General features: G+C 34.0%; 1 pseudogene; it reads left to right on the top strand.

The window, feature by feature from the left end:
- Positions 1-53,507: 53,507 nt before the first annotated feature.
- LOC149576626 (calcium-transporting ATPase 1, endoplasmic reticulum-type-like) lies at positions 53,508-63,673 on the top strand (annotated as a pseudogene).
- The last annotated feature ends 8,416 nt before the right edge of the window (positions 63,674-72,089 follow it).

Genomic DNA, 72,089 nt, shown 5'->3' with positions numbered 1-72,089 from the left:
AATGTGAACAACTTCTTCACAAGAAAAGAAAATCAGACGAACTTTATCTTTATACCTTCCTCTACCTTTTGAATAATTTCTTACAAGTAGGACTTCAACAAATTCAAGATCACTATCTAAACTTTCTTTTACTTCTTCTTCTTCACTTCCTAATTGATTGGACTTTGATTCATGGCCTTTTCTTTGAGTGAGAGTTTAGCTTTAAAAGTAGACTCAAGAACCTTTGAATTGGGAACACAGTTATCAAATTTATCTAACTCAAAAGCTTTCAACCTTCCAAAGATATTTTATTATTTAGATCACATCTAATCTCTTGAATAGAAGATACTCTAATTGCATAAATAGGAAGAAGAGTTCTAAGTACCTTGCTTACAATTGTTTTCTCTTCAATGTCTCATCCAGATTCTTCGATTACACTTACAGTTGCTTTGATTCTTTCCACATATTTTGCAATATTCTCATCTTCTCTCATTTTCATCTAATCAAAATGACTTCTAAGACTTTCAGCATTAGCTCTTCTTACATTTTCATCTCCTCCATATATGTCTTTTAGTTTTATCTACATGTCATGAGTTTTCTTGCATTCTTTGACTTCATTAAATTTAACATAACTAAGAGCCAATGCAATATCAATCATCATGATGTTATGATTCTTCTTTTCAACAATATCTTCAACTCATAATATTCCAAAGGATGTTTGTATTTAGTATCAAGATATTTGCAGCCTAAGTCACTGGTGGTAGCCAAATGTAGCCTCATAAGTCCTTGCCATGCTACAAAATTATCTCTATTTAGCATGGAGATTTCTCTTCTGTAAGACATCCTGATCCTTAGCTTAGGTCCTTGAAACCTTCTCTGCAAGCACCAATAAGCTCTAATACCAATTTTTGGAAATATAAGAGTAACTAAGAGGAGAGGGTGAACCAATTACTACTAAAATAAATCCTAGATCCCTTAGATGTTAGTACACAATTACAATTTGAAAATTGATTACTATTGATGCTCGATAAACACACATAAATTGTTGTAACTCAGTAATTTCTTAACATACAAAATTTAGATTTTATCTCTGATACCATTACTTTAACTTAGTTTCAAAAACATAAAGGAAATAGCATGAACACATTTGACACTGGGATTTAATGTGGAAACCCAATTTGGGAAAAACCACCAATCACAACTAGTTATTGTTTTCACTCTTTTCAAGTGAGCTCTGCGCCAACCCTATCAAAGGTTACAAAAAATATTTTTAGTTGTGACCCCATTAAAGGATTTAATCACCCTGTTAGGAGTGGCCTTGTTAGATGTCTTGAGAAATTTTAATAGAACTACCACCTTGTTAGAGGATTTACAAATAGTTGTTAAGCCAACTCTATTAAGAGATTTAGATCACTACTACAATGGTTAGAGAGTAACAATGAGATGACTTGATTTGAATGCAATTGAATTTCTAATTAGAGATCTGTGTTCTAGATTGTACTTGATCCTTCCTAGCTGAATATAGCTTTTCTACTCCATAAGGATATTCTTGTCATCATTCAAATTTGCCTCCTCAAATCTTCAATACAATCATCACATCTTCACTTGCACACTTTGAATCCACAAATTGACCTTATACTTATATCTTTCACATTGTAAAGTTAGCACATATACAACTTAGAATAACTAATATTCATCACTTTAGTCAACTAGAACCAATAGATAAATCAATTAAGCTTGATATGCTAAAATAAGAAAATCCTTCATTAGCCAACCTAGCTCGATAGACACTAACTCAAAAATGATTTCCTATGTTAACCAACAAAAGCTTAGTTAACACTACAAACTTGCAAAGATCCTTTGATGACCAAGTGAGCTAGTTAACACTAGTCCCATCCAACTTTCCTTCATTAACTAAGTGAGCTTGGTTAACAATCATCTTCTATAGACTTTCATTTGACACTTGAGTGAACTTGGTAGACACTACCTTCTAAACTAGGTAATCATAAGAATGCTCAGTAGACACAAAAAATTGTCTTCACTACCCAAGTGTGCTTCGCATATACTGACTGATAATGATATGACATTTGTGTAATATCAAAGAAAATACATAATTTATCAATTGTATCCAATAGTATTGAACATTGTGATTCTCAAGAGGATCCTTATTTGGAACTGACTATCATTCCTATTGTGTTGGATATAGTCCCTCTTATGAGTTACCCACCTTCCCCAAATGATATAGAATGAGATAGAGAGAGTAGCTGACATGCTTCATTAGCTTTCCCTTTATGGTATATATTTTTTTATTTTGATCTATTTTATTGTGCTTCTCCCCTAATGTGTCTACTAAATGTTATATTCTTTTATATGACCCTTCTTGCTCTATTAGTGCAAGGTGATAAATGAATCAAAAATTTTATACTATTCCTCTATATGTATCTCTATTCTTCCATATATTGTTTCATGTTATGTTGTACCTATGCTTATTTTCATAAATATTTCCTTGTGTAATCTACTTGGATCCACGACTTGGTAGAACTGATTCTTTTTGATCTTGAGGTTATGATTCAAAGCTATTCTTCTTTGTATCTCTTATGTGATCTTTCCTCCTTTGTAATTATAGTTCTACTTTCTTTGGGTAATGATGTCAATTCATTTGTCATAATATAATATATATATATATATATATATATATAATCTTATGATCATACTGACCCCATAGTACGTAGATCCCTTATGTGTTCTCTATGTGATTATGTGGTATTTTCCTTTATTTTTTTCATCTAGGGGCATTTCATAGTGGAAATGTAATCAATTGAGTTATTTATATTTATGTTAAAGTCATTTCTCATAATAATGTGTTAGAAATGACTTTAATGTGGGGCATACACTGTGCTCACCTATTGCACACATACACTTTTTGATACACATATATTATTTTTCAAGATAACTTTTCTACCTTTTTGGATTAGTGACTAATCCTTAAAGCATGGATTTATATTTTAGGATCTCTTGATCCCTCTAGTTTAATTTTTTCTAATCCCTTAAGGTCGAAGGTGTCCTTAAGATGAAATCTTTTTTTCTTTTTGGTTTTACTCTTATGGAATAAAATATTCTTGACGGTGAATATATGTTGCGTTGACTAGTGAGTAGCCACATTCACTAGGTAGTTTAATTCCATCTTTCTAGTTGTTTTGTTTCCTTGTGTGGTTCACAATGAAACATAAGTTCTCATTGGGCAAGATAATCACACTCTTTCTCTCTTTCTCCTTTTCTAGAGATATCTCTCTTATTGTGATCTTGGAATTGATGAAGACTTGAGTCCTTGGGGGCTTGAGGATCTTTATGCCCCTTTTATTTTAATAAGATTAAATTTTCAAATTATGATCTTCTTTATCGAGAGTTTTCATCGAGTCCATACTCTTGCTAAAGTGGGGGCTTAATGTATCATAAAAAAATGGTAGAACTCTCATGATAAGAGTGTTTAGCCCTTCGAGTGAGTGGTTTGGGGTCATGTCAAGTACCTTGAATAGGTCTTTGCATGGATTTGGTTGTTTCTCATATTCTACTTTTCTTCCCCTATTTCTAGCCTTTTTCTAACAATTTTCTTTGAGAAACTAAAGATGTTGACTTTCTGGGTCAATGAAGACCTGAAGGGTCAAGGTCGACCTTGGGAAAACCTTGACCCTAACCCCAAGTCCAAATTTCAAGTTCCAGAGGTTTCAAGATGTTGGGGTTTATAAAGTTTCATATTCTCACTTCTAGTTAGTTGTTTCATGTTTTAGAATGGTAAACTCTTAAATTACATTTAATCTAGACCCATTTCTAGGGTTAAGGTTAATTGGGATTTAATTCTACAATGTTGACCTCTTAGAAGTTTGTGCCCTAGATCACCATATAAGGAAGCCTTCTTCTCTCATTTTAACATCTATTTATTATCTACTTTTCATGAGGAGAAAATCCAAAGATAAGTTTATATTATCAATAATTCAAGCATTCAATTCATCAAGGAGATCCATTGTTATCCATTGAAGGATTCAATCTCTATGGAGCCCTCTTGTTGAAGATTTCTCGATTAACTTTCATCCAAGACTCTTCTTATGCTTAGATCCATTTTGTGTTGAAGATCTAATGTCATTGATTTGAGACATCCTACACACAATTCTACATTCATTTGGATCATCCATACATGTGGATTAGAGGATTTGAATCCTCCACAAGGATGTCAACATAAGAAAGGTGAATAGTTTCATTTACTTTGTTTCTACATATTTAAATATTAGTTCTATTTTAAGGTTGATTCCAAATTGGGGTTTGACCAATGAAAACACCACATCAAAAGAAAAAATACATTTTTCTTGCAAGTATATGTGTAGGAGAGCAAATTGAAGTTCATATTTGGATACATTTTTGGTGAACTTCTGAGATCCATGAGTAGAATTACCATTAGAGATTTTTAGGTTAGGGAAGACCTTCCAAAAGGGGTAAAATTTTACCCCACTATCTAGGTCAAAGTTGACCTAACCTCAAAAGGACAAAAGCTTTTTGGGTTTTCTCTATCTCGACATTTCCAACCTAGAGAAGGTTGCAGAATCTCTCAAAACTACAGACTGACATTAGAAATCAGAATTTTCCATATTTTCCCTACTTTGAGGTTAGTATTGGTCTATTATTCATTCAAGATTTCAAGTACATACTTTCTATAGTATATTATAGGATTTCATCCTTTCTTCATACTTTTCATTATTTGATTCATTTGTGCACTGATCACTGTTTTGCGATTAATTCATTGCAATCTTTCCTTTTAGGAATTTGAGTTAAGGATATGTCCTATATTCCCCCTCTTACATCATATATTTACCCCATCCTATTCATATTCCATCCATCCATATTTATTTCTATGTAATGGGTTATGGTATAAAAAAGGAGCAAATGTTGAGTTAAGAGCATTTACTAATATAGATTGGGTAGGCATCATTGATGACAGAAAAAGAACTAGTGGAGGAGTATTATTTTTTGGAAAGAGGCTAGTGTCTTGGGAAAGAAATAAGTAGAATTGTATCTCTCAATCCACAATAGAGGTAGAGTATGTTTCTATAACAGTTAATTGTTCTAACATAATATGGATTAGGCAATTAATGGCAGGAATGGAGGATGAAATCAAGGAATGGGTGACTATCTATTGTGATAACACTAGTGCGATAAACATATATAAAAAAAATTTGATGCACACAAAGAAAAAAAATACATTGCAATCATGTATCATTTCTTAAGGGAATTGGTTCAAGACAAAGAGGTGATATTTGAATATGTAAACACCAAGGAGAAGATAGTAGACATATTTACTAAGGCTTTACCTAAGAATACATTTATGTATCTAAGAGGTAAAGTAGGGGTTATTCTCCTATTTGATGTTTATTAAAGAAAAATATAGTGAGGCATCAACCAAGCTCTATTGAATATCTATCAAGTTGATGCAAGTTGTCAAACTTGAGGTGTGAAATGTACATCATATTGCATATGAATCACTACAAAATATACATTATCATTTCAAAGTTTGTACCCTTTGGCATTTAATGTCAAAGAGGGAGAGTTTAGTGTCAATATGAAAGAGCAAGGGAGATTTAATAAAGGAAGAGCAAAAGGAAGCTCAGTGTCAAACATAAGGAGGGAGAGTTTTGTAAGAGTATATCTAGATGATGAAATGTACAACAAAGTGGGAGAAAATGACAATAGAGTGTTGATAGGAAAGAAACAGAAAAAAATCTGAGAATAAACTAAAAGGGGGTTGGTATGGATGAGAATCAAAATGAAACTAAGGATATTATCTTATTTCTCATACTTTTATTTGTATATGTTGACATGTTGTGTTTCCATCAATGCCAAAGAGGGATTTTTTTGGAAATAATTATTCAATTATATGTTGTCATTGATATTACACAAATGTCAATATTAATTGAGTAATATAGATTTTGCAATATTAATCTTGGATATCTCAGTATTAACCAAGTAGATTGGTAAAGAAGAGTTTTCCACTATTAACTGAGCAGTTGGTTAATGAAGAGATTCCTACTTGCAGTATTGGCAAAGTGATAGAAGAATGTAATTGTCTAAAACTTAATTAATTAAGGCCAATTATTGATTATTTTGAAGGGTGTTCAAGCCAAATTTTCCTAGCTTATGATATATAAGAAAGGTCAAGTTGTGAAGAAAGAAGAAGTAGAATATTAAATAAGATGGACATGTGAGTGAAGGAAACAATGGAGTAGGAAAGGAAGATAAGCATAAAAGAACATCTGATTAGGAAGGATCCAGAAGTCAAGACAAAAAAAAGATCTAAATTTGCAAAGGAAGTTTCTTCATAAATTAGGTCAAAATTTTTGTAACCTTCTAATCATTATAGTAGTAAAGAAATCTGTTAACAGAGTTGACTTAACAATCATACTATAAATCCTCTAACAAGGTGGCATTTCAAGATTAAATTTTTTTAAGACATGTAAAAAGGCCACTTCTAACAAGGTGATCTAAATCCTTTAACAAGGTCATACTTAACATTATTTTTTGTAACCTTTAATAGGGTTGACTCCTAATAGGGCTCACTTCAGAAGAGTGAAAAATATTGTGACTAGTTGCAAGGCAATTTTCCCAAACTAAGTTTCAACGTTAAATATTGGTCTCACCTATGTTCATGTTATTTTCTTATTCTTTATGTTTCTAAAAATAAGTTAATAAAGGATAAAATAGATTAATAATCATAAAATTTATTTGTTAACAGAGTGTCAATAATATTCAAATGTTAATTAAACTGGACAATATTGCATAATCAGTGAAATTGTGTATTGACATCTAATGGACAAAGGATTTTTTTTTGTAATTGATTCACCCCTCCCCTATCAATTCCACTCTTACATTTCTAACAATTGTTTCATTGATGAGGTGGTAGTGTAGGATTGGTCCCTCATTTAGTTTACATCTTCTCAGTTTGGATGATCTTAGTTTTACTTAGTAGTAACACTTTGGTTATCTATGTAGACTTAGAGGATCTTAACTTGGATGCAACACTATATAAATTGTTATGACCATAATATCTTAAATATTGATGCATGAGATGATAATTTTAAAGGAATTTCCTAAACATGTGAAAAGAAACATAGAAGTATGAGTTGATAAAGCTACAAGTAGGCAAATGATGAAAGATGGAGAGGTAATTCAAAAGCGAGTTGCTTTAGAAGATGATTTAGTCTTTGGAATTATTGTCAAAGAGGGAGATGTGTGGAAAGTTTTTCATTAAGGAGAATAGTTTTTGAAGGGTGACTGAAACCCTTTACAACTCAAATAATTTTCAATGAAGCTCAACCAAAATTTACAACATTCCTTGGGTGAAATAGGTCATCTACCAAAAACAAGGTGACCAAGGTGGCCTCACAAATAACATAGTGCACTACTACCACCTAAAAAGGTTTTGAGCAGGGTCCTAAAACCCCATGGTTGCAAAAGAAATCAACAATTAGTCTTGAAAACTGTCAAAGTGCATAGAAAAAACAAGCCAAAAGGCCTTGGAGAACCAAAAAAAAAAGGAATAGCCTCAAAAAGAACAAGTGAACAGTAAGTTAAGAAAATTAAGTCTCAAGATTTACAATTTGGTCTCGTCTTTTGAGAACATAAAGATATATCAAAAAATGGATTGGAGGGCTTGACCTTTTTTCCTTTTACTATTGTTCATCCATCCTTCACCTTCCCAACATCCTTATGCCATGCAATGTCAACTACACCACAACCAACCCCCAAAACCCTCAGAGCAAGAAAAAAAACTTCACCACTACATGAAATCTAGATCATAGTAGTAGGAGGGATAGCAGCTCCTTCTGGAGACAAAGATGGAAGAGGAGCAACAACTGAATCAATAGTTGCAGCATCCAAAGGAGGAATAATTATATTTGTTACTACCATAGGGCTAACATTTAAATCATTAGAAACAAAAATAAAATCTACCACCAAAGAATCATAAAAAGAATCAACCAACCCATCCCCAATAGAGGGAACTTTTTGAGCCATGTAGTAATCATCTAAAACTTCTATCCACCAAGAAGGTGACTTCTTCAATCTAACCTTTTCAAAGGAGAAATACATAGTGAGGTAGCTAGTCTTATGACATTTCCTACATCTAAAGGGAATACCCTCATAATGACAAAGCTAAATCCAAGAGCCTTTATGAGAGGCCAACTTGATCATTTCATGGAGCCCCTTGGAGACATCTATCTCCACAAGAATGTGAGCATACATCATCCAAAACACATTGGAAGATGTAGTATAAACCAACAAAAAATCCTTGAGGGCCTCCCCCACAACCTCCAAGATAGAATCTAGCCATAAGTGAAGGAGAAGATTAGGAAGCCTTACCCACAAAGGAATCTTATTAAAGGATTTAGTCAACAGATCAAAATCCTTATACCAAGGTTTTTCCATCAAGGGGAACCTCTCCTCCCAAGAGAACCCACGACATAGGATGAAATTTCTATCTTTAGTAGTAGAAAATTTCATAATGAAAAAGCCCCTTGCCATAAGGTAATTCGAGACTAAATCTAAAATGATAGGCTTCCAATTTTTTGAAATCCAACCATGTAGATCTGACAAAGAGGGCCAAAAAACCCTCCAAAAAATATCAATTGTAGAGGAGAATTCATCCACATATGTGGAAATCTTGAAACAACTATCAGACTCTAGATTGATCATAATTGGGTTACTTATAGTAATATGCACAACAACACGTAGCCCTAGATGCACAACCTAACTACCAATACCAACGTCATAGGTAGCTGCATCAGCATAAGAAATGGCTAATCTTCCCACAACACTAGGGGAATAGAGAGCCACCCCTCGCCATGTCCAAAGGATGAAAATCTACCCCATTAGCCACCTGAGAAAGGGTGGGGGAGAAGAGTAGCATTCAAGCCTAGCAAGGGAATATCTATCAAAGGAAGAAGAAGGAGTAGACAAAGTAGGAGAAGATGTAGGAGGCATAGTGGGATACCTTTGGGAAATGTGTGTAAAGAAAATTCAATATCAAAGATATTTCAAACTAGAAAAGCTAAAGAGGGAGATGTGTGTCAAGGTAATAGATAAATGAGAGACATGCCAAAATGGGAGAAAATAAAATGAGTATTACAATGGGTATCAATATGAAGAATATCAATTGGTATTATAGAGGGAAAAGTGTAAAGAAGAAATGAAGCATACCAAAGATCCTATAAATGAGAAGGTTGAGAATCAGAAAAAAAATAATGATGAGAAGGATGAGAATTGGAATAAAAATAAGGATATTAATGAAGATCATTTATATATCATAGAGGGAGTGATGACTTCATAGTGAAATTTCAAAGAAATTGTTTTCCATTGCATGGTAACTAAAGGTGTTTCCATCAATGCCAAAGAGGGATATTATCAAAACTACAATTGGAACAATTGTTATACTTTTATTGATGTCAAAGCTAACAAATAATACATTTTGAAAAATGTATAGTGTCATATCATTTGATTGATGAAGATGATTTGAAAAAATAAATAAAAAGATGAACTAGTAAAGTGGTTGAGGAAAGAGGAGCAAGTATAATGGAACTAAAAAGCAGACTTGATTAGTTAGTATTTGAAAAGGTAATATGTTGTTTGATCATTGTATTAAGTCAACAAGAAAGATGAGTTGAAGTGTAAAAGAGATGATTGACATAAGTGAAGAAGTTAAGTAAAACATTAGCTTAACTGAGTAATGAGTTACTAGGTTAATAAAGAAGTTAAGCACTACAAAGTATAAAAGAGCAAAAGATTAAGGAACTTAAGAAATAGTTTAGAAAATAGTATCAATGATGTGATAGTAGTGAATGAGCCTAGAGATATCCGACTAAGCCAATGCAATTTGAGTGAGACAAATCAGTTGTGACTAAGTAAAGAACACAATAATGATTGAGTGTAATCATTTTAATAGCTTGTGAAAGAATCAAGATATGAGGTAAAAAATAGTTGAATTTATGAAGTAGTCAAAATGTATTAAACATGAGGGTTGATGAGTTGGCATATTTAATGCATGAATTAATTTTTTCAAAGTGATATAAGGCTAAGATGTAATGAGAAATTTCTTGAAGTTTCAAGGAAAGAAGAAGAATGAAAAAATGATGGAAAAAATCAATTAATAGATGATCAATACCTAAGATCTATGACTATGTTTAAAAAAAAATATATTAAACTTGTCTATTTAAGGAGGTATATGAAACATTTTTCAAGTCTGTTGATCTAGGTTGAAAAATTTATAAAGAACAAGTGTTGCATAGGAAAAGGGAAGAGTTGGTGAAAGAGAGATTTCCAACGGATTTGAGATTGGCAATGTGATGAAGACTAGTAAATGAACAAGGAATTAGTTGAATATTGATATGAACATTTAAAGTGAGTTCTATTTTATTAGATCAACCTACCTATTATATCTAACCATTGTGAAATTCAAATCCCTTAATCAAGGTTGACCTAACAGTCATATTGTAAACCCTTTAATGAAGGTGACATTTTTATGGGATGTTTTTTTGAAGACCTTTAATAGGACCACTCCTAATAGGGTGATTAAAATATTTAATAGGGTAATATCCCATAGTGTGTTTTGTAACCTTTAACAAGGTTGGCTCTTAATCAAGCTCAATTTAGAAGAGTGATAAAGTGGTAGCATATGACTTGGTGGTTTTTTCCAAATTGAGTTTCCACTTTAAATACTAGTTTTCAACTTTTGTGAATGTTGTTTACATGGATTATGCTTGGGCTTTACTTTAGTGGTAAATATTCACAAAATGGTGAATCTCACTCATCGAGGACCCTTAATTTGGAAAATTGTTTGCATTTTTGAGGTGCCAACTCCACCCACAATGAATGAAAACTTGGTACATGCTCAAACAAATTGCCAATAATTATACATAATCATTTTTATTTTGATGATGGCTTTACCAAAAAAATCTAATATTTTGACATGGTAAATTTAATATTTTTGCCGATAATTTCCAAGGCATGTCTTAATAGGTGGTCACATTTGCCAATCTATGGTAAAAATTTAAGTTAGATTATATATAAAGTACATAGATTTGACAAGTGTCTCTATTCCAACGAATTTCTAAGGAACCTTTTATCCTTCTCATCTAGGGCCAAAAATAGATTATACTATGAGAAAGTGTCATTATTTTAGAAACTTTATTTGAAACTTGTTGTAGTTTAACTTTTTAGCCCAAAATAGGATTTATACCATTGATTTGGGATCATCTAATGATAATTAAAAGTGGTTATTATATCTTGAATAATACAAATTTATGGTTTCTATATATTTTTGCATTTGGTCATGACTTTTTGAAATAATTAAATATTCACCATGGTTTCACAAAATTTTCATATGACAAAAAAAAGAATTACCAGTAAAATTATCATTTTTTCTATTTTAAAAAAAAATGGCAATACTACTTAATTTTTTCCCTTAAAATAATGTTGGATTTGCTACAACTTGATACATTTATCTAGAGGGGGATTTCTAAAAGTTATCCTTGATTACGCTATTTATTGTTATATGTTTCTTCAATTTGGCTAACACTATAATGGAAAGCTAAGTGTTGAGATGAGTAAGTTCAAATACTATTGATTTTCTATATTGACTATGTGAAATTATGATTTTTACTATGTTTTTTGTAGTTATTAAAAGTTAAATTAGTACATCTGGACCCGAGGATAACAAATTCGCCCCCCCTTATTTATTTTATTCATTCCAAAATTGTTGGTTGTGTTATTCTAGCTATGGAGTTTTGAAAACTACAGATACATGTATTTATCTTTGGATAAGACTTTTATGCTTGGCTTTTAGTTTGTATAGGATTTTATGATCGTTATGTGATGGGTTGGCTAGATTTCTCTTTAGATGGCTTCTATGTATATCCACTGGAAGTGGCATAATAGTGAAACAGGTAGTGGATAAATAAGTAGGGCCAAAGGCTCACCGAGCTATCCAAACCACCCTGCAAGAGTTAACACAATGGAAGAAAACACAAAGAATATCAACCAAAGGAGGAAGAAGAGTGAAATACTTTTATTGATTCATCAAAATATTTTCATACATGCCCAACTATAAAGCCTTCTAGGTTATAGCCAAATACAAATACATTCACATTCAAAGATCCAACTGCAAAATTGCACTTTCAGTTCTACTCTCCATTCTCTTCCAAAAACTTGCCTAACTCTAAGTATAAAAACTCTATATATACTTGCAAAAATGACTTACAAATCATTCTAGAACATTACATAAGAGGAAGGTTGACCCAACAATAGTCTAGACACATCCCAAGAAAAGATCTTAACATAAATGTCATGATCGAAATAAATCCCACAAGTCAGCTTGTAGAAATCACGTCGAAATGATGACACTTAGCATAAGTAGGAAAAATTAGCACATGAAGGGTCACTCGACATACACTGGGTAACTTGGCACATGAAGAGTCACTTGGCATGCACTGGGTATCTCAGCACATGAAGGAATTTCTACAGTAACTCGGTACATAAAGGAATTGCTATAGTAACTCAACACATGGAAGAATTGCTACAGTAATTAGACACATGAAGGAATTGCTACAGTAACTAGGCACAAGAAGGAATTGCTAGGCACATGAAGGAATTACTATAGTAACTTGGCACCAACTTGTAGAATGAACAAAAATGAGCAAGACAACAAGGCAACCCAAGATGCTCTTGTATCAGACAACTAGGGTTGAAAGAAATGATTCTCTTGAATCATTGAGATGTCAGAACTTGAGTTGAATCCAACTCAAATTGAGAAATCTATGAAGCATATTCAATAGGTATCTTCTTCCACTTCACCAAATATTCATAGTAACCTTTTCTTGTGCTCTTGCCAACTCTCTGATCTAATATCTATTCAACTTCTTCAATTTTCTTCTTAGGATAATCATCTGATACAACAACTTCATTATCTAACTCATGATACTTATACAAATAAAAAATATTGAATATAGGAGATATATCCATGTCATCAGGTAACTCAACTTCATAAGCATTACCACTGTCAAACTTCTTCAAGATCTTACAAGGTCCAAATTTCTTCATCTTTAGCTTACTATATGTTCCAACAAGAAATCTTTCTTTCTTTAAATGAACCATCACCTCATCACCAACTTCAAAATAATGATGTCTTCTAGACTAATTAGCATTCTCCTTATACTTTTGATTAGTTTGTTCCAACCTCAACTTCACTTCCTTATGCAAAGACTCCATAAAATCAGCAAATTCTTCTCCTGTAGCACTTCTCTTTTCTTGACTAGAAACATCTCTCAAATTTGATATACCTTTAGGATGCATTCTAGTAAAAATCTCAAAAGATTTCTTCCCTGTACTCCTATTCACAAAATTATTATATGCAATTTCAACTTGTGCCAATACCATCTCCCAATTACTTGGCTTATTCCCAAATAAACATCTTAGAAAATTACCCAAGCTTCTATTCACAACCTCTGTCTATCAATTTATTTGTGGATGGAATGTAGAATTAAACTTCAATTTAGTACCCATCTTCTTCCAAAAAGTCTTCCAAAAATAACCAAAAAACTTATTGTCTCTATGAGAAATAATACTTCTTGGTAATCCATGCAATCTCACAATCTCTTTAAAGAAAAGTTCAGCAACATGCTCTACATCTAATTTCTTCTTACATGGTATGAAATGAGCCATCTTAGACAAATTTTCCACAACAAAAAATATGGAATCATAACCCTTCACTGTCTTAGGCAATCCAAGAATAAAATCTATACTAATGTCTCTCCAAGGTTTCTTAGGAACAGTAATAGGTGTATACAAACTAGTATTTTGACTCCCTCCTTTTGCAACTTGACAAACTCCACAACTCTTTACACATTTCTGAACATCATTAATATATTTGTGACCAATAATACTTCTCTTTCAGAAAACTCAATCTCTTATCAATTTCAAAATGTCTAGCTAAGACACCACTATGATTTTCCTTGATCAGATTCAACCTCATAGAACTTCTAGGAATACACAACTGAATGCCTGTGAACAACATACCTTCTTGAATGAAATATTCATCATACTTACTTATGTGATCTATCAAATTTGGTGCTCTAAACTCTCTCAACACCTCAAAAAAATTAGGATCATCATCATACAGCTCTTTCATTTCATCAAAACCAAGAACTTCAACCTTCATTTCAGTCAACAAAGAATGTCTTCTACTCAATGCATCAGCAACTCTATTGGTAACTCCACTCTTATGATTAGTAAAAAATGTGAAACTTTGCGAGTACTCAACCCACTTCATATGTCTCTGATTCAATTTATGTTGACTTCCCAAATATTGTAAAGCTTTATGATTAGTATACATCACAAACTCGTTAGGAATCAAATAATGTCTCCAGTTCTTCAATGCTTGAACAATAACATAAAACTCTTTATCATACATAGAATATTTCCTTTTAGCATCATTCAACTTTTCACTAAAGAAAGAAATAGGTTTACCTTCTTGACATAATACAACTCCTATTGCATTACCACTTGCATCACATTCAACTTGAAATACTTTGTTAAAATTAGGCAAAGCCAATACAAGTAATTCAATAACCTTTTTTTTCAAAGTCTCAAAACTCTTATCAGCTTTATGTGTCCAGTTGAATTCCTTTTTATCTCCCCTCATTGTCTTACCCATAGCATTACAAACAACACTAAAATTCTTTATAAACTTTTTTTTAAAACTAGCCAAACCATGAAATGATCTTACCTCACCCACATTTTGAGGTGTAGGCCATTCCAAAATTTCTTTAACCTTCTCAGGACCCATCTTCAATCTATCAGCTAAAATCACAAATCCCAAATACACAATCTCCCCTTGCATAAAAGAACACTTTTTAAGATTAATTAGCAAATTTTCCTCTTTCATCCTCTATAATATTGTCTAGTATGCTCAAGATGTTCTTTCTTAATCTTATTGAATATCAAAATATCATCCAAATAAACAATCAAAAACTTACTCAAAAATCTCTTTAGAACTTCATTCATCAACCTCATGAAAGTACTAGGTGCATTAGTCAAACCAAAAGGCATAACCAACCATTCATACAAACCATCTTTTATCTTGAAAGAAATCTTCCATTCATTACCTTTCCTAATTCTGATATGATGGTAGCCACTCTTCAAATCAATCTTGGTAAAATACTTTGCTCCACTCAAACAATCCATTATATCATCCATCCTTGGCATAGGAAACCTATATTTTACTATGAGCTTGTTAATAGCTTTGGAATTAGTATAGATTCTCCATTCTCCATTCTTTTTAGGTGCTAATATAGTAGGTACAACACATGGGCTCAAGCTTTTTCTAATCAAACCTTTTTGCAACAACTCATGCACTTGTTTATTAAGCTCTTCATTCTCTATAGGTGTCAATCTATATGTTGCTTTGTTTTTTAAAAATAGCTCTAGGAATTAGATCCATACAATGATTTATACTTCTCATTTGTGGTAAACCATCAGGAATATGCTCAACAACAATATCCTTATACGCATTCAACAATTCTATAATTTCTACTTGTAATTGGCTATCACTATCTGCTATTACTCAGTCATTACCATCTTTTACTGCTCAGTCATTACTACCAACACTTGGTCCTCTAGAAACTATGGTAAAATAGACTTGATTCTTCTTCACTTCTTTTTCAAATTTTTTCCCATTAGCTATGCAAACTTTTATTGTAGTACAACTGACCTCATTTGGACTTTCAATCAAAGGCAACAACTTCCCAGTTACCCAAAGAGTATGTTGATTCAATCTTCCATCATGCATAGCATATCTATCATATTTCCAAGGTCTACCAAATAGAATATGACAACAATCCATAGGCATGATATCATACAAAATTTCATCAAAGTAATGTCCAATCTTGAACTTCACAAGGCATTGCTCACTAACCAATATCTCATGCTCATCTTTGATCCATGAAACATGATAAGGTTTGGGATGCTTCAGCCTCTACAATTGAAACTTTTTAACAAGCTCTTCTAATGCCAAATTTTTAGAACTTCCACTATCAATGATCACTTTGTAGCATTTTCCAACCATCTTACATCTTGTCTTGAAAAGAATTCTCCTTAAAATAGGTTCCTCATCATTTCCCTTATTACATAAGGTTATTCTCACCATCAAATTTTCTCTAGCCTCAGGTCCACTTGGTGAACCCTCATCATCTCCTTGAATCACAACATTTCTATTACCTTTCCCACTTTTAAAGGATCTACATTCAAAAGATTTGTGTCCCTCTTTACCACATCTAAAACAATTACTATGAAATCCACCTCTAAAATAAGAATTACCTCTTCCTCAGTAAGAATTAGTACCTCCTTGGTAAGAATTACCACTTTTCCATTTGGTCTTGCCTTTTTCATCATTCTTCTATTTAGATTTTCCTTTATCCTGCACAAAACTTTCAGATCTACCACCTTCACCATAAGATGTACCTCTGCCACTCTAGAATCTACCACCTCTACCTCTTTGTCTTTGTTCATACTTCTTTGTCAAGATCTTCTTAGCTTTCAAGGCATATTGGTATGCTTCTTCAACACTTTATAACTTCATAGAACTTATTCCATCTTGAATTCTAGGTCTCAATCAATTTATGTACTTTGCAATTTTATCAACATCGTCATCTACATGTCTAGATCTGATGTCCAATCTATAGAATTCCTCGGTATAATCTTTCATAGTCATGTCCTTTTGTTTAGAATTTTGCATCTTTCTCAACAAGCTAACTTGGTAATTAGCAGGAAGAAATTTGTTCTTTACCTTGTTCACCCTCTTTGGCTAAGTTCTGATCTTCTCCTTTCCTCTCCTTTATCCATCAGTTTGCAAGTGCTCCCACTGTAGTGATGCATGACCTTTCAACCTAGTGACTAAAATCTTCACCTTTCTATTATGGAGAATTTTTTCATACTCAAAAAACTTCTCCATACTAGATATCCAATCCAACATAGCATTGGTATCCAATTTTCCATCATAAGGAAAAACTTCTATAGTAGGCTTTGAATTTTTCCTAGACAACACTCCCAACAATCTTTCCTCATCTTGATCTTCTTCAGGTTCTGGATTATGGTTTGGTGCTACTACTTCATCATCACTTAGATCATCAAGATGTGCTCCTCTCCTCTAGGCTATCTCCACAACATCTAATCTAGCTACAATTTTTCTCAACTGATCCAATATAGCATCATCGACATTTCTTCTACCACGAACCATCTTTACAAATTAGGTTCCTACAAGATCATAACCCTTTGCAAGTTATAGGTCAAATCTGTAGATTTGCCACCCTACAACCAAATCCAAATTAGGGTTCTACATGATCCAATCTCCACAAGGATGAACCTCAAGCTCTGATACCAACTAACACAGCTAGTGGGTGAATAACTAGGGCCAAAGGCTCACCCAACTATCCAAACCACCCTGCAAGAGTTAACACAATAGAAGAAAACACAAAAAATAACAACCAAAGGAGGAAGAAGAGTGAAATACTTTTATTGATTCATTAAAATATTTTCATACATGCCTAGCTATAAGGTCTTCTAAGTTATGACCAAATACAAATACATTCACATTCAAAGATCCAATAGCAAATTCACACTTTTAGTTCTGGTCTCCATTCTCTTCCAAAAACTTACCTAACTCTAAGCCTAAACACTCTATATATACTTCCCAAAATGACTTATAGATCATTGTAGAATATTACATAAGAGGAAGACCGACCCAACAATGGTTTGGACACATCCCAAGGAAAGATCTTAAAATAAATGTCATGATCGAAATAAATCATGTAAGTTAGCTTGCAGAAAGCACATCCAAATTGTGACACTCGACATAAGTAGGAAAACATGGCACATGAAGGGTCATTTGGCATACACTGGGTAACTCGACACATGAAGAGTCACTTGGCATATACTGGTTAACTTGGCACATGAAGTAATTACTATAGTAACTTGGCACATGAAGGAATTGCTATAGTAACTCGACACATGAAGGAATAGCTATAAAAACTAGGCACATAAAGGAGTTGCTATAGTAACTAGGCACATCAAGGAATTGCTAGGTACATGAAGGAATTGCTATAGTAACTTAGCACTGACTTGCAAAATGAACCAAAATGAGTAGGATAATAGGGCAACTTAGGTTGCTCCTACATCAAATAGGAGGTAGTCTCATTCAATTTTGAAAAGAAGGATACTTTGATTTTACTGTAGGTACTAGGATGGAGGACATTATGTACTTTGATCTATCATGTTAGATATGCTAGGAGAGAATATTTTCTTTTTCATTTATGTGGCTATGGATTGACCCTATGAAATGTATAGACCAAGTAGGAGATTATTGAGATAATGAATGTTCCATGCATTGTATAATATTGTTACATTATATTATTTTATTTTATTAAATAATGTTGTATCTAGGATCACCTAGATGGATATGGAATAGATTCCCATAAAATATTCTTTATGATTTGTATTGTAACATTGTGATAATATTTGATGTAATAATTTTATTTTGGAGAAAAAGAGTTAAATGTCCAATATTAAATAAGGGGTTAGTTGATTAGCAAGAAAAAAATTTTAGTACGTGGTTTATGTAATACCGCGTGGTGGTTCATGGAGCTTCCTATTATGTAAGAAACCACAAGGGTAGTTGTAGAGGCAAGGAAGAGAAGGGAAAAAATAAAGTCGAGGAAAAGAAGGCAAGAAACATTAGGAAAAGGGAGGATCTTTGAAGGTTAAAAGCATGGCATAGGATCTATCAATTCATGCTTTTTCACATGTATTTCTTGGTTCTAGCTATGTCTTTGAAGGATTCCATGGTTGTATCACAATAGTTTTTTTTTGAATAATACATGGTGATGGATTCTTTTAGAGGCTAGATTTGTTTTCTTCAATGAGGTTTTCCTAAGGTACATCTGCTATCATATTTGTTTGGGTATGTTTTCTATTCTATTTCATGTGGATTTTAAGTGCATATTTAGTTTAGATCTATTATAGGTTATGTGAAAACAATTATATTTTAGTTGCAAGTTACATTACAAGTGGTATTAGAGCTATGGTTTTATTGTTGTAAACCTATTTTTAATCCATGGGACTACATGAAAAAATAATAGAAAGGGAAAGTTTTATGAGTTTTGTAGGTTGTTTATGTAGATCTGATGGTTTTGGGTTTGTTGTTATGATGGGATGTTTGCAAAGTTTGTGTATCTAAAGTTATGGGTCAAACAAATTTTTTGGATGTTTCATTTCAATGATATTTTTAGTGGGGAGCTCGCAGAATTGTCCTCCTAGTGAAAAATAAACCTCCCCACTGGATCCAAGCTGAACTTTCCATAAATTTGGATATGTAATACACCATAGTTTAGCCATGTTGAGAGAAAACTATAAATCATTTTTATTTTTAGCGTGTGGTGGCCATCATATTTAATCCCATTAGATTTTTCGTCAACCCCACCACCAAAAAAAATGTGCATCAAAAGTGGTAAAAAGTTTGTCTTGGTAAAATGAAAATTACTTTTACCAAATATATCAAATTTCAAACTTATTACAATAAATAGAAAGTTAATTCAAAGCACTACAACTTGGTGCAGATTTGATACTATGATTTTGTCCTTTTATCACATTTTAGAAGCTCAAAATCTTAATGTTGTTTATTTTGAGCATATGTTTGGGCACATATTGGGCATGGAGAGTTAGATTTTAGACTTTGAATAGTTAAAAAAAATCTCTTAGGGAGCTCTACACATTAGTTTAGATTTGGGGTAGGTTTGGCATTATTTATTTGGTGATATATTGACTTGAATAGTTTATGATATATGTTTAGTATGGTAACATTGTTAGTTTATGACATTGTATATTTTATACATTTGAGATTTTATGTCATAGCATACTCAGATTTGTCTCATTTTAATATGGTTATGACCATTTAGTTTAGATATGTGTAATGAGTTGTTGCATCTACAAGTTCTACAATGTTGTTAGTGGTCTATACTTAGAGGTTGCATTTATGACTAAGATATGGGTTGTCTTCTCCCAATGATCTTTTAGTATTGATGCATATTCATATTGGTGGCTTGGATTTGGATTTTCTATTCCCTTAGTGACATGATTTGATGATTCATATTTAAGTGGAGAAGATGATATGTTGTTACTAGGTACAGTAATGGTGGAGGATTGTGGTTGACTATTTTATGCTCTTAGGTTAAAAAATTTGAGATTTATATGCTTGATTTATTGATGTGATCATGGTGCCCTAGATTTTTTCATGACATGATTTGATATACAAGTACTTTCTTAATGTTAATTGGCTTGGATTTCTAATTCATTTATGTCGATATATATCTTCTTTATTGAGGATCGTGGTTATTTCATTTCTTTTGAGGACCTCATTGTCCGCACTTTGAGTTTTTTGATGGTTTGATGCCTTAGTTGATTCTAATGATTAGAGGATAATTTTCATCATGAAATTATGGATATCTTGGATAAAGATTTTAGTAGGATCTTGTGATAGTGATGAGGTGGTAGTGTAGGGTTGGTTCCTAGTTTAGTTTACTTCTTCTTGGTTTGTAAGATCTTTGTTTCACTTGGTACTAACACTTTGGTTGTACATGTCTAGAGCTAGAGGATCTTTAAGAAGAAATTGGATGTTATGATATCATGGTTGAATCTATAACATGATTGAGTGGGATTTATTGGCATTGATATATTTATTGAGTGTTTGTAGATATTTGAGGATGTCTTAGACCCTATTGCAACAGAAGTATGTTTGAAATTTGCATGGTGCACTTGGTTCTTCATGGTCTATGGAGATGGTGACATCTTGAGGACTCATGGAGCTCTTGGTAAATGTGTGGTTTATTCTTTCATTTGAAAAGTTATACTTGATGTTAGGATGGTTTCATTATTATACCATGGTATACTCTTGATACACAATTAGATTTTTGACATGTTATGTTGTGTTGATAAGGAGAATGTTATCTCTTTGGTTGAGATGGTTAGTTCATGTTGTTCTCCTAAATATAACCATTTTAGAAAAACCTTATGTTGTTCTATTACATAGTTCCATAGATATCCTTCTATCCATTTGTTAACAATTTTAGTTTGCCCATATTTTTGAGGATGATAGCTCATGCTAGGAGTTAAATGAGTTCTTGTTAATCAAAAAAGTTCTTTCCAAAATAGACTGAGGAATTTATTGTCCCTGTCACTAACAATGTTCTTTGGAATTCCATGCAACCTAAAGATCTCTTTGAAAAATACCTCTAAAATTTGGGATGCTTTATGTTGAGTGGAGATGGCCATGAAGTGTGCATATTTGGTTAACCTTTCTACCAACACAAATATACAATCTTTCTCTTGTACTTTAGGTAGGCCTGTAATAAAGTCCATAGAAATGCTTTCCCATTTTTGGTTTGGAATGAGGAGTGGTTGTAGTAATCTTGCTAGGAGAGTTTGTTTAGTTTTATTCTTTTGAAAAGTTAAACATTCTTGGACATACTTGATTATATCCTTCTTGAGGCCTTTCCAAGAATATCTTTCTTGAATCTTCTTGTAAGTTTTGTAAAATCTTGGGTGTCCTGTTAAGGGGTTACATGCTATTCCTCCATAATCTTTTTTTTTACCTTTAAATTTTCTAAAAAAACTATCCTTCCTAAGTTATAAAAAATGAGTTCTTCAACTATTTTATATTCATCACTTGGTAGGTCTCCTTCCATGTTTCCTCTTGTTTGTGGGTCTTTGGTATACTCGGCTGTAATGTCCTTTTTCCAATCTTGGCTATAACTTGTTATTGTATTTATATGATATTATCATGACAAGGTATCTGCTACCACATTATTTGTCCCTTTGGCATATCCAATGTCCAAGTTATATGCCTAAATTTTGCTAGCTCATTTTTTCTGATGGTCGTTGAGATCCTTCTGATTCATAAATAACCTTAAACTATTATGATCAGTCTTGATGTTGAATTTTCCACATACTAAGTATTTTCTAAAATTAGTTAAACCATGCATAATTACTAACATTTCTTTTTCATAGATAGAGTAGTGTCATTCACTTTCATTCATTTTATGGCTTTTAAAGGTGATGGGATGTTTATTTTACATTAGGACTACTCCAATCCCTTCTCTTGAAGCATCAAACTAATATTTGAATGGTTGTGAAAATTTTGGAATGGCTAGAACTAGGCATGAACTCATCACTTCTTTTAACTTTTTGAAGGATTGTTGGTTTTCTTAATTCCATCCAAAAGATCCCTTTTTGGTTAAGTCTGTGAGGGGGGCCACAATTTTAGAGAATCCTTTCACAAAGCATCTGTAGTAACTACATAACCCAATAAAACCTCAAAGTTGTGTTAGGGTTTTATGTACCTTCCATTCATTAATTGCTCTAATTTGTTTTCATCCACACTAACTCCTTCTACATTTATTTTGTGGCCCAAATAGAGAATCTCTTCTAGTACAAATTTTCATTTTGAAGCTTTTGCAAATAAGGATTTTGATTACAAAATGCTTAGGACTTCTTCGATATGCTATAGGTGTTCCTGCCATGTCTTTCTATAGATCTAGATGTCATCAAAAAATATAAGTAAAAATTTTCTCAATTGCTTTTGAAAGGTAGGGTTCATGCATGATTGGAAAGTTATAACTATCAATTAAAGTTATAACTTTTTTCCCTTAGAGAGTGCTCGTAATTCTCATTACTCAATGTTTGGATGTTTTAGAGAAAGTTGATATTACCCCAAGTTCTTCTTCTTCCTCTTTCCTTAGTTTCTTGTTAGTATGTTTTTCATTGTCTTCATCATAAATAGTTTTAATATTTTGTATTCTTTCTCTTTTTCCACATTTATGGACAAGTTCCCAATCCTCCTTGCATGTGAAGCATAGTCTCTTATTGCTACAATCGTGTCCTTTTTCCCATATTCTTTTACATTTTAAGCATCAATTTTGTTATCTTAGTTTTTCCTTCTCCCTTTTAGATAGATTTTTTTTTTTTGGATTCCTCTTTTTGTGAAATTTCTCTTTCTCATAGGAACCATTATGATATATCTTGATATGGCTATTGGTTGATCTAATATTTGATGAAGATTCTAGACTCAATGGTGCTTCAAATGCATCTTCAAGATTCTTGGGTTTTAACAAATTGACCAATCCCTTGAGCGGTTCTTTTAGCCCTTCTATGAATAAATAAGTGAGCCTACCCTCATCCATATTTGTTACTCTTACTAATATTTTATGAAATTCATTAATGAAACTTTCAACTCTTCCACATTGTTTAATATGTGTTACTCTTTTGAATTCTTCTTGGGGATGTTTCCAATCAAATATTTTCATAAATTTTTGTGTCAAATCCTTACTACCATAGTTCCACCATTCTCATGCTATGACCACTAGATGGAGAATGGAAAATTGGAGTGCATCTTCCTTAGTCATGGGATTGAATGTTAAGTAAGTGTTTACTATTTGTAGTGAATTGTATATTGTAATTTTTAGGATCCATCAAAGTTGGGAACATCTACCTTTTTTTCTTTATGCCTAAGATCCCTATTCACATGTGTCCTTGGTGCTTCTTTTCTCTTATCTTCACAAAATTCGCTAAATGATGCCATTTCTTTGATATGAGGTTCTAGTTAGGCATTTTCTCTTGCTAGATCCTCAGTTCGATTAATGGGTTGTTCTACCCCTCTTCTTTTCTTAATAATTATCCCCTAGGAAAAAAGGTAGGTTTTGGTATGCCAACTCTAGAGGAAACATTGTTATTTTCTGAGTGATTTGAGCTAGTGTCTTTCATCCAGATAGATTGGTCCTTCAAATTGTTACCAATTGAATTTCCCATGTTCTGCATAGGTTGGATAAGAGCTTGATTTGATCTTTCTATATTATTAATTAATGTTTGGTTATTTTGTTCCATGTAAGATCTCATTTCATTTGCAACATCATTCATAAAAGTTCTTTTTGTCCTTCCTTCTTGATTTCCCATAACCCTTTGTTCACAGGATGGCAAGGTTATGCCCTGATACCACTTGTAATGATCCCTTCTACTAGGTCAAAAATTAAATGAACGTAAAACATAAATAAATGATAGAAAGAATTCTATCTTGAATTGGGTTACTCTTAAGTGGAAACACTTAATCATATTATCATTGGTAGATTTTTATACTTGTAGCCCTTGTAATAGACCCCATGATGAATGGAAGGTTTATTGTAGCTTGAGTTTGGACACACTCATCTTGAGGCTCCCTCAAACCTTAGTCCATATTGGGATTCATTTTGCCCCAATGCGACTGATTTACTCCTCCCCTTGTGAACACTCCCTATCCACCATGTGACTAATACAAGAGTCATATGATCTTACTAATATTAAATTTATAATTGTACATACTATTTAATATTATTAAAGGTCTCATTTATTTATTTCATTATTACATGGTGAAAAGAAATATAATCCCATTTATGAAAAAGTTTAAGGTTACATACCTTAGAAATTACCACCTCACATTCACACTATATGCTTATTATTCCTTAACCCCTAACCAAGAAACACCATATGCTAAAGATGCATTGACTTGGGCTCATAGGCACTGAATGTAGTTGGTACTATGGCTAACACTTCCTTTGAAGAATGTACTTTATCATGCAAAGGTATCTCTTTAACACTTCAAATCTTATTTGCAACTGTATTCAATACTACCTTCCTCTCGATTTGATGGCAACGTCCATTTATAATGTACCATGGCGACATGATGCTTCCTTTCAAACCCTTTTTGAGTGTTTATGTAATGACATGGGTTTTAATATAATATCTAAGGTATTTTCAAAAATTTTATTAATGAAATATGAGATTTGATAATTAAATGTCAATTAATTTTAAATAATGAAAATTTGAGATTGATAACCAATATCAAATAATTTATCAAATTGATATTTGATAATTAATGTCAAATAATTTATCTAATAATTTTTTTTTTAGATTAATAATTAATATCAATATCAATTACATATATTGTCAAATATCACTTACAAATATCAATTACAAGTACATATCAATATCATATATTGAGATTAATAATTATATATATATATATATATATATATATATATATATATATATATATATATTCATATACAAGTACATAATTTGAGGCTTCATTACATGCTATTGTTACCTCATTTTATCAAGTCCTCCTCATCAATCAAACAAATGATAGCACTCAAATCACCTAAGCAATCATCTTTCCATCAAGTTGCAGGTTTGACATCAGTGATAAAAAATGATTGAAACACATTCTCATACTTGTATCAATTAATTTTCAACAATCTCTCTCTTTAGCATTGATGGAAAGCTAAGCTTAATCACTAAAACCAACAATAATACCAAAAATAAAATAATTCCTTGTACTGAAATCTTTCCCTTTATCAACAACTTCCATCTTCTACATAGGTTACAAAATTATGTTTTGATCAATAGACAATCAACTCATCCTTATGACTTCATCTTGATAACTTCTTATATCTCTCTCTAAGTAGATATACTATGTTTCATCTATTTCACTTGGATTTATTTCTCCCTGTATCTTCTACAATCTCCTCTTTCTAGATTGTTGGATTTCTCCCTTTCTTTGTCTTTGTCCCTCTTTGTCTTTCTCCCTCTTTGATAAAAATGATAAGGAATTGTCATCTTAATATGTAGATATGAAAATTTAAAATATATCTCTCTATCACCTAGCTTGTGATTGATTTGTAGCTCTAATTCTTTGATTACTTTAGGTAGCTCCTAAAGTAAGATCCACTGCATCAATGTGTAACATATGTCAATCATCTTGTTTGATGCAAGAACTTCACATGCTTCTTAAATAGCCTTAGATAGGGGTATTACCCCTAGTTTATCTCTCAGATACTCAAGAACATCCTTAGGTGATGTTTTTGTGAAGATATCAGCTATTTTCTCTTTTGTATTAACATACTCCGCCTTCACCTCTTTATCTTGAACTAACTCTCTCAAGTAATGATACTAGATTGGAATGTGCTCAGTATTTGTATGCATCACAAGTTACTTTGATATGTTTATACCACTTATATTATCACAATAATGCATCACAGGTTCAATGATTTTCTCCTTCATACCTTTGAGTAGGTATTTGATCCATACAATATTTGTACAAATTATTGCAGTAACAACATATTGAGCTTTAGTAGAAGATTGTGATATGCAGTTTTTTTGCTTGCTAGTCCATGTAATTGCTAACTCCAAAAATTTGCACCCTATCTCTACATCAAAATACAAGAGATTTTTGGATAACATTAGAATAGTCCAAAGGTGTGGGTGACCTAAAAATAGAATTGAACCTCTAGATTCTAGGTTGGTCCCTATCAAAAAATTTCAATGGTATATCACTTGGAAATAGATGACTAAAAAAGAAACTTGTGAGGGAAAGAAATAATTAGAGACTAATTTAAAACAAAATCCTCAGTAAAATGGTGATACACAAAAAGATTATGATCAAAACTACATTTCCTTGAACACGGGATGAAAACTACATTTCCTTGAACATTTAGCAATGGATATGCTGATACAATTTATGATGCATTGGTCTAGACATAAGTATTTCAAAAGAAGACCAAATACTTGAAAATGTTAAAAGGAAATTAATCACATTCAAAACCTACAATAGCTGGTAAATTTTTTGACCTGCATAGAACAATAACAGTCACCTAAAGACACTTAACGGGATAAATCATAAAGGTTTTAGGATAACACTTATAAGAAATATCAAGCATTAATTTTTCATACAATAAATGACATCTAAACTAGATCTCCAATGCACAATATATTTCTTCAAGGCTCTGAAAATGCAATTTTAATGTGAGACAATATTGAAGACAATATGAAGAATCCAAAGGCCTCTACTCAATACTTAATCCCCTTACAAGTACAAGTGATATAATATATCAAAAACCTTTTTGAACAACCAATAAATGATCCCCAAAATGAGGAAACACCTAGGTTCAAAATCATGGAAAAAGGCTCCAAAAAAGGAGTCAATCTTCATCAAAAATGATGACTCGTTGCTTGATAACTATACTAAGTCATAATAACACCCATGACTCGCTCATAACCATGCTCAAAGTTCTCCAACTGACCATAAAAACTCCAAAAATACCCAGTCAAAGTCCAAATCTGACCCAAACTAAACCATAGAAAAACTCCTCAAAATTTCAACCAATTTAAGTGTTCAGTCAAAACATAATGACTTTAGTCATCACTTTTAGATGCATGTCTATGGCATATGAATAAGCCCACCATCCTCTATTTTTACATAAATAATAGAAAATGCTAATGATTTATAATGATATCATTAATATTTTATTGTAAAACATGACTCATAAAATAAGAAATATTTACTAACTTATTTAAACAAGACTATTAATAAACAATAATACCCAAGAGAATATGAAATATTGCAAATAAAATAACACCTATTGGTCATCGGCATTAGAAAATATTTGAAGTGAGTGGACTTCAAAATTTACTAAAAAAAGAAAGAGATAAACTATATTACTTTTCGTAACCCTAAACTCTTTTCATTTTGTATGTTCCATTGTTTGGAGAGCCTTAAAAAGGAATGTGGTTAGGGTTTGAATAGCCGCCATGATTATTTTTTGGAGTTCTTCTGTTGAAACCATTTTCCATGACAAGAGCCATTATTTCTCTGAGTTTCTTTTCGTTATGCAAGCTGTGATTGCAATGAGATTTTTGAGTTACCATAGTTAGGTTTTTCCCTCCCTATTGTTTCCATTTTGAAGTATTTTAAACTGTCTTTTTATGTGATTGGAGTGATTATGAGGCTGAAGCTATCATATTTGAGTTTTTTGCATTTCTTCTCATCTATCATCTAAAATTGTGACTAGAGATTAGAGAACTTGTAGCTGCCATTTAAAAAGGTAATATTTTTGTTATTACTTCTTGGGCACATTTTTATTTTGGCTACCATTACTAGAAGATACTAGTAAATTTTGTTTTTCTTGAGCCACCATATTTGGTTTTTGTTGTCATTATAAATATGTATTGTTGCATTTGACTAGAGAAACCAGTTCCTTAAGTTGTCATAGTTTATAATTCTATTCAAGTATAGTTATCTTTTGAAGTTTAGACTAGAGATTAGAGATAAAAGCTACCACATTTGAAAGGTAATGATGTTTGTTTCATTACATTGCTAATATCAATTTTTTTGAGCATTTAAAATTAAAAAATTCATGTTATTTTATAGCCACCATATTTGATATTAAATGTTTCATCTTGAGACTTCTTCCTGCACTTTTAAAAAAATAGATATATTATTTCTCCAAGCCCCACCTTCTAGGCATTTCACTTCCTTCATTTTCTACAGCATAAATTGGGGATTATAATTGCTATTTATTATTTGGAGGCTTTTACATGACTGCCTTTAGACTTAAGCTGGCATGTTTAAATTTGTTGTTGTTGTTTGATGGAATATTTCCATTGTCAACACATGGCTTGGATATTTTGAAAGTTTGGTGATATAGCTCCTCTCACTTCACATTTTCACCTAGTCTCTTCACACTTGCTTGTATTCCTTGTGAAAAATTGAACACTTAACTGTTGTAGAATTTTTTTTGTGATTTTATGTATACAAGTTTCTACATATTTTATGATCTATTTTCAATTTCTAGGTGATCTATTAGACTTGTTTTCTTTCCCTTTGTTGCTGAAATTGCTTTCTTTGATCTTTTGCTATATGAAATTTAGGACTTCTTTAATTCCTTGCAAATACTTAGCCTATAACAACTTTGTTTGAAGTTATCTTAATCACTCTTGAACTTTTACTCATGACATAGCTACAAATAGATTTTATTTCCTTTTTCTTTCATTTTGATGAAAAGTGCATTTCTGTTGTATTATAAACTACTTTCCAAAATTTATCACAATTCTGATATATGTGATTTTCCTTTCAATTCCTATTATCTTAAATAAAAATTATTTCATGTCCTAATATATGAATACAACTCATGATCTCATGTAGTTGTATTCTTTTTAGGTCATTGCTTGCAGCAAGGCTAAAGTATTCATTGTTTTGCATGTCTTTATTTGGGAAAATATCTAACAGGAATCTGCTGATGTTTAACCTTAATAGATGAGTTTGAAGAAATCTAAATGTCTTGTCTAATTGATACTTAGTGTCATTTTTTTTGTTTGATTAATACTACACAAATACAATATATGTATAATTTATAAGGCAATATTATACCTTTACATTATTCACCTCTGCACCTTGTTAGAGTAGTTGAATACTTGAATGTGAATGCTTCTCAATGGTTACATAGAGGTATGATATTAAAACATACTATTGTTCTCATTCTGAATCATCTTGCTTGCATTAAAACATATCTCCTAAAACTCTACTGAAATTATTTGCACTTGAGTATAACAACTAATGTGCTTCTTCTTTTCCAGCTTCTATATTGTAACAACAACAACAATATTTTGCATTTCATTACTGCTGATTATATACTGCAATATATATCAGTCCCCTTGTTTATTCTTTAACCCTTCTATAGCATCCTTCTAAAGTTCTATTCTTCTACTTTTTGCTATAGATTTTTGTTTATATCTACTCATTTGCTACATTAGTTGATATAATACTTGTTGAAACAAATTTATTAACAAAAGTAAAAGGTTTCATATGTTAATAAGTCCCTTTAATATTGTTGTTATTCTATTCTAGATAAATTTCATAGGTTTGGTTTCTAGTGGGCACTCTGGGCTCAATAACCCTTGTGGGAACCTGCTGTTATATCCATGTACCCATTAGAAATAAAATGCTACACAAGAAACAAACATGTTAACAATAAAGCATTTTGTCTTTTTTTTCTTTCCTTCCTTGCTGATATATGTTTTATTTTATGAAAATGACTAGCACATTTAGGAAAATTAATGTGATGAATGAGACACTTGCATTTCTAAATTTCCTTATGAGTGCAGGAGTTGGATGCATAGATGGAGCATAGCTTGATGAATCAGATGAACAGAATTAGATGGATGAAACATGACTAGTCATTATAGGAAATGACTGGTGCCCATGACTTCTACTCTTTCAATTTCTTTTCTGTCTTTTATTTTTGTAGAGTAGAATATATATCAGAAAGTAGGAGACTACTGTCATTGTCACTTTGTGTGAGAGAATTCTATTCATTATATTCTTTGATCATTTCATTATTTTTTAAATATTAGTTGTAAATTTGAAAAAGTAATAATACAAGGACATTTCTATTCTTTCAATACAAATGAAAAGTGTTTTTCAACAACTTTGAATATGAATTTGATTTTTTAGAATCTAATTTTTAGCATGAGTTAAAATTGCCTAACATTCTTGGTGACCTCTTGCTAATTGTGTTCCTACTAGACATTGGAAAACCAGTTGCCTTTGATACTCATTGGGCATGGAGTCTAAACATATGAATTCCTATCATCTAGACCTGACATGACATGACTTCTAAAGTTGTTAGTTAAGTTTTAAATGCATATAAGTGAGCTTAATAAGACGTAAGACTCTTTTTGGGTTGACTAATAATCATGGTCAAACTCAAGTATCAACTTTAAAAGTGAAACTTTCATAATTTAACCATTTTACTTATGCATGGATGAATATGTCTATTTGAATGAATGCATGTGAATAGTAGATATGTAAATATGCATGTATGTATGGTTGGCAGAAAGACTTGAGTAGTTGCAGCCATATATATATGTGTATGCATGTGTGTACTACATATGTGTAGGCATGCAACACATGCATTGATATATGCATGAATGAGATGAGTGGATATGACCCAAACTAGCAACTTGAGCAACCTAAAACCTAAGGAAAATAGGAAACTAACCTAGGAAAGAAAACAACAACTGACATGTGCTTGGACAACACTAAATGCTGATTTTCTTCACAAAAAGATTTTGAAAATAGTTCAATTTTAGGAAATACAATTTTTCTTTGATCAAAACTTTGAGTGGATACGGAACTAGAAAAAATTCCAGGACCATTTTCACATGATTGTATTTCTTTCTCATAGGATGGATTCGAATATGGCTCTTCCTCCAAATATATTTCTCCACATATGCTATGATTTACATTATTTTCAAAATCATCCTTAGGCATGTTATCATTGTGCTAATATATTTGATCTAAAAACTCTTCTTCAAACAATGGACTCAAGAAGGCAACCTCGGGAATATCCTCAAAATAACCTTCATATGAAACTTCTTCATGTTGTCCTACTTCACTTTCACAAAATATTATGTTTAGATTCTCCATTATTTCATTGCATAAGAGATCTAAAGTGATTTTTTAATCCTTCCTAGATGCATCTTCTTCTTCATGTATGCTCATAGTGTCTTCAAAATCTAAAAATGTAAAAGGGCGATATTTTTCATTCCCTTCTACTAGTTCATCATGTATAGGATCATAACATTCTTTAAAATTGTATCTAAACATATCTCTCTCTATACTTGGACTACAATACTCATCTTCAACAAACATGTCATCCTTTTGAGAAGTGTATGATTCTTCTAGTTTGTTGGTTTCCTCCTCATGAAAATGATATGCCTTTGTAGAAATTGGATTTTCTTGATTATTGAATATTTCATAGGACACTTCTATTATTTCATCAATATAATCTTCTTTGCATATAGGAAGAAATTTTTTACCACCCTTTTCAACATACTTTTGATATTCCATGTCTAACAAGATCAAAATCTCATCCACTCTATGACAATCCTCCTCATGATTTCCATTTTCTACATAATCTAATTCCTTACCAGTCTCACCAAATTATTTTTTGATTTCTTCTACATTTAGATTTGAAAAATTACTATGTTCTTGTTTAACTTTAGTACATTCTATTTCATCTTCAATACCTTGATCCCATATCTAAAGAAGAAGTTTCACATTAGGGTCCTTTGCCAAAATTTTCAACTTGACAATTTTGTTTAGAAAGTCCATGTAAGGAGGTTCAAAATTTGATAGAATCTCATGGTAAGCATTCATTACTCTCAAAAAAAAATGTGTTGAAGTCTTGCCTTCATATCTCTCTATATTGAAGAAAACATCAAGTGGAGACATGTCAAGATCCTCTTCCATGTTGCAGCTTTAGTCTTCATATTGTTCATAGTACATCCCTTCTTCATGGTTTGCATCATCAAATTCAGATAGGAACCATCCTTCAAATTCTTTCCAAGATGTAATACATTGTGTGGGTAGTGATTCATACACTTGTCTTGCATTGTCCTTTAAAGTTCTAGAAAATAACTTCATTACTTGATCTTCCACACAAATACCATAATCTTCTGCAAATGTATAGAATGCATCCAAATGTCGAATTACCAACTCATCCCATTCTCCATGGAACTTTGGTACCAGTTGTGGAAGCTTTAGGGATAACCGACTAAGTTCATAATCAAAATTGTTGAAATCCAATGGTCTAATACCATCTAGAACAAAAGATTTTCTCTGAAATGATACATGCATTTGAAAGACCATCTACAATTTCCTTCTGAGCTTACTCTATCAGCAGAGTCACTAATGATCTAGGCATTCCTTTTGTTAAAGTACCAATCAAAATACAATAGAGTCACCACCTCCAAATGGAGGAAATGAATAATCTTCAATAACTTGGGTACTTCCTTCCAGCAGAGTATAACTCACTAAAAAGAAAATTTATAGATAAGCTTAGAGAAAAATATAGAATGCTTCTACAAGATTAAATCTTTTCAAAACAATTCAATATTTATAAAATAATTACGAGTTTGAAATCTTCAAGGAAATTAAAATGCAATGTAAAAAACTTATCAATTTGGAATCAAAATATTTCAACAAATTTAGATAGAACCTAACTCTTACTGATCTTGAAAACAAAAATTCTTAGGGTTTAATTTTGCAACTCTCCCCAGTAGAGTCACCAATTTGCTAGTTCCCAAAACCACAAATTGGAATCCTATGAGCCTTGCCTGCTTGATGTTGAGATATCCAACAGGTTAAAGCTAACTTGACAGGATTGATGGATACGATCTATATCCCCTGCGCTCTTGGATCTGCAAGACTGAGGTGGGTGTACCCAATCCAAAATGAAACACTTAGATCCAAGTCACTTAAAATAGATCATTTAGAATGTGAATGCAATGAAAGCTTTTCAAAATGGCAAGAATTATGGAAAGTTTTAAGATTGCAAATTATGAACTGAGAACAAAAGTAAATGATTGAAATAATGGTTAAATAAAGAATAAATATAGATTAATGCAATAGACGAATACATTAATTCCTCAAAGGAAAAAAATGAAACATTTTCCAACATATGGATTATGAATTAAGAATAAAAGACCAGTGCTTAATTAAATGGGCAATAGAGTCAATATTATTAGTTGAAATGTACAGCTTTATAAAGTTAACTTTATTGAACTATAAACAACTTTAATAACTCAGATGCGATGAGTCAATTATATGAATGCAATTTAAATTAGTCTAAAATGCACTTTAACTCCTACGGAGACAAATTAGACATAAATATGGAAATAATAAAATATTTCACAATATCTATGTTTATCAAATTTAAAATGCAACAATGATCTAGTCCACTTATTCAAATATTAAAATATTTATAGAAAATAATAAAAAACACTTATAAAGGACCCAACATAATTATAATTTAAACTCCAATGCAAATAAAAATAAATATGCATAAAGATTGTGTTGAAAATAAAAATTTCACATAGAGACACTCCTTATGAATGATCCATCTACAACAAATCTATCTAGACAGCATAATATTTACTCAGTAACTCAAATCTACGGACTTAGTTCAAAAATTTATTTATCCACCAATTAAAAGAATATAATATATCACGGACATAAGATACGTAAAAAATATTTAAAAATAAGAATGAATATGAATATTGTCTCTTCCTCTTGATTTTTTAAATCTATATTTATAAATGTGAAAGGGTGCATGAGTGAATAGACACACCTATTTGGCTCCTAATTTTTTCAAAACGATGCAACTCTTGGTGAATAATAACTAACCAACATTAAGTGTTTGATAAAATTTTATCCAAAGATAATTTGTTATTTAATTATTCTTGCCCTGTATTCTTCATCGGTGTTAATCCACAACTTCTGTGTATTGTACTTGTTCCATAAATATGTGTTCAAACTTAACCGTCGTTTGCACAAAATTGAAAATAATCTCTTTCACCTCTCTAAAACTCCATCTCCATCATTCGTACGCATACATCTGAACTTCGGAAGACTCGAGATCATCGTATCTCTTGGCTTATTGACTCAAAGCGCGGTTGTAGTCTCTGCAAATATTTTCAAAAACCCACATCTGCAAACACCAATGTACAACTGCATAGAGAGGTGGCAACATGGCTGTGGTCTTTACAAGCTCCCACGAACTTAGCCTTGCAATATTCCATTCCTCCCACAATATCCAATTGTCTCCAAACATCTCCGCCTGAAAGCATCTCTTCCTCTAGTATGATGTGTTGGTGCCTCCTGCTTTCAGCGTGAATCTTCAAATGTGCTTCAGGATACTCCTAGAACTCATTGATATTTTTGGAACGTATATACTCTTCCTTTTCTGATGTGATATTGCTATGCATGAATAAACTTCAAATTATTTATCTGGCATTGAATATATCTTGTGCCTTCTTCAACAATAGTCTGTGGTTATAGATGGAGTATGTATTTTTAACTGGCGTCATAAAAAAAATTGTGCCCTCCTCTCAAGCGTATGCTTTCGAACTCTGGTGTCTTTCCATCGTGCCGAACCTGCAATCAAGCACAAGAAAATGTTAGATATCAATTACAAATAATCTTCATCCTGAGCGATCTGGTGAAGCCTAGGCACAATGATAAATTTCTCAAACCGCTCAAGAGTCTGCCAAAAATTTCTCTAATGAGCACATCGTTTAGACCTACAACAAAATACAAACTAGCATTAGATATGATTTACTAGGGGAAAAGATTCACAATATATAATATAATTTTCCTGCCCAAAAGGCCCTGTGAAGACTGGGAGTTAAAATCTCCGATATTGTGGATGGCAGATAAATACAATAGTGTCGAGCTCATCTGAAAAAGTTCTTCCTTACTGATATTTTTTCTGTGAGGGTAGTCGAAAATAATATCTTCAAGTGTTTCGTAATTGAGATAACGCTTTTCTATAGTAGGCTTCTTCATTTCTCTTGTTTCATATTCTACTTTGTTAAGAAAATGATATGCACTTTGATGTCCCTCTGTAGTGAGGCTATCATCTACCCGTGACGAAGTGTCTACAAGCTCGAAATATTTATTTGTATTTTTTGCAGACCTTAAAATGTGATTTGGTGGCTGACCTCCAAGTATCTCTATCATTCGTTTAACGAGATCATATTTTGAAGCTCTTGGAAATAGGGGTAAGCCTAAGAAGAGTTAAACAACAATAGATCCAAAAGACCACATATCAATAGCAGCTGTATATGGGTGCCCAAGAAGAACCTCTGGAGATCTATAGAAACGACTCTGTATGTAGGAGTAAATTGTTCTATTCTCCATACATGCTGACCCAAAGTCAATAAGTTTAATTTCTGCTAACTGCAGACTTGTTGATAAAAGTATATTTTCAAGTTTCAAATCATAGTGGATAACACTTGCTTCTCCCAGCATAAGCAATGCATCCAGGATCTGCTTTGCAAATAATCTTAATAGGTTAAGAGATATTCCTCTGTACTGATTCAATTTGAGTAGTTCAAACAAATTTACTCCAAGTATTTCAAAAGAAATGCAGAGATATCTTTGACACACAAAATGGTCAAGGATGCGAAGAATATCGTGCTTGTACCCTGGGTCAATTTTTTTTGTTAAGCATGTTCAAAATAGAGACTTCACAATTATTCTCTTTAAGAGCCTTCCATCTTCATACCATCTCTGACTCATCTCACTCCCTTCTGTAATAAGAGTAATAATGCAGCCTTTACTAAACATCATCTTCAATCCATATTAAATCCAAAGCATTTTTTATAGAGTCAATTATGTCTGAAAAAGAAGCTGAGCACAAAGTTAATTGTTGCTCCTCACAAAGAGTCTTTCCTTCTGTAAAATCATCTCCAAGATACGTCACAAAACAAATCAGTAAACTATGTCCTGCTTGATCCCAAGAACTAGATAATCCCCTTAAGGATGGATAATTATGGACAAAACTAATTCATATCAGGGATTAAATTTTTAAGCTCCATCAGTGGCTCTTGTTGGGGATGTATGCTCCTTGCAAGCATAGCGAGATTCCAGCTATCTCTGGAGGAGTAGACCATGCACACATGCTTAGCAAGATGCACATGAAATCGGGTGGCCCCTTGGCCACCCAAAAATAACATCACTTCTATCCTGGATCAAATACATGATTCTGATCCTGCAATACTTTGAACATACTGAATAAGGTATTATAAAAATCCGATCCATTAACAAGTGTTAGAAAACAATCATTACATAACCTGTGCATTTCATTCACCACTTGTCTTAGATTAGAATTTATCTTTTTCCTATTAATAGGATTAATAGAAAAGAAATAAATTTCACCACTAATTAATTCAACTATTTGATTTCTTGCTTTGCTGTTTTGATTAGTATACATAAAAGAAAAATCCTCGAAAGAAGAATGATGAAGATTTGAAAGCAACATATTATTAAAAAATATTACCATAGGGTGTTCAAGGATACTTTTCTTAGTATGCTACTTATACTTCTTACTTATATTAAATACATTATTCTTATGAGTAATACATACTGTTTGTGCTTCACCAATGTAGTCCCTCAAATCTGGTTCTTGTTTAGCCTTTGACAAATCTTCAAGTACATTGGGGTTCTTGCTGGATATAAGATCCTTGTAGTCATGCATTTGATCGATTATACAAGCATCCAGATTAGTTTTTTCTGCATATCTTGCTTGATCTTTATACTCTAAATGCTGATTTTCTTCACAAAAAGATTTTGAAAATAGTTCACTTTCAGGAACTCCAATTTTTCTTTGATCAAGACTTTGAGTGGATACGAAACTTGAAAAAATTCCAAGACCATTTTCTCATGATTGTATTTCTTTCTCATAGGATGGACTTGAATATGGCTCTTCCTTTGAATATATTTCTCAACATATGCTACAATTTACATTATTTTTAGAATCATCCTTAGGCATGTTATTAATGTGCTAATATATTTGATCTAAAAAATCTTCTTGAAACAATGGACTCAAGAAGGCAACCTTTGGAATATCCTCAAAAGAACCTTCATCTGAAACTTCTTCATGTTGTTCTACTTCACTTTCACAAAATATTATTTCTGGATTCTCCCTTATTTCATTGCATAAGAGATCTAAAGTTATTTTTTAATCATTCCCAGATACATCTTCTTCTTCATGTATGCTCACATTGTCTTCAAAATCTAAAAATGTAAAAGAGCTATGTTTTTCATTCCCTTATGCTAGTTCATCATGTATAGGATCATAACATTCTTTGAAATTGTATCTAAACATATCTCTCTCTATACTTGGACTACAATACTCATCTTCAGCAAACATGTAATCCTTTTGAGAAGTGTATGATTCTTCTAGTTTGTTGGTTTCCTCATCAAAATGATATGCCTTTGTAGAAATCGGATTTTCTTGTTCATTGAATATTTGATAGGACACTTCTATTATTTCATCAATAAGATCTTCTTTGTATATAGGAAGAAAAATTTTACCACGCTTTTCAACATACTTTTGATATTCCATGTCTAACAAGATCAAAATCTCATCCACACCGAGAGAATCCTCCTCATCATTTCCATTTTCTACACAATCTAATTCCTTTCCAATCTCATCAAATTATTTTTTGATTTCTTCTACATTTAGATCTCAAAAGTTTCCATGTTCTTATTTAACTTTAGTACATTTTGCTTCATCTTCAATACCTTGATCCCATATCTAACGAAGAAGTTTTCCATAAGGGTTCTATTGTCACTTAGGTTTGCACCCTTTTCCAAGGCCTATGCGCGAGGACAGCCTAGTGAAACATGGAAACAACCTCCAAGCTGTGGGACTTGAACTGTGAGGTTGAGTCTCCGGAGAAGGCCGGCTTCCTCTTACTATCAGGGTGCACCTAACTACTCTTGGAGAGGAAAAGGGAGAAGGAGAGCACGAAAGAAAATCTACCTAGTCTAATATAAGGAGGTGATGCACCAAAATAGAGTGTTAGACTCATTTCTGCCCATATATGCACGACAAAACCAAGATAACATTTGAAAGACATACACACCCAGACTTATGTCAATCAACAACCACATACAGATCAGGAAACCAAACTGAATAACACAAGGAAAAGGATTTCACTTATATATTATCCAATAGATTGAAAACAGATACAGTGTGCGAGCCATAGATCTCAACAATACACCAATGAGAGGCAAGATGCATGCACATACACATTGATGGCTGAAGGAGATGATACATGAATGTTATACAGCTCAGAGACAAAGGGAATTTTACACTACAAATCTGCAAGCAGTAGTAGAGAAATCAGAAAGGAGTCCCCCCTACAAAAAACTACAAAATCTGCCTTTATAGTTCAGGCATAACTAAGATCTTGTCCTGCTGAAGTGACCCTGCAGCTACCTGCCATTAAGTCCTGTGGAGGACAATCATGAGAATCTGAAGAAAATTTGATCTTTGTTGCAATAGGTGTTCTAAGATGACTGAAAATGGTGCCATCGATGTTCAAACTGGGTAGATGGATCGACTAAGACAGTGGAGTGCTCTTCCTCATTCTGCATTCATTTCGGGTAGGTCAGGATTAATCATGAAGATTAGATTGCACAATCAAAATCGATTACCTTCGTTTCTTGGTTCATGAATCAGCAGGGTCGGCGAGGTCAAACGGCTCCACATACTGACTGGGCTGCGCGGGCCAATCACATTCCTTCCTTCTTCCGTTCTGGACACCTTTTCCACATTTGACCTCCCTTAATATTGACTGGGCGCCATGTCGCTATTGGAAAAGTCTTCAAAAATCCTGATAGTGCCATAGTGCCTAGTGGTCTAGACCTAATTGCGCCACCCTTCTACCATCTAGCCGTAACACCAAAACTAACTGCCATGTTGACTGTGACGATTGCACCGACTGCTAGCCATTAACTGTCAACCCTAGTCTGCCAGTGAGACACATGTCAACAACACACTATGTCGCTATGGTAAAGATCGCACAACTTCACCATAGCGAGATAGAGCCTTCCGTTGATCTGCCTTGATCTGACGATCGTGAAGACTCGTCATGTTTCGTGCTTGCTTTTCAACTTCTAGGCTCGTGAAATGCTGTCAGCACACCTGGCATGACCTCAGTGATCGCACCTTGGTGAGACTTGGCCCCACTAACATGTGGGGAAAGGGTGCCATGTCGCTATGGTAAAGATCGCATAACTTCATCATAGCGAGATGGCGCCTATCATTGATCTGACTTAATCTGACAGCAAGCAGGATGGATACTACCCCTTAGTGTATCAATCAACAAGAATTGGCCACATCCCAACTGTTTGTATTTCCTATGCCTCGAAACCTAGACCCACAAGGACATGTGTCCTCTAGGAACCAACTCGCTATCGTAAATCTCATGCAGCTTTTCTATAGCGCAATGGTGCCTCCCCTTGATCTCTATGGATCTGACGGTGGAGAACTTAACCCTTTACTGTACTGGCTACATTGAAGATTTGGTCCCATGATCTATCGGTATTTTGACTTGACATATGTGGCAGTCCCCATTGGCCTAACGAAGCACCACCCTGGTAGGAAATCATTGGTCTGATAAAGCATCAACCTAGAGGGTCCGTACTACTTTGACCTTACTAAGGAGACACGTGGCGCCCAGGTGCTATGTCACTATGGGAAAATCGAGGCCAACTTCCCATAGTGCCATGGCACCAGACTCCACCAACTGGGCAGATGAGGTACAAAATGGGGCCCATCTGTCTTCGATTTTCTGCAATGGACTTTTTCGTTTGGGCACTATGTCACCATCGGAAAACTCATGAGTTTTTTGATGGTGCCATGGCACCCCACTGGCTTTTCTGACTTCCTAGCCCGTGAAATTGTCTGCTCGCCATGAACATTTCCCAGTGTGATGCAACCTGCCCGACGTAAGACATTTCCGTCAGGTGCTATGTCGCTATGAAGATTTTTCGGCCAACACATGATAGTGACATAGCGCCCATGGTGCCATGGAACTTTTTTGACCCACTGAAGAACCTTGGATGACTTGCCTCGTGGACACACCATGGTAACGTATTCATCAAGGCGTGATGTTTCTATGCTATCCGCCATGCAACTTCTGAAAAGTGACATAGCGGGCCTACCGTCGATCTGCCTTAGATCTTACAGTAGAGAACTTGCAGGCCGCAAAAAAATATGTTATAAGTTTTGAAGCTTGGTATTTTAATATTTCCATGAGTATTTGATTAAGGATATTTCAAAGTTGGGAAGGGCAATATGAATTATGAATTTTGGTGGGAAGATTAAAATACAACATTTTTGGTGACTCATAGGGGGCATGAGCCTGCTCGATGCATGACCAGTGCCTGTAAACAATCCATTGGGCCACAGGGTCCGAAAAGTATGAACCCGAGAACTGCAAAACCCTAACCCATCTGCAAGGAGATCAAAACATGAAATCCTAAAAAAAATTGCAACTGCAACTGGAAACAAAAAAAAAAACTTCCTCTACAACTTGAGACACCTCAAAATATGCTACCTCATAGGGAGATAGCTGTGCCCACGTACTTCTTGAAATGTAGGAAACAACAGAAAAGAAACTAAACTACTTATGTACATGGATTCACAAATTTTCAGAAATAGGGCTTCAGAAAGATTCCATTGACTGGAATGGGCAAAATCTCTCCATTGGGCCGGCTTAGCTGGAATGCATTAGCCTTTTCGCAACTGGCAATCAGATAGGGGCCATTTCATAGTGGGTCAAACTTGGAATGTCTTCCTAGTTTTGCTCCATCTGAATCCCAGTCCTAACCCTAGCCTTCTTATCAAAATTCCTCTTCATCTGCTGCTGATGTATCTCTAGGGTTTGCATAGCTTTATTTTTCTTTTCTTCTAGTTCAATCAGCTACCATTCTTACTGTCATGGCATTATCTTCAATCAATTCCAGCTGATGAGCCAATTCCAAGGATGGGAATTCCAATGAAATTGGGAGTCTGGCCTCCTTACCATATACCAGCACAAAAGGTGAATTTCCAACAGATCTCTTGGGTGTTATCCTATTAGCCCACAGAGCAATTCTTAATTTCTTATGCCAGACCCTTTGATTGTCTTCTATTGTCCTCTTCATGATTCTGATCAGATTCTTGTTGGAAGGCTCAGCCAAATCATTACCCTGGGGATAGTAATTTGATGATGTGCTCAGGTGGATATTGTGATTCATTGCCCATGCACAAATCTGGGTTCCAAAAAAAGACTTAGCATTGTTTGAGATGATAGTAGAAGGAGCACCAAATCTAGATACAATTCCATCAAGGAATTCAACAACTAATGGTTCTGTGACATCCTTCAAGGCAACTGCCTCTGTCCACCTAGTGAAATAATCAGTAGTAGCCAAAATCCATTTATGACCTGCACTAGATGGAGGATTAATGGGGCCTATAAAATCCAACCCCCATTGGGTAAAGGGATGATCCACCTGAATAGGATGAAGGGGGAGAGCTACAAGCCTCTGTTTGCCTGAGAAGAAAGAACATTTCTCACATTTTCTCACATATCCATAACAATCATGGAACAAAGATGGCCAATAATAACCAGCCCTCATGATCTTCATGGCAGTTGTTCTTGCAGAGAAATGGCCACCATCAGGGCCATCATGAAGTTCTTTAATCATCCTTTCAGCCTGATCCTCTTCAATGCATCTCAACAGGGTACCATTAAGATCCCTCCTGAATAGGATACCATCAATCACAACATAGGGAATGGACTGCAGTCTATATTGTCTCCTTTTAGTTCTGTCCAATCCTTGAGGGTATCCATTCCCTAATAAGAAGCTCTTCATATCATTTATCCAACTCCTTGGACCATTAACATTTCCTTCCTCCTGCTGCTCTATTAATACCATAGTAGCCTCTTCATCTGAATCCTGGCTTGATAACATTTCTTTGCACAACCCTTTCCCTCTTACCAGCTTGGTAATCTGAATATCAACATCATACTCCATTACCTTAGTGATCCATCTAGCTCTCTTTTTACTGATATCTTTGCTTAACAGGAAGTCTTTTACACTGGCATGGGGCACCAACAAATGGATCCTATTGTGCAATAAGAGGTGCTTGAATTTCTTCAAGGCTCTGATGACAACAAGGGCCTACTTCTCAACAAAGTTGTACTTATTTTCATATTCCTTAAGCCCTTCACTAAAGAAGGCTATGGGCTGCTCCTCATCCTTGTCATTTGTTTGAGTCAAGATAGTAGAGATACTTGACTCACCACCTAGAGTGTAGAGGATGAAATCTTTTTCAAAATTTGGGTTCATGAGAGTAGGGGCTAAGGCTATGGCTTTCTTGATCTCTTCAAAACTCTCCTTCCCTTTCTTGGTCCATGAGAAGACCATACCTTTCTTAAGCATAGTTGTAAGAGGTTTCACCATGGTAGCAAGATTAGGAATAAACCTTCTTACAAATTTTATTCTACCAAGGAAACTTTGCAGCCCTTTCTTGTGTTTAGGCAGAGGAAGGGCAAGTATTGCCTTTGTTCTTTCTAGATCAATGGTCAGCCCATCCTTAGATACAATGTGTCCCAATAATTTTCCTTGGCTTGTAGCAAAGACACACTTGGCTGGGTTAAGGGAAACCCCAAACTCTCTACATCTTAGAAATACCTGTCTTAGATGATCAAGATGATCTTCTACATTTTTTGAATGTACAGTTATATGATCAAGGTATACTAAGACAAATTTGTCAATTAATTTTTCAAAGGCCATCTCCATTGCCTTCTAAAATGTGGCACTTGCATTTGTTAGTCCAAATGACATCTTGCAATAAGCATAGGTGCCCCATTTAGTAGTGAATGTTGTCTTATATCTGTCAGATTCTTTATCCAACACTTGGTTATAACCAAAGAATCCATCAAGAAAAGAGAATCTCCTTGACCCACTGACTCTGGATAGGATTTGCTCCATGGAAGGGAGAGGATGGTGATCTTTAAGAGAAGCTTGATTAAGGTCTCTAATGTCCACACACAGTCTGATTTCTCCATTCTTCTTCCTTGCAAGGACAAGGTTAGCTACCCATGATGAGTGTTTGATAGGAAATATTATATTAGCCTCTATCAACTTGGATAGTTCTTTCCTCATTACAGGCTCAATCTTAGGATTCACTGGCCTCTATTTTTGCCTTACTGGCTTGGCCTTATCAACTAAATCTATAATATACTGAAACAAACTAGGATAAAATCCTTTTAAGTCATCATATGTCCAAGCAAATACATCATTAAATTCTTGACATAAATGAATGAAGTTTTTTTGCTCAGTTTCAGAACATACCTTCCCCATATTCAAAAATTTTCCATTAGCAATTGTAACTAGGGCATAATCATCTTTTTCTGCAGGTAGATTCATTCCTTTGCCTCTTGTTTGATCATCAGGATTAAAGACACTCTCCAAGGTAATGAGACCCTTGGGCAACTTGTTATAACTGAGATGAATGATCTGATCACCATACTGATCTTGTAGTCTTGACTGGTTTCTATCTGAGAATTTTGCCTCACTCTGCAAGAAACTCACAATTTTCTCATCAGAATCAAACACCTACCAATGAGTGTTGTTGTCAGGGATGGCAGGCATCACTACCACCCTTATTTTTTGCTTCTTCTTCTCCTCAAGATTCCCTGGTACATCATAAGATGCACCTATTGTTGCAAGTCTATCAGCATGTTTATTTTTTTTCCTAGGAATTCTCTGAATATTAAATGCATTGAAGCTCTCAAGAAAATCCCAGACTCTATGTTTGTAAGACTTGAGCAGGCCATTTTTGGTTATATTTTGGTTTCTCACTTGGTTAACTACCAACTCACTATCCCCATATACTCTCAAGGCCTGAATTCCTCTCTTCTGCACAAGTAAGAGACCTTGAATCAAAGATTCATACTCAGCCACATTATTGGTGCAACTAAATTGGAGCCTAAAGGAGATTTAGTATCTTATTTGTGTAGGAGAGATCAACATAACACCAACCCCTGATCCATTTCTATTCCTTGAGCCATCAAAGTACATACTCCATGTTCCACTTATATCATCATTAGTCCCAATTAGATTAGGAACTTGAGCATCTTTCTTTCTTATGCAATATGTACTAAGACCTGTCTCAAGAGTCTCTAACATAGGCTCAAATTGATACGTACTAGCCCATTCATCCAAGAAGAAATCAGGAATCTCTACTATGGAAGTGGGAGGCTCATTTACTATGTCATTTTCATCCATCTCTAGAATAGGGCAATTCATGTTGATGGGATTGGGAGTGTAAGATTCAATGTGATGAAGGGCTTGAGGTTCTGCTCTGATTGAGGCATTGGCTCCATGTCTGGTCTTAAATGACATATATGACTAATCAGTAGATATGAATCCACCAATTTGAGCAGTGAAGTCTCTTGAAAGACAGATAGTAAAATAGGGCTTGACTTCAACAACAGATATGTCTTGAATCACAGTGCAACCAGGGCATGCATGTAGGGCCATCTCCACATTCCTAAGGATACCTACAATTTTGATAGTACTGCCATCTAATTGTAACACATCCCTAACAATGAGCTCATATTTCATTCTTAAAGCATCAGCAACACACCTAGGCATTACTGAGCTACTAGCCCCTGAATCTATCATGCAATTGTGGACTAATTTGCCCCCTATAATCAGAGAAACATAGAATGGAGGAGGTCTAACCTTTTTATTTGTCTCCACATCCCCTGCTAGTTGTACTAGACTTATGGCACTCTCCATGATAGATGGGTGATCCTTGGGTTCAATCTTCTCCAACTCTTGTTGCAACATCCTCTTTTGTATTGGTATGGTAGCAATAGCATCCCACATGGAGATATTCACATTGGTCTTCTTCATTTTCTCTACCACACTAAATGGTGTGTTAGGAACTTTGGGAGCTGCACTTATAAGAGGTTGAGATGGGGCAACATAAGGATCACTTGCATCTTTCTTTCTAGAATTTTTCTTTTGCTGTTGTGAAGCACTTGTTTGTTCATTTGCTGCATGTGCATGAGGTGCAGCACTTGAAGTTGAGGCCTACCTAGGAGAAGGAGGGACAGCATGTTCTATAGCTGTCCTCTTACTTCTTGTGTTATGAGCAATGGAATTCTAGTTTACATTACAATGCTCCCCAATCTGATGATTCATGAAAGAGCAATCATCATGTCCTTGAGTATATGAGGCCTCCTTGGGATGATACTCCTTGTATGATTGCTTTGCTGCAAGTTCTTGGTCAATTAGGGCCAAATAAGATTCTGCCTTCTGGCACATGCAATAGGCATAAGAATAGTTGCAGGAAGGACATAAATCTTGATCTTGGGCCAAGTTATTTTGAGGGACTATAGCTCTATTCTGATTTGAGCTTGAAGCAAAAGCATGACTATTTTTCCGACCCTGATCAAAAGAGCTATTCCACTGGTTAGGAGGCCTACCACCATTTGGAGCTTGATATTGTAGTTGGGGAGGCTTGCCACCTTGAGCTTGCTACCTTTCTAAGGCCACCACCTTGTTACTCATTTTTTGTATCATAGAGAAACTATCCTCTAATTTCTTTCCTTGGTCCTTCAACTCCCTCCCCTGCTCTTGCAATTTTTTATCCAGGGTCCTCTCTCTCTTATCTCTATTCAGCACTAGACCTTGGAGCATCTCTTTGAGTTCATCTATCCTATTTGAGGATGTGGAAGCTTGAGGGACTGGAGGAAGGGCTTGTGATGTAGAAGTTGTAGGAAGAGGGGCCATTGTTGGTTGATGGTTGGGAACATCAAGAAAAAAAAGGCATAGGGGGCCTTGGAGCCAACTTTCCTCCTTGTATCAGGATGTTCTCAGCTTTTATGGCTATCTCATAAGCATTAGGCAAGGTATCTCCTCCCATAGTTTTGATTATAGTGGCAATATCACTGTTAAAAGCTCTAAGGTAATGCAAGAAGGCATTAACGGGGGTAGGTTTCACTGTAGTAGGTATTCTATCCCATGTCTTTTGAAATCTATAGTTAAAATCAGTCATACATTCATGGGGGCCCTTTTTATAGTAGTCAGACGCTCTAAAAGTGACAGATAGTCACTTTTATCCTCAAAATGTTTGCACAATCCTGCTCCTAGTCCATCCCAATTAGTTATAGAACCATGAGCTAAGCCTCTATGCCATTGTAACTCTTTTCCTTTTAAAGATGAGGCTAGAAATCTGACAACAACATCATCCTCTATGATACCATGAATATTACAAACATTTGCTACTTCTTGGATATGCTGTAAAGGGGAGATGGAAGGTTCACCAGTAAAATCAGGTATACTTTTTAGTGCAGATGCTGGTATATCATGTCTTTGGGCTAACAATAGAGGACTTCCACCATTAAAGGTGGCAAAAGCATGAACTCTTGGCTGTGCCATGTAAACAAGTGTTCTATTGATGAGTGTTGATGGCAATCTAGGCCAAGTTCGAATAGTAGGAGGAGTACATATAGATCTTATAGGTATATTAATTGTTATTACACCCGTAACTAGTGATAATGAAGTTTTAGTCCTCCTTCTTCTAGGATTTGAAAGAGAAAGCTCTTGATATTGAAATTTACCTCTAGAAGACACCCTTGTTTCAGCTCTGGGCATGAATTGCTGCAACTTTGGCCTGGAACCAGATTTTTTGATGTTTAGAGTTGCCAAGTACTTTTAAGAATCAACCTCTTGAAGGCTCGAATACTGAAGCCACCACTACCTCTTCAACATTAATCTCTGAAACTCTTTCTTCTTGACACCAACAGACTTTAAATTTTGTTTGAAAAAAGTGTCCCACCAGGCGTGCCAAAAACTATTGTCACTTAGGTTTACACCCTTGTCTAAGGCCGATACATGAGGACAACCTAGTGAAACATGGAAATAACCTCCAAGTTGTGGGACTTGAACTGTGAGGTTGAGTCTCCAGAGAAGTCCGGCTTCATCTTACTATCAGAGTGCACCTAACTGCTCTTGGAGAGGAAAAGGGAGAAGGAGAGCGCAAAAGAAAATCTACCTAGTCTAATCTAAGGAGGTGATGCACCAAAATAGAGTGTTCAGACTCATTTCTACCCATATATGCACTACAAAACCAAGATAACATTCGAAAGATATACACACCCAGACTTATGTCAATCAACAACCACATACAGATCAGGAAACCAAACTGAATAACACAAGGAAAAGGATTTCACTTATATATTATCCAATAGGTCGAAAATAGATATAGTATGCGAGCCATAGATCTCAACAATACACCAATGAGAGGCAAGACAGATGCACATACACATTGATGGCTGAAGGAGATGATACAAAATGTTATAAAGCTCAGAGACAAAGGGAATTTTACACTACAAATCTGCAAGCAGTAGCAGAGAAATCAGAAAGGAGTTCCCCCTACAAAAAACTACAAAATCTGCCTTTATAGTTCAGGCATAACTGAGATAATTTCCTGCTGAAGTGACCCTGCAGCTACTTGCCATTAAGTCTTGCAGAGGACAATCATGTGAATCTGAAGAAAATATGATCTTTGTTGCAACAGGTGTTCTAAGAGGACTAAAAATGGCACCATCGATGTTCTGACTGGGTAGATGGATTGACTGAGATGGTGGAGTGGTCTTCTTTATTCTGCATTCATTCTGGGTAGGTCAGGATTGATCATGAAGATTAGATCGCACAATCAAAATTTATTACCTTCGTTTCTTGGTTCATGAATCAGTAGGGTCAACGAGGTCAAACGGCTCCACATGCTGACTAGGTCGTGCGGGCCAATCACATTCCTTCCTTCTGCCACTCTGGACACCTTTTCCACATTTGATGACCCTTAATATTGACTGGACACCATGTCGCTATTGGAAAAGTCTTCAAAAATCTTGATAGCACCATAGTGCCTAGTGGTCTCGACCTAACTACGCCTCCATTCCACCATCTAGCCGTAACACCAAAACTAACTTCCATGTTAACTATGACAATTACACTGATTGCCAGCCATTAACCATCAACCTTGGTCTTCCAGCGAGACATGTGTCTGCAAGACGGTATGTCGCTATGGTAAAGATCACACAACTTCACCATAGCGAGACAATGCCTTCTATTGATCTACCCTGATCTGATGATCGTGAAGACTCGTCATGTTTTGTGCTTTCTTTTCAACTTCTTGGCTTGCAAAATGCTTTCAGAACACCTGGCATCACCTCAGCAACCGCACCTTGGCGAGACCTGGCCCCACTGACACGTGGCGAAAGGGCACCATGTCGCTATGGTAAAGATTGCACAACTTCATCATAGCGAGATGGCGCCTATCATTGATCTGACTTAATCTGATGACAAGAAAGATGGATACTGCCCCTCAGTGTATCAATCAATGGGAATCGGCCACGTGCCAACTGTCTATATTTCCTGCCCCTGCAAACCTGGACCCATGAGGACATGTGTCCTCCAGGCACCAACTCGCTATCGTAAATCTCGTGTAGCTTTTCCATAGCGCGATGGCACTTGACCAGTATCTTTGCGGATCTAATGGTGGAGAACTTAACCCTTTACTGTATTGGCTGCATTGAAGATTTGGTCCCATGATCTATTTGTATTCTAACTTGACATACGTGGCAGTCCCCATTGGCCTAACGAAGCACCACCCTGGCAGGAAATCATTGTTCTAACAAAGCATCAACATGGAGGGTCTGTACTGCTTTGACCTTACTGAGGGGACACATGGCACCCAAGCGCTATGTCACTATGGGAAAATCAAGGCGAACTTCCCAGAGTGCCATGGCACCGAAACGATGACATGTCTTCTTATTTGTGCATGTCTTTAAATGATTCGCCACCATGGCACCAGACTCCACCAACTGGGCAGATGAGGTACAAAATGGGGCCCATCCATCTTCAATTCGCCATGGTGGACTTTTCTATTTGGGCGCTATATCACCATCAGAAAACTCATGAGTTTTTCGATGGCGCCATGGTGCTCCATCGGATTTTTTGACTTCCTGGCCCGTAAAACTGTCCGCTCACTGTGAACATTTCCCAGTGTGAAGCAACTTGCCCGCCGTAAGACATTTTCATTGGGTGCCATGTCACTATGAAGATTTTTCGGCCAACACATGATAGCGACATAGTGCCCACGATGCCATGGAACTTTTTTGACCCACCGAAGAACCTTGGATGACTTGCCTCGCAGACCCACCATGGTAACATGTCATCAGGGCGTGATGTCACTATGCTATCCGTCGTGCAACTTTTGAAAAATGACATAGTGCCTACTGTCGATCTGCCTTAGATTTGACGGTAGAGAACTTGCAGGCTGCAAAAAATATGTTATAAGGTTCGAAGCTTGGTATTTTAATATTTCCACGGGTATTTGATTATGGACATTTCAAATGCAGGAAGGGCAATATGAATTATGAATTTTGGCGGGAAGATTAAAATACAACAGGTTCTTTGGCAAAATTTTCAACCTAACAATTTTTTTTAGAAATTCCATGTAAGGAGGTTTGAAATTTTATGGAATCTCATGGTAAGTTTTCATCACTCTCAAAAAAAATGTGCTGAAGTCTCGCCTTCATATCTCTCTATATTGAAGAAAACATCAAGTCGAGACATGTCAAGTTCCTCTTCCATGTTGCAGCATTGGTCTTCATATTGTTCATAATACATCCATTCTTCATGGTTTACATCATGAAATTTAGATAGGAACCATCCTTCAAATTCTTTCCAAGATGCAATACATTGTGTGGGTAGTGATTCATACACTTGTCTTGCATTGTCCTTTAAAGTTCTGGCAAACAACTTCATTACCTAATCTTCTAAACAAATCTCATAATCTTCTTCAAATGTATAGAATGCATCCAAATGTCAAATTGTTGATTCATCCACTACTACATTTGAGCCCATTTTGTGACCAAAAATTTTGACCATCAATTAAAAAGGTTTAGGTTGGTCAGATTGTAGAAGCAAATTTTTCTCTTTTTTAAAAATCTAACCCGTGTTGGTCAAAATTTTGACCAACATGAGCTTTAACTTTAAATCATTTCATCAAGTGCGGGAAGGAGCCGAAGTTTAAGTTTTAATTTGTGAATTTTTTTGTGAAACTGAGATTGAGATTGAAGGAGCTGGTTTGGTGGAGGCAAAAATGGTTGCACAATTCGTTTCTGATTTCCTATTGCTAGTCTCCATTCTAGAGGCGCAGGAGTCAAGCGAAGGAGGTAGATCAGGGTTTTCTAAAGCAAGAGATGATGTTCAAAAGGAGGAATCAAGGGCGTAATAAGCACAGTCATATTTATAGGTTTTTCTGTTCCTTCTTATTTTCATGTCCTTGTTTTCGTTCTTGCTCCTTTTTGATAACTTGCCTTGTATGCTTGTGTTTTGTTCCCACGTTTACTACAAATTTTCATTTGTTCTACAAAATTTCTCCATCAACCAGATACATGCAACTTCTAAAACTTGCTCCCCAATTTATTCTTTGTAGAGTTTGTGAACTGTCCTCAACTAGATACATGCAACTTCTAAAAAATTACCACCCCCCAATTTATTCTTTGTAGGGATTGTGAATTGTTATGTCCAATGTATTCAGATTATATTTCTACTCATGTTGAGTATGGTGTACAATTTTTTGCATATTTTATGTTTATTATTTATAATTATATTTACAATGCTGTGAAATTTCCATAATGCTAAGGAATGGTTGCTTCTCTTAAGAATATAATCATCTTAGTGAACAAAATGTGTTTGTTAGTTTAGGATTCTAGTGTAGGATTTTCACTTATGTTATTATTAGAATTTACATTTGCTAGTAGATACAATATAAGGTATACTTCGAACACTATAGCATTAACCATGGAGTAAACGTTAAAGCATGGATATAACCTCTTTCGTCCCATTCACATTTTTGTTGTTGATATCTTTATATTTTGCTTTGGTTTATAAGAAGAGATACTTGGAACTCTAATAATTAAGCTACAATAGATGGTGAGAAATGAGAATCAGTGACAACATACATAAAATTATTTTTCTTGTTTGTATAGACCTATTCTAGTGTTCCTGTTATAGAAAAAATATTGCTAGTTACAACAAGTAGGTATTAACTAACATATTGATCAAATACATATCTAAATACAATTCATGGTTGATTATAGGTATCAGTGACATTTCTTTATAGTTCCTCCGTTGTTCCATATTACTATCACACCTTGCAGACCTTGTTCTGTGAAGTCTGTGTGTAAAGCTCTTTTGTACTTAAAAGTGTAGATTATTAATTTGTGATATTTTTTGGGAGTATCAAGCCATGGTAAAAGCTTCTAGAGATGTAGATCTAACAAGAGTGACTATTTTAACTTTCCAGATATTTGCACATACATAATAGTCAGTAGCCTACATAACCAATTGGGATTCCTTTGATTAATAAACAACTATAATGTTGATGGAGTTCATATGGAATAGAAACTAAAAGGAATAAAACACCTTGATATAAGACAGGATTAATAGTTTGAGAATAAGATCACTTACATAACAGATTGCTATAAATATGTAAACCTGTGAAAAGAAGCTATAGCCTTCAATTTAGCATTAATCTGGAGATTGTATATAAGTTTTTTGTAAAATGAGTTCTTGTTGCAGTGGGAAGCTAATAATATTTTACTTTTGTGGATTGTGTCTGATTTTTAAGCTGTTCTATATCCTTCATTTGTGCTTTAAAATTCATAATGTCCTAGTGGAAGGTTGTGAATTTCATTTTGAAGGTTGCTACAAAAGAAATTTCAAACATTAAATAGGCCTCAGTCAAATATGTTTGCAAAGTGGGACATGTTCTAGATTTCAAGAGATTAGTCATAGGTAGTATTGAAATGTTTTATCTGCCTCTTGTAGTGCAAGCATCCTCTATTTGCTTTGTCAGGCTGGGAGAAAGATTTGTGTTAGGAGACTTTATGAGAAACTTTTACATTTTCTTGTCTCTACATACTATTGATTCACTTATTAGACTATGTAATATGTTGTTGCCACCTTTAATAAATCTCTCATTATAATGTCTCAGTCACAGAGTCACAAGTGGAGAGAGTTTAATAGGCATAGTTTTTGATTCAAGTATGAGAACTAGTTGACTAAAATAATAGATCAGTGAAGGAGAAGGAGAATAAAAATATAGTAATATTAAAGCTTTAATGATTTCATCTTGTGCACTCACTTCAAATACCCACACTGTACTGAGGAATCATGGAATATTTGGGTCAAAATCAATTTATAATAAGCATTAGTTCTATTAGTGACCTGCCTAATATGTATGATGATAACAAGTAGATTATAATAGTAGAAAAAAGAAGGAAAACTTTAAACATGAACAAGATCATAAATCATATGATGATGACATATTGGAAATGATAAACTTATGCTTGAACAATGATAAATTTTATTATTAATCAATATTCTATCAAAGTTTCAAACTGATTAGGTATTGAATTAAGATTGATAAACAATGAGCTGATACACAAACAAAAAACCGAAAAAAAAATCAGAAATCTCAATCAAGGTCCTTAGCTATCACGCTCTCTACCGATTACCCGGTACTTGGGATATGTGTACCCGGTACTTGGGTACGTGGGTATGAGTTCCAGGGGTGTGGGTACAAGTACCCATGCAACGTTGATAGTTTATCATAAAACCAATTTTTTTTTCTTGAAAGTGAACATTGGTGTACAAAAGAAATTAAAATAATTCCTATAATCCTAAGGTACAACACCCTTTTATTTTTCTCGGTCTTTCTTATATGCAAATTCCCTCATTAGAATCCATTATTGTTTGTCTTTAGAGAGAGAAAATATAAATTAGTAATGGCTAGAGTAGAATGTGGCCTTAATTTGGTTGAGGAAGATAGCCCTTAGGCATTTGGTAATAGAACATGGGCCTACTTGAGTGATAGGCCACGTAATTGTACAAGATTATAAATGATTGAATATCAACCTTCTACAGAAAAAAATGGTAAAATGCTACTTCAATGAGCACTCCATCATGAGGTGGAGGCCTACCTCCAATTTTTAAATGCCTAAAAAATAAAAAAATACTTGCTTCCTTTTTACCATAGTCTTACAGTTTCTTTCTATATTTGTAGCTCTAGAAATTGCCATATAGTTCAATGGAGAAAAGGTCACAAGAATGTCAGCCACCAAATAGCAGCACTAAATCTGATTTTCCAATTCCATTCAAGACGGATGAAGTTAAATATTTTGATGTGAATATACAAGAGGCAAGAAAATTTAGTTCTGGATCTCAAATGTTGGGTTCTATCAGTGCCGAAGTTTCTAAAACCTCTACTTCAGGAGTGATTGATTTGCTTAAGACTAATTCTGAAGCAATAGAAGAAATCTCAGAGATTTTGGTTTCTAATGCAACTGAACCTAGAGAACCAGCTATTTCTATTGTTGAACTTGAAGTAAACAACTCAGATATCCATCTCTCAAGTAGCATCTCAACATATGTCTATGAATAGACTTCTCCCATGGATGACAAGCATGGTTGTCAGTGTACACTCTCGAATTGTTGCATTACAAGTACAAAGGATTTACAAGATTATGTCAACTCAGATACTGGCAGCTCCTATGAAGGAATCAATCTTTCCTCTGAAAATAATGTGAATCAAGTCACCTCCCTAGAAAATGAAGTGAATCTTATCCCTTGTTTTAGTGAGAGAACAATCAAAATGTGTGATGATCTAGTCTCTCCTAGTTTCATCAAAAATGTGATAGGGTTTCTAGTTTTTGAATAGAAAATTAATAGGTCTTTGAGCTGCACTCATGATCTTTTGAATTCTCATGGGTTTATTACTCAAATAACTCCAGATAGTACACATGAAGGATCTAAAACAAAGAATAACATCTGTGACCATCCTCTTGATGACTTTTCAAGTACTAATCATCATATTGTTGATACTATTATTTTTGAAAATCATATTTCAGATACTGTTAGTGAGTTATGTTGTGTGGATGTTCCATTTTCTAGAAACTCTGATATTAGTATCTTTAGTTCTTCCATTGTGAGCATCAATGTCCCTTTTCTTCATATTTCTACTAGCTTAGGTTCAAAAGGAGCTTTGCTAATTGATGATCCTAGTTCTAGCTCATTATTGAATTTCATTAAGTTCCAAAGTCAAGAGCTGAATGAATCCAATACAAAAATTTTAGAAGATGAACTCCAAAGTTCAAGCACTTCTATATTGTTCTGTGATACTTATGAAATGCTAAACACACCTTAAATATAACCTACACACATATTTGCAATGCCACTCACAATTACAACAATCCTTTTTTGCATTTACAGCTTTCAACTTGGAGAGTATGGAGAAGAGGAAGGAGACTTTTATAGTTTATGACACGTCACCCTAAAGTATTCACTTTACTCACACAAATGAAACTCATGGCTTTAAATCTTGAAATTCAAAATACACCTTCCTTGATGTGAAATATGAAGATTTTATACAAAATCTACAAGTGGTCCCAAGGGCACCCCAGGGAAGTTGGATACTTTGGGTTTCCCGCAACCTTCTTCCCCTTATAAAATCCTAAACTAAGGCTTATATATGATCCATTCACCCATTTGCATGACAACTCAACTACCACAATCATTTTTGTAGTTACAATTATTACCTGAAGAGGATAGGAGCATTCATTGTCTACCACTAGTCACTCATGAATGGTCACATTTATTGCACAAATCAAACTCATGGTGTGAAATAATAAAATGCAAAATACACTTTTTGATGCCAAATATGACGCCCTTCTACACAATCTACACATGTTCCTGAATGCACCTCAGGAAAGTTGGATACAACAGATAGATACAAGTGTTCTATTGGGACCATATGCTTGAGTGTTTTTCCTCTAATAGTATTTCAAGCATGGAATCAAGGTTTGTTGGGTGCTATTCTTCGGTTGTTTAGCTCTGTAGCCTAAAATATCAATTTCCATTGCTTCTATTTCTTCTGCCAAATTGGGGGTGGCTGTAGTTACAAAGTACACATTATTTTCTCTCCTAAAAATAGAGTAGCTAGATAGACATCTACCCCTCCTTGGACACACGTATCCTATTTGTATGGATACGATATGGATACATATTAGATAACATACCCACACGACCCCAAAAAACCTTAATTTTTAGATTGTGCAAGATACTATGTAAAAATTTGACATAAACCTTCGTAAACTTATTTAAAAAAACCAGAACCAAATCAGGATGAAAAATGAAATGTTTTTTCTATTTTGGGGACCCATTTTTTGGGTTATCTTTTGATGCAACTCTACAATTTTTTTTGCATAGTGAATTTTTTAATGTAAACTTATAAATATGTATGGAGCAATTATTTTTCTATATTGCTTTAGAAGTAATGCAAATAGGGTGAGATTACAGTTGGGTTTACTTTTGGTGATGTCATTAACTGATGTTCATAAGACTCATTTTGTATTATTGAGTTCTTAGCTTAAGATTTTCAGTTATGATGAAACTGCTTACAAAATCCATTTTTAGGTGTGTAATCTCATTACCCATTCTCATATTAAACTCTCTATTGCCTTTTACAAGTCTTTGATTTTTTTTTCTTCAACATCACAAGAAAAGGTCTTAAGTCACTCCATCACACAATAATATTTAAATATTATACTACCTTAATGAGGTATGTTAAATAGTTAAGACTCCTCAATATGCAAATACTAAAGAGAATGGTATGTCAAACAAGGCAGATTTTTTTTACAATTCCCCTTTCTTCATAAAAAGAATGTCCGCTACTTCGTCTTTCTCTTGAGGAAGATCCTAACATCATGGTAAGTACTAAAGAGAATGGTATATCAAACAACATATAGAGCTTTGGAATTAAACCTCCAACCACACTAAAATCTTGCAACATTTTCTCTTTAATTAGCAAACATTTAACATAAATTTAGTAGAGCAAACAAAATTGATAGTAATGAGAAAAATCATTTCAAAAAAATGAAGTGGATGGCTTGTCAATAACTATAGACATAGAAGAAAGATTTAGAACTTATGGGTTTTCTGTGTTGCTATTTTTATAGAAGAGCCTTATTCCCTTCGTGCAAGTAATTGGCTCTGATCCATGTAATAAGAACCCATATTTTTTTTGAGATATTTGATGCAAGATATGTACTACTGAAGAGTAACTTGCTGATAGTGGTCGTAAACTCTCAACCATTACTTGAAATGTCTTAAATCTATCAAATGCTGCTAAGTTTTCCTTAAGAAATGTAACCACATCATCCTAGTAAAATCATTAAAAAAAGCATGAAAATTTCATCATCTTACAAACTTTTTTTTTTTTTTGGTTCAAATAGATCAATACAAACCAACTCTAAAGTTCTATTGGTAAAGTAATGAACATGGCCTTGAGCCTTGACTTTGTATATTTTCTAATAGATTTTAAATAGAAAGTATGAGGAACATGCACTTTCAGTTGAACATGAGTTTAGCATGTACACATAAAGAGATTTTTCCTGGATAGAGTGATGACGATTGGTTATCCCAAAGACCATTTGAGTTCATTTTAGGCTATTTTTATTTTTGGTATGTTTCACATGTACCAATAGGTTATCATTTTTGTAGCATTTTTAATTCATAATTGGCACATTTGTACACACATTTTCAGAAAATTATCCAAAATAACACACAATTTTAAGAGCACATTTATTAGTAACCTAGATAATCATAGCAAAGATGAGTCTCTGGGCGTCCTTCAAACCACAAAGGATGAGGCCTTAGATTTTTACAGAATTATAAATTGGGCTTTCCATGAGGTGAAGGAGATAAAAATCAAACAAAGGGATTTTTCCAACCAGCTAGAATTCTTGGAAGGTCTAGTGTAGGAAAAGAGAGCACTTTTGCTGATAGTATCAACTACTATCAAGGATCTCTCCAAAGTGATTGGAGATGCTGAAGCTATGGTTGAAAACTTTGACATGAAATTTGATACAGTGGACAAGGATCATTGGTATGGAAACCAAGATGAAGAAAATAAGGGAACATTTGAAGTTATAAGATCCTTAAGGCCTTTGTTGATCATCTGACAATTATGGTGGGCAAGCTCAAATAGATCAACTAGTAGAAAGCCATTGTCAATTTTGAGGATGTAAAGGATGCTAGCCTAGAAGAGAATGATGGCCTGGAAAGAGGACACATGTTAGCACCAAGAAGAAGGCTGCCAAGGCCAACTAGGATATTGAAGAACTGAGGGTATGACTAGTCTAGAGCTTGAAGCCAATGAGCTTCTTAAAAACTTTGCTTAGTTTCTGATGTTTGTTGGCCCTTGGCTGGTCTCTATCTATGGACTGGCATTTTGTCTCTGACAACATTTCTTTAGGTGTTACTTAGTCACTATTCTAAAGCATTTTTTTCTAATGGATGTCATTCCCAATTCTAAAACTAGATTATGGGAATCCATGGAAGTTTGTTTAAAAATTTAAACCATAAGGCGACTTCGGAATCCACATTAGTTTTCCCTGAGACAAGATAAGATCAACTAAGCTAGAAAATAACCCTTGAAATTATTCATTTACATTGTTAATTTAATTCTTTTGGCCCTTGGGTTCTTGTTTTTGTTTCACTGTGTGTTTGTAGGCATTTTTATGAGTGCATTTTTATGATGAATTGTCTCTGTACTCACACATTTTTGGGGATTTCCTCTGATAATTTTATACTATAGATCATAAGTTCTATGAATGGATTTTTGATTATTAGAAATCTTCTTTCTTGATATTTAGTTTTGTATCATTCTTATAGGTCATTGCTCCATGATACAATGATTATATTGAAGCATGGGACACTAGAGTCCACAAGCATTATAATGTAGTTGGCAAGGTATGTCCTTTGAAGATATTGATTCAAATATAATTAAAAGAATTATCATTTAATCTTTGGTTGTAATCCTGAAGGTTTACTTGCATTTTACAAGATATGGAGGTTGGTTATTTCCATGCAGATATTGATGACATTGATTACGTATTCATCGAAAATCCCATTTTTCATGCCTTCAAAGATAATATATATAGGGGATCACAACAGGTGAGGTCATATCTTTTGTCCCCTTGATAGGGAAAAAACAAAGTCTAGTGTAAATTTTTTATGGTTACGGCAGTGCATAGACCACACTGATCAGTACAAACAAAGCCAATCAGCACAAAACACATTTACCGCCAAAATTTAATTTAATTTTGTTTTGTTACGCATTTTAATGTTTTGTTCAGTAAAAATAATCCAATCCACTCAAAAAGTAGGTTTAGGTTGTCCAATCTCCCAGCTTTTTAAACATTTTATGAGATTTCAAATTTATTTTTTTTGTAGATTTGACTATGTGCTCTTTTTAGTGTCCAATGTTTTGGGTCAAACTCTATTTTATGAAACTATTATTGTGGATGAGATTTGGGTGATTTTAAAGTTGAGAATGGAAAATTGAAGGAGTGTTAGGACAATAAAGTGCAAGTGTTTATGAATGATTTTGCAAAGATAGCCAAAATCTTTAATTTTAAGGTAAAAAATAGTGGTCTATTGTTGAAAGTGAACCAAAAGATTTTGAGGTCAAAAATAGTGGTTAGGCATTGACTCTATGTTAGGATGATACTGTCAAAGTTTTTTGCTTTCAAAATCAGAAAAATGTAAACTTGACATGTGAATGTTATTTGTTTATTTGTATATGGTAGGCATACACTAACTAGAAGAGAACAGATTTGATTATGATCAAGTGCATGCTACAATCACACCCACACATGCATGTGTATGTATATGTACATGGATAGATATGCATGCACATGTACACAAACTTGCTACTAAATATATAGTTATCTAAAGAACATTAAACAAAGTTAATAAATATAAATGAATTAGCCGAGAAGTATAGAGTTATCTAAGAAAGATTTCATATGTTACAACAATCGCTTTCTATGTTAGTTTACATGTGCTTATACAAAACTAGAATAAGGGGTTGATTTCTATACATGGTCTCCTTTCCCCAATAGTAGAAGATTTATATAAGTGTGGTGAGATTACCAAGAAATTCTAATCATTGGCAACTACCAAAATTAAATTAAATAGCCAACAAGGCATAATCACACCAACTAATTGAAAGTACAATGTATTGAATATGAAATATATAACTAATGTATATTTTATTCTATCTATAATATGTGCACGTGTATGCTTAGATATATGTATATATACATGCATGCATTGTCTTAATAAAAACAATAAAAGGACATCTTGGAGTTGAAGTTTGGAAGAATAGATCTGGTAACCAAAAGATTTATTTTTAGGCACTTTAGAAGTCATTTAATTGCAAGGATAAGTAAATTCAAAAGGTGTTGATAAAAGTTCCCTAATACTATTATATGATAAGGCTTCTACATCAACTATCATGTTTCTTAGTTGTAGGTGAAATGTAGAGAACATTTTCTTTGGGAGTTCAATGCAAACACTATGTTGCTTGTAAAAGATTTATGAGAGCTTGTCAAAGAAAAGATACAAATCCCTGATACACTTCAAGAAATACTATTGTCATTTTGTGTCCCCCCTCCATTGTATTTCCTCACTAGTTAACATTGATTTAAGATATCTAGGTGAATAATCATGTCAATTAAGCTTCTGATTGTGGCTTTCCCTTACCTTCACCTTAGTTAGCTACCCATATTCAAATTTGAGAAAATTGGCTAAGAGTGAGGGTATTGGAATTGTTTACTTTATAGAGGGCCCAAATGGGCATCTCCAGTTAAAATTTGGAGATAATTGGACAAAGAATGGTAAATTTATACTATTGTGGAATTTTTGAGGTCTTCAAGGTATTGCAACATTTTGGTGTCAAGGAATATCTACATCAGTGCCAAAGTTATGTAAGTTTCACAATAGGGCCAATGTTTTTGGAAGATGAAAATTTATGAAAATCTAAGGGTCTATGGGATATTTGTGGAAATCTTAGGGTGAGAGGATATATCCATATCCAATCTAGATCCACTTTTTGATTGAATGCTGACAAAATCATAAATCTTGATTGGTCTTGAATTTCCACAAAAGTTCAAAAAATGAAAGGGAAAGCTCCCAAAAAATGTTGTTAATGTTGTAACGACTCCTGTAACTTTTAGTTCTTGATCTATGGAGCTCTAGAAAGAATTTTTAAACACATTTCTCATAGATTTTTAAGGGAAAATTAATACCCATGCTCCATTTAAGAGCACAAACTCTTTTTTTCCAAAAGGCCATCCTTGATCGCGTGCTTTTAGGGAATTTCATGAGGGTTTTTTCATATCATTGAAAAATGCATCGATGGTGAGGGATGTCTATGGTGTAAGGAATGCTTCCTCACACCTCTATGTCTAGATTACATGTATACATGTTTGCATATAATTGGTAAGGCTCTTGAGCTAGGGTTTCATTCCTTGCCATGCACTTGATATCTTGACATTTCTCCAATTGTAATTGGTTGCATGCCTTTGAATGAATTAAAACTACTATTTTAACCTCTTCTCTTATAAAATGTGAATTCTTGCACCTTCATTTTTTATGTTTCTATGTTTAGGTGATTATACCAATCTTGGATTGGAAAGCAACAACTTTTAGTGTGAAAGCACTTATATTTGTGCTTATCGGTTCAATGGGTTTGTTTCCTATTTTTTTGCTACCTTCTGCACCTACAATGTGGCTAGTTGGAATGACATTTGGATATAGCATAGGGTTCCTAATAATAATGGCAGGAACCAGTATTGGCATGTCCTTGCCTTACTTAATTGGGTCTGCCTTCCGCAGCCAAATACATGTAAATTTTTGCCCATCATCTTGTGGTTCGATTTTGATAAAATTTAGTTGATTGAATTTGTAAGATATCTTATAATGGTCAATATCTCTTTTCTAACACATAAATGGCTTGAAAGGTGGCATTAGAAATCTACACTGATCAAGCTAGCAGGAGAAGGAAATTGGTTCCATCAGTTCCATGCTATTGCTATTTTAAGAATCTCACCATTTCCTTAGATTATTTTTAACTATGCTAGCATTGCTACAAATGTCAATTATAGTCCATACATAAAATTTGTTGGAACTGTTCCTGAAGTGTTTGTTACAATCTACAGGTCAGAGGTCTTCATCATATGACATTAAATTTGACGTTTAAAAATGCCTTTCCTGATCATTAGAATCATTCATGTAAAATCTTGCCTCAAGGTTTGGTTAAATAATGGTGCTGCATTGTTATTGATAAGAATTAATAGTGCCTTGATAAGAATTAATGGTGCCTTTAATAATAATTTTTTTGTCGTATTTATATTAAAGTGCTTTTAGTGTGTGTGATAGGTGGCTACTCTAGCTTGGAGCGTGTGTGTCATAGAAGTTGACAACTCTTTGTTACAAGGGAGGCCTTTTTTAGCTTTAGAAAAGGAGGCTGATGGAGATGGAGAATCTGGTTCTTTCTCTAATTATCAGAAAGAAGCCAACTTAACAATTCCAGTGAGGATTCATCAAAAGGAATGTGCATGTGACTCAAAATATAATGTAGAATGTTTGGATGCAAGGTTAGAATCTTCAAGTGAAAGTACACTTTGCCAAGTGGACAATTGTGTTAAAACAATCATGGCATTGCAATTTTCAAGGGATGATGAAAGTAGAGTGCATTGATCAGACTTTGCAACAATATCAGATGAATTCTTTGCATCTCACGATATCCATCTAGGTGAAAACTATAGAATAGTATCTGATAAAGTCCATTAATTTGAAGTATCTACAATGAATGATCAAAAGAGCAAGGATGAGAAATTTGCTTCTGTAGAGTTTACTGATAGAACAACAAGAAATTTTCTCTCAAAAAAAGAATATTCTAATGCAGATGACCCCATTTCAAAGGGATCCTCTCAAAGCCTAACAAGATTTCTTGTGACTACAAAAACTTGCAATTCGCAAGATAGCTTTTCAAGCAGCCATGGAATTGGCCTGGATGATTCAAGAAGTAGCTAGGAAAATCTGAAAGGGGATAAAATAGTGGTTGCAGAGTAGAATATAATAGTTGATGATGAAACTTCACCTCATTTGTTGCTTCCAACAAAAGAGAGCATCAAAACATGTGATATAATAGAGAAGACTTTGATTGATCCACAGGTGTCAAACTACGATATAGCCAAAAACTCTAACATTGATAATTTTCCCCCTTATGAATTGGTTAGTATCAATATAGATTTGAAAATCAAACCTAAGAACCAAAGACCTAAAATAGACCCTCGAATTTCTAGTACTTTTGATACAAAGTGCTTCTTTAATAAATCAACCCTGAGAACTAAAGACCTGAAGAAGACCTCTTATTTTCATTAACTCATCTTGTCTTGAGCACCAATCACAATGACAAATTTGTGCAAGAGGCTATATAATTGTGTGTTCTTAATACTTATTGACAATTAGCAGTGAGAGAACCAATTTTTGAGTTTGTATATATAAATAGAAAATTAATAAATAGCTTGATTACCAAGACCCTAGGTAAAGCAAGCATCTTTCACATCACTTGTTTTCTTATTCACTTTAATTTGCAATTTCACGACATCTCCATAGGTGGGATTACCTACCAAGCCTATGATCCAGATGTAGGCACATGATATCCTCAATTATTTGTGAAGTTGTCTCAATATTCTTAACTTTAGCATTAGGTATGCCAGAGGGCTTGATGCCTATCCAACTTTTGTGGGTAAACTTGGTGATTGGTGGGCCACCTACAACAGCTTTGGGTTTCAATCCACCGGATGTGGACATAATGAAGAAACCCCCATGAAGAAGTGATGATTCTCTGATTAATTCATGGGTGTTGTTCCGCTACTTGGTATTTGTTTCTCTCAATACTTTTTCAATAAAATTAATTATTCTGTTAAACAAAAGGTTGCATAATATAATAGTAAAAACTAATTCTAATTGCACATCTTTATTTTATAGGTTATTGGTCTTTATGTTGGTGTAGCTACAGTTGGTAGTTTTGCTATATGGTATGCCCATGGAACATTTTTGGGCATAGATTTACTAGAGGATGGTCATACTCTTGTGAGCTTTTCCCAACTTAGAAATTGGGACTAGTGCTCTTCTTGGGAAGATTTTGTTGTGTCTCCCTTCAAGGTAGGAACACAAGTTTTTTCCTTTAATAGCAATCCATGCGATTACTTCTCAACTAGAAATGTTAAAGCTATGACACTTTCCTTGACTCTGTTGGTTGCAATTGAGATGTTCAATTCATTAAATGCATTGTCATAAGATGGAATCCTTCTTGCCATGGTGTTGTACTATATTTTTTAATAGGTGAGACATGTGATTCTATAGTCACATATTCAACCCAAGCATGTAATGAGGAACAAAACATAGAGGTACAACATCTTCCTACTCGACACATATGGGTATGAACTACAAATAATTTGCCTAATTTAAACTTAGGCTTTACAAAGTGTACAAGATTATGATTTAAATTCATGAAAGCAGAATGCTCAGATTTAGTCATTTTAGTGTCTGATGTTCCTTTTTCTATTGTAAACTGATTTTATTTTTTTTGGATTAATATTGTGTAATCAAGCTTTAAATAGAGTGAGGAGAGTTTCCTGAGGTACTAGCTTAAAATGATTCTAGCTTTCACCTCTCTTACTATGAGAGGATTTTTTTTTTTTGGTTAATGCATGGAGACAATTTCTATTTGTTTCTTTGCTTACTGGCCTTTTTTTGACAAAGGTTGATGTATTTCTTGAGGAATCCCTGAAAGCTAGTTATAGGTTGGCTTTCAACAACTTCTTCCAGCTCATATTATAATCTTGAGAATAAGTCAAGAATAAGTGGCCATGAATTAGTATATGGTTTTAGTAAGCTGATAATATATCCACAAGCAATTATGATGTATTTTTTGTCATAAATAACCATGAATTAGTGTTAAGAATTTTTAGGACATGGTTATCCTTTTCTCTGGTGTGAAAGGCTTCATGGAGTCTAAAAACTGTGTTACTGATTCACTCATATTGCAGCCTAGATCTAGGACCAGTTTGTACACAGACTAGGTACTGACATAGTTCTCTTGTGGATTTGGCCAGGACATACAAAATAGACCCAAATTTACCTGGGTATAGTCTATAACATACTCTTGCTTCAAATATACTCCAAACTCATGGGTCATCTAGACACTTTTGTGATGCATTTACTTTTTAGAATTGCCTTGAACAGCACAATCACTCATTTGCATTTTATTTAAAACAAGAAGTAGAAGCACCTAAGGCATTTTGCTTAATACAACATCGTTATGCACAGGAGCTTTAAGCTTCGAAATATGTTTGCCATTGTGTTGTAGATGATTATGTGGTTAAAGCTTACAAGTAAAATACACTCACAATTCTATAAGATTACAGTTGCCAATTTGAACTACTTTACTAATGTTCTAGATTGTGTAGCCCATTGGTTATGCTTCTCTTTCATGCTAGGCTAGAAGTTATCTCCATTCATGATAATGAAAAATACCATTTAAGAATACTATGGGGGTTGACACATCCTATGTTTTTATATGACAGGTTGTAGATCATCATAGTTTTGAGACCAAAACTTTATATCAAAGTATTTGCAATTGGTAGATGAAAAGGCTCTGGATGTAAAGACACTTAACTAGTGAGGATTGACCATACCTTCTTAATTATATGTTTTAGTGTGCTACATTTTTTTGGTATGATTTATTTATTGTTAGATCTTGATAGAGTTTCATGGGTTCACAAGGGAGCATTTATAAGTATCAATGGGTGGTACAGAATCATATGATACTCATAAGCATCATATAGTTGTCATGGATAGTTGAGCATGTTACAAGATATAAATAACATAATTCTCTCCCATATTTTTGAGATATGCCAAAGACTAATAACTACAAGTAGTAGAATCGGGATAAGGTTCACAATTTAACCCACATTGATTTATCTATTCACTTAAGATCCATGCTCTTTGTCCTTAGTTCACTATCACATGTCACATTGTCTAGTCATCATATGCTCCCAAATCTCTACCCTCTATCTCAATCTGAACTTTCATTTCTTCTTGTAGATTGTCTTGTCACTTAGTATGATAAACAATCCTCTTTCTTATGTTATAAGTAGGGTTTTTAAGGAAAGGACAACTTCAATTCAAATAGGGGTTTGACAACTTCACTGATGCAACCTCTAGAATAGTATTTTCAGTAATGATCTTTCCTTAATTGTGTTTTCATAATAAGTGCTGGGAACAATTATGAAGTTGGAAATATGATTAAATACATTCCTGTGATTTAATTGCATATCTCTATGTGCAAGTTAGGTTTTATTGTAATGTCAAGGGAACAACTACATACCTTTGGCTTAAAGTGTCAGATGGATAGAAGAGCATACAACAACTTCTTCCATATCAGTCTATTTGAGAAAAAGTCCATTACTTGTTAGGCATATCTTGATTAAGAGCAATGTTACCAAATAGTGATTTGATAATCACTTAGAAACAAGATGAAGTAATAACATTTTTCATGGATTTAACTTGTGAAGTCATAGATAGATGGGAATTACTGCACATTATTTGCAAGTAACAATTGAAAGATTAATCTGGAATAAAAATATTATTTTCAGCAAAGAAAATTATCGTGTTTGTTTACATGGCCTGGACAAAAGAACATTATTCTACTTTTTTTGTTGGTTTATAATTCTGTGTCAACCTAGCTATTGTCAGCCTAGCTCATAGAATGTATTTGACTTGAATTGCACATAGAATATATCTCTACATTCAAGTTAAGTTTTATTGTAGTGTCAAGGGAACAAATGCATATCTTTGTCTTGAAGTGTCAGATGGATAGAAGAGCATTGAATCACTGGCCTTGCATCGAACTTGTCAAACTTGAGAATCAACATGGGGAAAAGATGTCATCTATTTCACAGACTCGTCAAAGGTAGTATTTTATGATGACTTTTAATGTTTCTTTTGCATATGGTACCCATGTGGTGATACATAACATAATTAATTGTACTTCGCATAAATACAAATGTCAGTTTCACTGCTATTTCCATCAACAATATAATTTTTGTGCTCGCAATCAATGTCCCTTACTAATGTTTTTCATCCTAATTGTATAAACTTGTATAAGTCTTTTCTTGTGAACCATATGGAATTAAAGGATGCTTTTCCTTGAATAGGGCTATTATGATGGAACTAACACTTCATGCAAAAGGTTGACATTTAATTGAAAAGTCACAATATAAAGAGGCTCTTGAAATAATTTCCATGGGAGAGGTATCTAGTGCATAGACAAGCATTTGCAGGATGAAAATTTTCAGTGAACATAGATGTTGCATAGACAATCATTTCTCGTAAACATAGATGTTTTAGTTGGTGTCCCTTGCCATTTGGCTTGCCCTTCTCAATGTGATTGTAGCATCTAATGTAATAGTAATAAGTTGTAATTGAACTAAAAATTTATTTATATACTTGTGATAGATGACTAATTTAGTCACAATAACCATGATTAAAGTTTTCCATTGTAGTTTAGGAAAATTTTCACTAACCTACTTTGGCATTATTTGAAGGTTGACAGATGGGAAAGTCATGGATGTATGAAATTTTCATAATGACTTTATTCATCTCGATCACAACATTGGAGTCTTTTTATGTGATGATTTATTGTCAATCGTGTCCATTTGCTACCAAACAATTCATATTCAACAAATTTGAGATGTTAGAACTTTTGTGGATGTGCAAGCCATCGGAGCATACTGCAGGGAGGATGACGAACTTATTCTCAACAGTTAGACTTAGGCAAGTGATACAAATTGTAAAATCTTAACATATGGTTGTTCAAATTTTGTATCTCCTAAATGATTTCCTTTTAGCATATAACTTTTTGTGCATAGTTGCCAAGTTTGCTTATTGTATTGGGCATATTAATGAAGAAGCATATTAGTTACTGTCGGTGTTTATGATAGTTTGATTAGTTACTGTCGATGTTTTTTAGGCATGCTATAAAATAGTTCACATGCCTTGCGTATGATATGACATTTTGCATGCATCCTACACTCTCTCATCCGAATGATGATGAATTACGGAGAGTGATCTAAAACCATGATGCTAAAAAACACACACAATCAAATCCAAAACGAACTTGCATTACAAATGGATTGTGGAAATCTGATATTGTTGATTTTGCACGCATGTCTACCATTGATATGTTTAAGTTGTGATTGTCCTGGTAGACATGCATGCAAAATCAACAATATCAGATTTCCACAATCCATTTGTAATGCAAGTTCGTTTTGGATTTGATTGTGTGTGTTTTTTAGCATCATGGTTTCAGATCACTCTCCGTAATCCATCATCAACCGGATGAGAGAGTGAAAGATGCATGCAAAATGTCATATCATACGCAAGGCATGTGAACTATTTTATAGAATGCCTAAAAAAAATTTACACCTAGGCATTGGTAGAAATTTCTACCTTCATTGGTTGAAATTTCTACCTTCATTGGTCAAAGTTTTTGACCTTCAATGGTCAAAATTTCTACCTTTATTGGTCGAAATTTCTACCTTCATTGGTCAATTTTTTTACCTTCATTGGTCAAAATTTCTACCTTTATTGGTTAAAATTTCTACCTTTATTGGTCAAGATTTTCTACCTTCATTGGTCAAAATTTCTACCTTTATTGGTCAAAAATTTCTTCTTTCATTGGTCAAAATTTCTACCTTCATTGGTCAAAATTTTCTACCTTTATTGGTCAAAATTTTGACCAATTCTTGGCAGAACATGCACCATGGCTATGGAAGTTTTTCGACTAATGTATTGGTCAAAATTTCAACCAAAAAATTTCTGACCAATGGGTTGGTCGAACTTTGGTCAAAAATTGGGCCAAAATTTTGACCAATAATGGTCAAAAAATGGTCTCAAATGTACTAGTGATCCCATTCTCTATGGAACTTTGGTACCAGCTGTGAAAGCTTTGGGGATAAGTGGCTAAGTTCAGAATCAAAATTGTTGAAATTTAATGGCTTGATGCCATCTAAAACAAAAGATTTTCTCCAAAAGGATTGATGCATTTGAAAGACCATCTACAATTTCCATCTGAGCTTACTTCCTCAGTAGACTCACTAATGATCTAGGCATTCCTTTTGTTAAAGTACCAATCAAAATACAATAGATTTGCAACCTCCAAATAGAGGAAATGAATAATTTTGAATAAACTGATTACTTCCTTCCAGTAGAATATAATTCACCAGAAATCAAATTCGTAGAAAAGCTTAGAGAAAAATATAGAATGCTTCTACAAAGTTAAATCCTTTCAAAACAATTCAAGATTTGTAAAATAATTACAAGTTTGAAATCTTCAAGGAAATTAAAATGCAATGTCAAAAAGTTATCAATTTGGAATCAAAATGTTTCAACAAATTTAGATAGAACCTAACTCTTACTGATCTTGAAAACAAAAATTCTTAGGGTTTAATTTTGCAACTCTCCCCAATAGAGTTTCCAATCTGTTGGTTCGTAAAATTGTAGATTGCAATCCTATGAGCCTTGCTTGCTCGATGCTAGGATATCCAACTGATTAAGGCCAACTTGACGGGATTGATCAATGCGATCTAAATCCCTTGCACTTCAAACTCTGCAAGACCGAGGCGGGTGCACTTAATCCTAGATGAAACACTTAAATCCAAGACACTTAAAATAGATCAATTAGAACACAAATGTGATGAAAGCTTTTCAAAATGGCAAGAATCATGGAAAGTTTTAAGATTGCAAATTATGAACTGAGAACAAAAGTAAGTGATTGAAATAATGTTTAAATAAAGAATAAATATACATTAATGGAACAAATAAATATATTAATTCCTCAAAGGCAAGAAATGAAACATTGGGTAGCATATGGATTATGAATTAAGAATAAAAGATCAGTGCTTAATTAAATGGGCAATAAAGTCAATATTATTAGTTGAAATGTACAACTTTATAAAGTTCAATATATTAAACTATAAACAACTTTAATAATTCAGATGTGACAGATCAATTATATGAATGCAACTTAAATTAGTCTAAAATGCACTTTAACTCCTGCAAAGACAAGTTAGACGTAAATACGAAAATAATAAAATATTTCACAATATCTATGTTTATCGTCCACTTATTCCAATATTAAAATATTTATAGAAAATAACAAAAAACACTTATAAAGGACACAACATAATAATAATTTAAACTCCAATGCAAATAAAAATAAATATGCTTACGGATTGTGTCAAAAATAAAAATTTCACATAAAGGCACTCCTTATAGATGATTCATCTACTACAAATCTATTTAGACCGCATAAAATTTACTCGATAACTCAAAACCACGAACTTAGTTCAAAAATTTATTTCTCTACCAATTAAAATATAATAATATATCACAAACATAGGATAGGTAAAAAAAAATAAAAAATAAGAATGAATATGAATATTGTCTCTTCTTCTTGATTTTTTACATCTATATTTTTAAATGTGAAAGGGTGCGTGGGTGAATAGACACACCTATTCGGCTCCTAATTTTTTTAAAATGATGCAACTCTTCATGACTAATAACTGACCAATATTAAGTGTTTGATAAAATTTTATCCAAAGATAATTGGTTATTTAATTATTCTTGCCCTATATTCTTTATCGGCGTTGATCCACAACTTCTATGTATTCTACTGGTTCCATAAATATGTGTTCAAACTTCACCGTTATTTGCACAAAATTGAAAATAATCTCTTTCACTGTTGTAAAACCCCATCTCCATCATTCATATGCATACGTCTGAACTTTTGAAGACTTGAGATCATCATATTTGGTGGCTCATTGACTCAAAGCACGGTTGTAGTCTCTGCAAATATTTTCAAAAACCCACATCTGCAAACACCAACGTACAACTGCATAGAGAAGTGGCAACATGGCTTTGGTCTCTACAATCTCCCATGAACTCAGCCCTATGATATGCCATTCCTCCCAAAATATTCATTTGTCTTTAGACATCTCCGCCTAAAAGCATCACTTCCTCCAGTATGATGTGTTGGTGCCTCTTCTTTTCAGCGTGAATCTTCAGCAATAGTCCGTGGTTGTAGATGGAGTGTGTATTTTTAACCGGCGTCAGAAAAATTTTCATGCCCTCCTCTCAAGCATATGATTTCGAACTCGGGTGTCCTTCCATCGTGCCGAACCTATAATCAAGCACAAGAAAATGTTAGATATCAATTACAAATAAGCTTCATCCTAAGGGATTTGGTGAAGCCTGGGCACAATGATAAATTTCTCAAACCGCTCAAGAGTCTGCCAAAAATTCCTGTAATGAGCACATGGTTTAGACTTGCAACAAAATACAAACTAGCATCAGATATGATTTACTAGTGGAAAAGATTCAGAATAGGTAATATAATTTTCCTACCCGAAAGGCCCTGTGAAGACTGGGAGTTAAAATCTCCGATATTGTGGATGGGAGATAAATACAATAGTGTCGAGTTCATCTGAAAAAGTTCTTCCTTAGTGATCTTTTTTCTGTGAGGGTAGTCAAAAATAATATCTTCAAGTGTTGCGTAATTGAGATAGCACTTTACTATTGTAGGCTTCTTCATTTCTCTTGTTTCATATTATGCTTTGTTAAGAAAATGATATGCACTTTGATGTCCCTCTATAGTGAGGCTATCATCTACCCGTGATGAAGCGTCTACATGCTTGAAATATTTATTTGTATTTTTTGCAGACCTTAAAATGTGATCTTGTGGTTGACCTCCAATTATATCTATCATTTGTTTAACGAGATCATATTTTGAAGCTCTTGGAAACAAGGGTAAGCCTAAGAAGAGCTCAGCAACAATACATCCAAAAGACCACATATCAATAGCAATTGTATATGCGTGCCCAAGAGATCTATAGAAATGGCTCTGTATGTAAGAGTAAATTGTTCTATTGTTCATACGTGCTGACCCAAAGTCAATAAGTTTAACTTCTGCTAACTGCAGACTTGTTGATAAAAGTATATTTTCAAGTTTCAAATCACAGTGGATAACACTTGCTTCTCGTAGCACAAGCATTGCATCTAGGATTTGGTTTGAAACTAACCTTAATAGGTTAAGGGATATTCCTCTATACTAATTCAATTTGAGTAGTTCAAACAAATTTACTCCAAGTATTTCAAAAGCAATGCAGAGATATCTTTGACACACAAAATGGTCAAGGATGCGAACAATATTGTGCTTGTACCCTGGGTCAATTTTTTCTATTAAGCATGTTCAAAATAGAGATCTCCACAATTCTTCTCTTTAAGAGCCTTCCATCTTCATGCCATCTCTGACTCATCTCACTCACTTCTCTAATAAGAGTAATAATGCAGCCTTTACTGAACACCGTCTTCAGTCCATATTAAATCCAGAGCATATTTTATATAGTCAATTATGTCTGAAAAAGAAGCTAAGCACAACGTTAACTGTTGCTCCTCACAAAGAGTCTTTCCTTCTATAAAATCATCTCCAAGATATGTCACAAAACAAATCAGTAAACTATGTCCTGCTTGATCTCAACAACTAGATAATCTCCTTAAGGATGGATAATTATGGACAAAACTGATTCATATCGGGGATTAAATTTTTAAGCTCCATCAAAATGAATGCCCCACTTTAAAAATGGTTGATCAACAAGAATAGGATGCAGGGATAAAGCTATCAATCTCTCCTTCC

Source organism: Cupressus sempervirens, chromosome 1, assembly GCF_028749045.1.
Source record: "Cupressus sempervirens isolate cs-2001-9-10 chromosome 1, ASM2874904v1, whole genome shotgun sequence".
Lineage (NCBI taxonomy): Eukaryota > Viridiplantae > Streptophyta > Pinopsida > Cupressales > Cupressaceae > Cupressus > Cupressus sempervirens.
The sequence above is the reverse complement of the archived record's forward strand: the minus strand, read 5'-3'. Positions and strand labels throughout refer to the sequence as shown.